Source organism: Pseudoliparis swirei, chromosome 5 (genome assembly GCF_029220125.1).
Source record: "Pseudoliparis swirei isolate HS2019 ecotype Mariana Trench chromosome 5, NWPU_hadal_v1, whole genome shotgun sequence".
NCBI lineage: Eukaryota > Metazoa > Chordata > Actinopteri > Perciformes > Liparidae > Pseudoliparis > Pseudoliparis swirei.
This window is the reverse complement of record NC_079392.1, coordinates 23,029,918-23,091,402: the sequence shown is the minus strand read 5'-3', so window position 1 is coordinate 23,091,402 and position 61,485 is coordinate 23,029,918. Positions and strand designations below refer to the sequence as shown.

Here is a 61,485-nt window from a genome sequence, read left to right as displayed (position 1 = left end):
GTACTGGTTTACAGGAATGTGGACGCGGTGATACTGGGCAAGCAGAAGACTCTCATTAACAGCTTTACTTTGTGTCCTTTCTCCTGCAATCTCTCTCTCTCTCTTTATACATTGTCATTCGATTTCTATTCAAAATATAATGATAACACAAATATGTGTATTGCAATATTGTTTAAATAAGCTTTGTAACCAGCTTAGATACAGTTTGATAAATGACTAGTGGTAGAATGTTTGTGTGTATAAGCAAATGCCCGTGACCTAATTAACAGTGTGCTTCCAGAAACACTCAAAAATGGTATTTCATACATGACTGATCAAAAGGCATATTTACAGTTTTTTAATACTGTATGTAAAAAATTTTTACAAATAAATAAAGACAGTAAGAATACACTTTGGCTTATTGTTCAATTCTATACTTTTAGATTAAAATGACAGCTGTGCATTCATATGTTCTCTTGTATTTAGAGTATATGCAGTTCGTCAGTGAGGAAAACACTCACGTGTACGAGTATTTTTCACGTGGCTCATTATATTTATTCTTTTGTCTTTAGATCAAAGTAAAGCCATGTGTGATGTAAATAAGGGGCTGCTGTTCAACGTTCAGCCTTCTTCGTGAATCTAATGCCACCTGGTGGAGGTGAGCACCTACTGCAATGCCCCCATCTGATGAAGGTCAAAAGGGTGAATCCGACAACAATGGCTCCTCTGAACCCGGAGGCAGCTCGCTGGATAGACGCATCTTCTCTCAATGTCAGTTAAATGGACCATTCGTGGTTTCATATCTTTGTCTCATTTCTCTTTCCTATGCAAGTGAGGTCGTCCCCACAAATGCCACATATCAACACCTGAAGGTGTGCGTATGTTATGTTTTCTGTGTGTGTGTATGTGTGCATATCTAGGGCGATCTTTCCTATCTATTGTTACAGCTGGGCTGTGCAGCAGAGCGGTTAGGGAGACTTGCCGATGGTGTGGCCCGCACGCTCTTAGGCCTCCACAAATAATGGCAGCCAACAGGCCGGCTTCCCCACCACAGGGGAACCGTTGCCCTGCACGGCTGCAAGACCTCACAACCATTAACACGTAGGAGAAGACTCTTTGGGCCTGTGGGTTCCTATCTCAGTTACACTCTGCCGATTTCAAGAAAGATAGGATAAGTGTAATATACAGGACTGTCTCAGAAAATTAGAATATTGTGATAAAGTTCTTTATTTTCTGTAATGCAATTAAAAAAACAAAAATGTCATGCATTCTGGATTCATTACAAATCAACTGAAATATTGCAAGCCTTTTATTCTGATTTATTGCTGATTATGGCTTACAGCTTAAGAAAACTCAAATATCCTATTTCTAAATATTAGAATATCATGAAAAAGTATACTAGTAGGGTATTAAACAAATCACTTGAATCGTCTAATTAACTCGAAACACATGGAAACACATTTTCAAATGTTTGATTTTGTTTTGCTGTTATAAATTTTTTTTTACTTGGTCTGAGGAAATATTCAAATTTTATGAGATAGGATTTTAGAGTTTTCTTAAGCTGTAAGCCATAATCAGCAATATTAAAAGAATAGGCTTGCAATATTTCAGTTTTGTAATGAATCCAGAATGCATGACATTTGTTTTTTTAATTGCATTACAGAAAATAAAGAACTTTATCACAATATTCTAATTTTCTGAGACAGTCCTGTATACATATACACACACACACATATATAAATACATACATACATGCACACACATATATAATTATATATATATACATACACATATATACATATATACACACGTATACTGTATATACAAGTACATACACACATCTTTATATATATAAATACATACATACACACATATATATATATATATAAATAAATATAATAAATAATCAAAGTCATTGTAAATCGCAAGCCAAAAATGTATATTCAATTAAAATAAAATATTCAATTACATCTGGAAATTGTAAGCAGAAATGAACAGCATGCGAAATTAAAAATGTTTTCTAGAAAACCAGAAGACCAAAAGAACAGGTTGACATCGTCTTAAAGCACATATCCAATGAAACAGTTTCTCTAATTACTCTAATTGTTTCTCCTCTCCATTCCGACCGAAAAGAGAGCGAGATGACGACAGCGTCAACATCCCATTGATGTACATACGGACACGTGAACATAAATGTTAGAGGTATAAAGTCAATAACAGAGAGCACGCCACATACTCTTACATGACTCGTGCAGGTTCTTGTGCACCATGAGCAGCACTTCTTATTCATTTCTATACCTTTTAAATTCTCGGAAACAAATGTCAGACAACGTCACTCATCATCTATTTATTTCCAGTTCACACCGAGCTAAGATTCACATTCTTACCGCAGCATCAGCAGCCAGTGAGAGAGAGAAAACAGAAGAGGAGATGACAAGTTTGAACTTCCTCATGTTTTGTTCATCAGACAACGGCTTTCAAAAAAAAAAGCAGCAAAGCCCGTCAGAAATGTACAATAACAGATTAATTTCTTAAAATTTGGAGGAACGCCTTTGGACATATTATTTAACACCTTTCTTTCGCTTCAGTGTTCTTTATCCGACAAAGCATCGATGAGCACAGATAAATCATAATTACACTTTATACAAAGCTTAGACACCACCATAAAAACCACAATATGCAAGACCCAGACACACACACACACGCAGGCCGAGTTTCCACTACACATGCTTGTTCTCGTCTCATTCGGTGTCTCGCAGGCGTGACCCTCAGACTACCTCTGAGTTCCCTACGCCGAGTGTGAGGAAGCTCTGCTCTCAACGCTGTTATTTAACAGGGGGCCGGCATTACGACCGTAAAGCGTCCTCAAGTGGCACTGTGCAAGAGCCAGGAGGCGATACCCTCAACTCAACTTCCTGTAAAAAGTGGTTAACTGCTCAGTCGTGAGTAATCAGGCCAGCAGACCCCAAAATATCACATATAAAACCCCTTGAAAGAGTTGTACGAATATATAGGGTTTGACGTGACATACAGGCAGACGTGAAATAAGTTAGGATGAAACAAAAAGACAAAGCGGCGGTATTTCTATTGAAGTGGAGTTTCAGTGAGCTGCAGTTGGTTGGAAGCAGAACATGGTGGAGTTTAAGTGGGAATGTGTGTGTGTGTGTGTGTGGGTGACATAACATCAAAGTTTACAAGGACAAACTAACGAGGCTAAACCCCCAAATGACGAGTAACCGAGCCATAAACCATCACAGTGTGACATCAACTTTTACTGACGGTCGTTATCCGCCAATATTCAGTCAAATAAGCGATCGGGACATCGGCATTTAGAATTTACTTTATTTACTGACTTCAGAGCGGTTTAAATTATTTTTTTGGAATGGCGGCAACAACAAAAAATGGAGCCTTGTAAGCAAAAAGGGATCTATATCGGCTAATATGGATCATCAATAATCTTGATTATCATCGGCGGCAAAAAGCATAAATCAGGGATCTTTAAAGGTTATATTTACTCCCTTTTTTCTTCTGTGCCGATCCGAACCGTGAGTTTATTGATCCGTTGCACCGCTCCAGGTCACTCATGATACAACTGTGGTTTAGAGAGTATTAGTGACAGTGTGAGGCCCTGTGGGCATATCTAATAGATCATGTTAAGACAGTTTCCAACTGGTACCGTATCAAATCATATCACGTCTACTACGCTAAACCTCAAAAAGGTGTCCTCTTTTATCGTGACATCGCTTCTTCCACATGGCAGGTCGTATATAATCGTTCATCTTGACATTTTAATAATAAAATGGTGTGCGCCAGGCCGCCAGCCTGAGAAGATGTCCGATTTTAAAAAAGGATAAGTCTGGCGGTATTTAATCTTTTAAGAAAATCACAAGAAAAAGATCGAAACCAACGATGACCTCATCATGGCAACAATATTTTGCCATGAATGTCCACGGTTGTCCAAAACACACCACTGAGGCACACTGTGCAAACTAAAGCGGAGCAATGAACGGCTTCAGCCACCTCAGAGAAAGTCAATATCGATGCAAGTGTGTATGCGATGTACCGCGGCATCAATCGGTTATTTGTTGTTATTGTGTGACTTTTGTGTTTTAAAGTTTTAGTTCTGATTCATCAAAGTCACTCAATAAAACTAACTGACTGATCATGGCAGCAGCAGACCACCAACTCCTGCTAAAGTTACTGCTTCTGTCAATGTGGCTTTGAGGAGACAGCCTCAGTTTTCTGTAGGAGGATATGCAAATTATATATATATTTATATATATTTAAAAAATACATTCATTAGCTTCCATGCTGCTAATTCTGCTGTGTCTCCAAACTGGGAGCGTCCCACCGTCTAGTGTAGATAATACACCGACCGTGGAGAAGCACCAGAACTCTTCTAATAACAAAATGTATTTAAAAAAAATAGACTTTCTTTCTATCTAACAGGAAATGGTCGACAATGTAGCTCAAATACTACGTGGTTGCGAGCTACTGCAACAAAAAAGAAGTTTAATTAAATCTTAAGTATAGATGTAAAAATTAAACTCCAAAGTTTGGTTTACATGTTGTACTACCGTGTCATTTCCGTGCCTTCATCATTTCAAGTGTTGATTGAAAATGTTTTTATGTTATTTACCTCTTTATTAAAAAAAAAGAAGATAGTTTATAAATATGATTAATTTAAATCATTCAATACACATTTCAATTTTTAAAGATTGATGTCTTTTGCATGACCAAATGAGCTAAACAAATTGTTTGGGTTTCTAGCATTGTTGACAAGATAATAAAAAGTCATAATTTAAAACAAGCCTTAACCTTCAACAAAGGCTCGCGAGGATCTTTATTTTGGGTAACAAGCAACGCTGCAAGCAGCGAGGTGGTAACCGGACTATCTCCCGTACGAGACGGGCCGTAATGATCTAACCAGCGGCGTGATTTCCTCTCGGACACAAGTGTCGACTGAACACTGGTCACGGTTAGAAAAGCCCCTCGAGAAGATAACTCGTCCACACGCAGAGAGATCATCTGCAACAGGATGTGGGTGTTGGACCACAATGAGAAAGTGTCAGTGGTAAAACTTATGCAGGCATACCTCGATGCACCACCATGCTGTCAGAGCGCTCTCTTGTGAGCATCGAGTCATCCTCAAAGGGAGCGGATATAGTCAGTGTGGAAGCGTGCAGTCAATCAAAGCTGAATAACCTCAGCCTGCATTCATTAATCAACCCATACCTGTGTCAAGGGCGAGGAGTTACTGAAATGTACAGTTGGGCATTCAGATTCATCAAAAATAATGTAATCAGGACCTCAATAAATAAAAATATCTAATTTATTTTGAGATCTTTTCAATTCAATATAAAAAATGCATGGTTTCCGATCAAATTTACGGTTTAATCACCAATAAAACACATTTGTTTGAGTTAAGGCAACTCTCTCGCTGCGTCAACGTGTTCTACCGCCGATGTGCAGACCATGTGAATCATTGTGCAGCAACAGGAACGAGGAGGAAGTAGGCCAAATGATCCAAAGTGACTCATTTCGTTGGTTTGATCGTGACCACGCGTGTAGTCTTGGACTTCCGCTCTCCAGCTCTCCAGAGCGAACTTGCCGATCAGTTTGCACACATATTAAAACAAAAAAACGGCACGTGGATACGACGTGATTGGCTGCACGTATTCAGTGTAATGCATGTGTGTGGGGGGCAGCAGCTCTGCTCTCTTCAGCACCGCTGTCTGTGATCGACAGGTAAGACTGTAATTATGTATTTGAATAAACCTGACCATTAGTTTCATTAAACGTTAGTTTATTGTGTATGGACACATAGATAATTGCAATTATCCAATGCAATCAGAGGCTTTGTTCTGTATTTTCTGTTCACCAAAAATAACGATTGTTCATATCATAATACGATGCTAAATGCTCCACTATGTTAAAATACTGCAGCAAAAGCTTAATGTCTAGAATGTACTTCAAACTTTAAACATATGAAATGTACTTTGGTTCTAAAAAAGCTCATATCCAGAATGTGTTTATATATATATATACAGGACTGTCTCAGAAAATTAGAATATTGTGATGAAGTTCTTTATTTTCTGTAATGCAATTAAAAAAACAACAATGTCATGCATTCTGGATTCATTACAAATCAACTGAAATATTGCAAGCCTTTTATTCTGATTTATTGCTGATTATGGCTTACAGCTTAAGAAAACTCAAATATCCTATCTCTAAATATTAGAATATCATGAAAAAGTATACTAGTAGGGTATTAAACAAATCACTTGAATTGTCTAATTAACTCGAAACACCTGCAAGGGTTTCCTGAGCCTTGACAAACACTCAGCTGTTATAAATCTTTTTTTTTACTTGGTCTGAGGAAATATTAAAATTTTATGAGATAGGATTTTAGAGTTTTCTTAAGCTGTAAGCCATAATCAGCAATATTAAAAGAATAAAAGGCTTGCAATATTTCAGTTGATTTGTAATGAATCCAGAATGCATGACATTTTTGTTTTTTAAATTGCATTACAGAAAATAAAGAACTTTATCACAATATTCTAATTTTCTGAGACAGTCCTGTATATATATATATTAGTGGGTTCATTGCATCATGAACTAGAACTCTGTAAACTTTGTTAACAACGGGGATAACAATGCTGCACATTTCAAATCTTTGATAAAAGGATACTTTGATTTAAAAAAGGAACAACTGAAGATGTAACTCCATGTCTCTCTTTGTGTGTGATGATTAGAGACATATTGCTTTTATTGTGGTGGGGTCAGATTATTTAGATTTCTTTATTTTTACCGTTTTGGTTTTACCGTTGAAGTCTGGATATCAACACAATGACTACATGCTTGCAACCACGTGGTTCCTGAGGCGGACTGTTTGGCCTCATATAACCTTTCATGACAATGTAATAGCTCTCTGCAAAATGTTTCTCGAGCAGAAGGTTGTTTGGAAATAAATAAAAGATCAGAAGGTCCGAAATGTCTTTCTTTGGGGCGGCGTGGATGTTCCAGAGGCCACCTGCCGAGGGCGCTGCAACACCGCATAGGTGGAGAGTGAACTCAAAAGATGAGGGCTAATGTTTCCTAAAAATGTCATTTTGTGGATTTCTGCGTTTTCTTCTTCTTGTGGGCAAGAGGCAAACTGTCAATAAAAGGGTGAAACAAGTGAAGAAGTTGCACATTCTGGATTTTGATTGGGCAAAGTTAACACACAGCTGGGAGTTGGATCCAATCATTTTCAGAACAATTTGTTTTTAATATCATCTGTTGCACTGATGAGACCGCTGCACCCTTCTTAACCCTTTAGGCTCTGTGCACACGCGTTTGAAAAAATAACAGATCTTGAACTGGTTTCCTCAAACTAAAATGTGTTAAATGTGTTTTTGTAACGTAGGAACTTTGCAACAGGACCAAAGAGAAAAAGAAAAATCATCTTATTTAGCAATTTTAGAATTTTAGTCTATTAAATCATAAATTCTGGGCCATACAGTTCTGCTTTTGACAAAATGACTTTCATCTATCCCACAGAGACAACTGACATTTACACTAAAAAGAAATCCAGACACACACACACCTTTGTAAATGTGCAGGTTAGACTGCACACTCTTTGCTGTATGAAAACAATAAAAGGTCCACATGGACCTCTATTTTTATTCTAACATCAATGGGGTAAAGCGCATCACAACAGGAAGCAAACGCACTGGTCTACAGGCGACGGAGTCTAGACATAGAAACACGGCGTGAGGTAAAAGTATCCTATAAGCCGATTACAGTCAGTTTGGTTTAATATATAACAAGTGGTTCTATGGTGCAGATCAGTGAGAAGATATTAACTGGGACATATATAGGCTTATAAGAGGCACTTATTCTTTTTGCTGTGAATCTGAGGTGCCAAACATTCATTTAACACGTCCTGAAAGACTTATCAGTCACTTCACTCGTCTCAGTTACGCTTTAGATCACGTAACTCTCTAAACCCTAAACCTTTCCCTCGGGTGTTGGGACTTAGCAATTTCTTTTTAGTGTAAATGTCAGTTGTCTCTGTGGGATAGATGAAAGTCATTTTGTGAAAAGCAGAATGTGAACTGTATGGCTCAGAATTTACGATTTAATAGACTAAAATTGCTCAATAAGATGATTTTTCTTTTGCTCTGTTGCAAAGTTCCTACGTTACAAAAACATGTCTGTCTGAAACTAACGGCATCGAACAGGTGAGAACCCTGTGTGGGCAAGCCTGCGACACCACAACACTATCAAGATGAAGGGGGCCAGCCAGACACTTTGCATGTGACAACAGAGGCAGCAGAGAAGGAGATTGGACCCCGAGCAACGAGACATTAAGAGCCCCCCCCCCCCCCCCCCCCTCTGCTTGTGTGTGCATCAATCTCACGCCGCCGTCTCAAAGGACAGTTGACTGCTCCGAGTTGTGCGCCATCACCCGGGGGGGGGGGAGAGAGCGAGAGAGACAGCGCTGAATTAGGTCGTGGACTTTCTGCACACTGCAGTTGAAGGTAAGGCCTCCAGTTCATCTCAAGCGGTGTGGACCGAGTGCGTTAACGGACAATAGAGGACATGTTTTGCCGTAAGTGACCAAAGAGGAGGCGCTTTTTACACATATACTAACTCTATACGTGTAAAACTATTCTCTTGCGCTGGTTGCAGCCACTCAAAGTCGTGCGCCGTGCAATCGGTGGTCAACTCGTAAAGCACTCAAACATGTTTCATGTTGCCAAAATACAGGAATGAGTGACGCTTTTTGATTTATTTTAATATATATTTTTATCACGTTATCAAAACAAAATTATTGAAATTGCAAAAAAAGATTACCAGAAGGTGTTACTCTATATTATTTGTCAAGATGTGTTTGAGGAAGAGGAAGTGTTACTACATTGTAAATATTTAGATAATTTAGAAGGACAGCTTTGGAGTTTCTATTGAAAAGCTTACAGTAAGATGTCGATGAAGTTTTTTTATAAATTAGCCAAAACTAAACTTGTGAAACAGTGTGATTCTAATTGTCCCTATAGGTTGTTTGGGATTAAATCCCTGGATAGCTTGATGATACCAGAAGACTCCGGAGACAAAAGTCTGTGACATGCAAAATGTAATATTCATATATCATTTTTGGGGGCATTTTTACACTACAAAAGTAATAAATCCTTTAGAAAGATGATAGTGTACATTCTTTTAGTGCACATGAGGTACCATAAACAAGGATGCTTGCACATGCAAACAATATTTCACACAAACAGCATATACAGGACTGTCTCAGAAAATTAGAATATTGTGATGAAGTTCTTTATTTTCTGTAATGCAATTAAAAAAACATCATGCATTCTGGATTCATTACAAATCAACTGAAATATTGCAAGCCTTTTATTCTTTTAATATTGCTGATTATGGCTTACAGCTTAAGAAAACTCAAATATCCTATCTCTAAATATTAGAATATCATGAAAAAGTATACTAGTAGGGTATTAAACAAATCACTTGAATTGTCTAATTAACTCGAAACACCTGCAAGGGTTTCCTGAGCCTTGACAAACACTCAGCTGTTATAAATCTTTTTTTTAACTTGGTCTGAGGAAATATTAAAATTTTATGAGATAGGATTTTAGAGTTTTCTTAAGCTGTAAGCCATAATCAGCAATATTAAAAGAATAAAAGGTTTGCAATATTTCAGTTGATTTGTAATGAATCCAGAATGCATGACATTTGTTTTTTAATTGCATTACAGAAAATAAAGAACTTTATCACAATATTCTAATTTTCTGAGACAGTCCTGTACAAATAAAAATTTAAAAATCATAAAAACCACCAAATAACTAACAAATCACCATTTAAAGCTAATTTAATTTAATAAAAAAATTATAATCGTAAAAAATCCATGCTATTTAAACTGTGTGCAGGACATTATGATATTTTTTTCAATGAGGGCAATGTGTGTGTGTATATATGAGGTAGAAGAAATATGTATAATCATAGTTTAAATCACTTCCACATATTCATAATGCTGTATAACAATAACCATAACACAGCAATTTATTTAATTTCATTGCCTTGTGAAGAAGGTCAAGTTAAGGTTATCAGAGATCAGCTGATAACCAAAGATTCTTTGAAATAAGTGATATAGAAAAGAAAAGGGTTAAAAAATGACAAATGAACTAAAATTATCTTAGTTGACTCAGACCAAACTAACCAATTAGTCACCTCATAGAAGGAAGGTCTACTAGATATTATTTATTTTTAATAACCGAGAGCAACTTATAACAGTTATTATAATGTAATAAATTAGATTTAATTTCCATAGTCAACTTTTTAGTTTTGTATTAAAGCTTGTGGTTTTATGGGGCTTTCCATTTAAAGCATACATATAAAACGTTGCTGTGAGTTATACGCGCCGCTCATCGAGGAATTTATCCGTTCACGGACAATTCAAGCCGAGAACCGTGGCAACTTATTTTATTCCCCACAAGAGAGCTTTCATTCACTCGCGATTCCACAGTGGCAGTTAACAAAAAAAAAGTGAGGTGGAAAACCACAAAATACGGACTGACCAGTTTCCCCTGTATCGTAGAGCGTGTGTCGTTATTTTAACAAAAGCTGCCCGGCAACACAACAGCAGATGGTAGAGTATGAGAAAAAGAAAATTGAAAAAAGAAGAAGTTCTAGAGTTCCTGACTAAAAAACACACACACACACACACACACACACCCCCACACACACACACTAATGTTTGAAGTAAGAGGCTGAAGTTCTGGTGTCTGCTTCGGTTCCTCTCGTGTGAAATCCCGTGTGAACTAGTATAAAACATTTTTAAAAAGGTGTCGCACGCAGCTGCGAGCAGGTGTGATATCCGATAAGAAATGGACTTGTCTGCCATGGTGTTTTCTTTGCAAGAATAAAGTGCGAGGGAAACATCAATGAGTTGAAAGGCGCGTGCCAGAACAGGGGGGGGGGGAGGGGGGGGGGTTGTGGTTTCAACACAATGTTCATCTTTCTCGCAACAGCTTCCCATTAATCTGCCCACAAGCTCACGCGACTGAAAGAAGAGACTTTCCTCTCAAGGCTGCTTATTTAAAAAGTAATCCTCCTGCTTGATTTTTGCCATCGGTCTTATACCGACATTGGCTTCTTCTCCCCCCCCCCCCGCAATGAAGAAGAGGCATGTGATGCAAGTGGACAACCGAAATGACGAAGAGACGGAGCTGCTGACTGGGTGGTGTACATCATTGTCAGGCTCAAACTGGACTCTGGGCTTGATGGACGAATAGCTACAGTACATCATTTCCACTCTAAATCTTTCATATACTTTGCAAAAACTGGGATAGAGAAGTATCTGTGTCGTTGAAAGTTTGGGTTCTGGATGAGACTACAGCAACCGGTGGTGCAGACCAGTCCAGTAGTTATAGGTATTATTATTGCTGCATGAATTCACTGCTACACTGGACATCGATTATCAAACACATTCTTCTATGTCACATTTTCCCTTGTGGTCTAGACAGGTAGGTGAGCTGAGGTCGGGGGGCCGGGGGGGGGGGGGGGGTGTTTGAACTTTGCAGGTGCCAGACAGAGTTAGGTGCAACAGAGTAGTGGTTTCTGGTTTTTCGCTCGACTTCCACCAGCGTGCTTTGGTGATTTTAATGGCAAACACGAGTGGATATAAAGTCAAATATCAGGGTATATATGATAAATTAACCATAATCTAAGATTCTCTATTCAGCATAGCATTTTTTTCAACGCCTTTCAAAATCAACGATAAGTATTTGGATTGTTGCGGGCACACGGAATAAACTTCAACATGACGTAAAGCATCATATCATATGTTAAATCTCTCCTCTATCCCTCTTGATTTCAGGTCTCGGTTGCTCATTATTCCTCTCTCTCTATCATGGAGGCCTCGTCGCCACCTTTTCGCGGAGTCCAAGCCGGCCACGCTCCACAGGCGGAAGAGAAACCGGTGCTTGCGGGACCCCGTCGCAAACGGGAGTTCATCCCCGAGGAGAAGAAGGACGCCCTCTACTGGGACAAACGCCACAAGAACAACGACGCCGCCAAGCGCTCGCGGAAGAGGAGGAGGATGAACGACTACGCGCAGGAGACTCATCTCACGGCCATGAAGGAGGAAAACACCAGACTCGGCGCTGAATTAATGGCCATGAAGCTGCACTTTAGCCTGGCCCACCCGGCGGCCTACAATGGTTACCATGGTAACCAGCTGCAGCACCATGTGCACCCAGCCACTGGCGCATACCACCAGTCCCTGCAGAGGGACTACTTCTGGGGTGGCAGAGACTCTCCCGTCATGGCGAGACACCAACCTCCTCACCCGGTGTTCATCAATGCATATGGCCTCCACGCCATGAGAGGCTATTCATATCTGAACACGAGCGGCGCTGGTCTCCTCACTCCTCTTCTCCTCCCTCGAAATCTGCCCATCTATTCATCCCTTCCTGGAGCTGCCCCGCTGAGGCCCATTCCTACCAGAGCTGCCTTTGATGAGGATGAAGAGGAGGAGGAGCAGCAGGTCCTGGGAGTGTTGTCTCCGTCCTGCCCTGCCCGACACAGAAACTACACACCAAGAGAATACATGTCCAACTGCATGATGGATGCATCTATTGTACAGATTGATTGACTAAGAAACAAAGGCTTCATTTATTTTTACGCACTGCCAAACTGTCTATTTTTTATGAATTAATATTGCATGTGCCTTTTCAAAGAAGCATCATTTTAAAAGGGTTAATTGGTGTTTAAAATGTCCGCTCCGCTCATTAAAACAGCCGCCGCATATCAAATCAAGCGCTTCCAAACTTCAGCCGGTCACCAGGGGGGCCTTTATTCCAGAGTAAAAAAAAGAAATGTCCTTTTGCAGATGCATTAAATAAATTTGAATAAAGTTAATGTAATTGTAGCACCCTGGATTTTACTGATCTGTTTTAACTGGGATATTGTTGAATAAAATTTGCAAAACAGAAGAACGCTATGTTTCTGAACAGTTCATTTTAAGGGTGCAACATAATAACATGCTTTGTCCTCGTTCTTTTCTTTCAAGTTTGATCTTTGATAAGAGTAATGTGGGTTTCTTAACCCAAAATGTAAAATGTAAAGAGGTGGAAAGAGCAGGCTTACCACAACACTGTACTCAAGTACAAGTATTACTTTGGTTACTTTAAAGAAATGGTACTCATGTAAAAGTAGGCCAGTTAAAATGATAACTACATTTTAATAAGTGTGTGTGTGTGTGTGTGTGTGTGTGTGTGTGTGTGTGTAGTATATGCTAATGCAGATTGCATTAATTGTCAAGTTATACACAACAAGGTTCATACAGATGTTGACCAATGGATTTCAATGAGTTTTCCATGACTTTAAACCAAATTTCCATGACCAAACATTATGTGAAATCTCAGTGTATGTCACCTTAAATGACATGACAATAGTTTGGGTAAAAGAATAAATATGTATATACATGTTTATTCTTTTAAGTAATCTGTGGAAATTAACATGTGGATATAACAAATTACCACGTATTGTATTTATATTTTTTTCAAGGACTTTTTCAAGGCCTGTAAATAAACATTTTCAAATTCCATGACTTTTCCAGGTTTTCCATGACCGTACAAACCCTGACACAAGTGGGACAACGTCAGCAACAAGACCCCTTATGCCCAAATCAACAGACAGGCACTATGCTGTTTGTGCACACAACATATGATCAATTATAAATAACTGTATACACACAACAGCCTTCCTTCACGTAGCCTCAAAAGAATTTAACAGAAAAAGTGTGGAAAAAAAAAACTAGCTTAAACTTCCTTAACCCTTGTGTTGCCTTCGGGTCAATTTGACCCGATTAAATATTACACCCTCCTGTCGCCTTCGGGTCAATATTACCCGATTCAATGTTTAACCCTCCTGTTACCTTTATATTTACTAACATATTTTACCCTTGAGGTCAATATGACCCCAGCTATTAAAATCTCCAGAAAATTATTAGAATTAATATTGTTTTCCAAGTTTAAGTGTGAGGTACTTTATGTTTGTTTGTTGACTCCCGAAAGAACACCGACATTAAACATTGAATCGGGTCAAATTGACCCGAAGGCGACACGAGGGTTAAATATTGAATCGGGTCAAAATGATCCGAAGGCAACACAAGGGTTAAAGCGGACAACGTGGGACACACATACATACAGAAACAATATAAACTCCACAGCCGTTGCAGCTAAAATGACATACTATTGTTGTTGTTGTTGTTGTTGTTGTACTCACCTGTCTCACTAACACGACGCAGTCCTCCCAAGCTTTGAGCTGCACGGTGACATGTTCAACCTGCAGCCCTCCTGACCGCGTTGGAGCTAAATGTCCCTCGGTGGACACCATACAGAAGTCCTGTTCGGATTTTGCGCGTTATCTAGCGTCACAGGTGTTGTGGTCACGTGTCAGGTAGCGCGCCAGCTAGCTTGGCTCATTCGAGCATTCATTAAAGAAAGAAAGATGGGATATTTTTTTCTTTGAAGATTTTAATTATGTGAATTAAGTTATTCATAACTGTATATACAGTAAAATTGGGATGTAGTACACGTACGTGAAAAATAACCCCCCTTGTTAATTATTTTGTCACAAAATATTGATGGCGAAAGCAGTCAAAGGGCCAAATTCATTTACTTAATTTATTAGGGTTTGTCAAACCTAATTTACTTGGGCCGGATTATATTCATTAATTTGGGTCAGTCCAACTTAATTGCCCATTGTAATTTTTTGTACTAGGAGAATTAGTTTAGCCAACCATATTAAGTTAAGTTGGACACAACCCTCGTACATGTGTTTTAACCAGCCCCTAGTAAATTAAGTTAATCCTACTCAAGTAATTTAAATTGGATCAACATAATGGATTAATGCTCAAAGAAAGCATTTTAATCTTGTGGAAATCCTTTGATTTTATTAAGTTCGTTGAAAGCCTCTTTTTTTGTGTATCTGTAAAAACTGAAAGTGAGTGATAGTGAGTCTGATGCTTTGTGTGTGGGCTGACCTGCTGATACGGTCATGTTAAATACATGATCTTATTTGTTTAACCAGACTCTTCAATGATGGTGTCTTCTTTCATTCTAAAATGCTGCCGTGGACATTAAAGGGTAATTGCCACAGAATAAGTTTCACTGCCTCTATTTTTGTTGAGCCGTGACCTTTGACTTCCAGATGGAGAGAACAGCTTAAAGTTCTTCTAATAGTTCCTTAAAATGTAAGGACTTAAGCTTGAGCGACTCCAAAACGTCTTTAATGTGCTGCAAATTAACATCCAGATTTTTGTTATGTTGTCGTGAAAATACACAATGTGGATAATAGCGCAGTAATTAGAGGTAACGAGTAAAGCAAGGCCATCAAATTAAGAATTCAACCAGCCGAGAACACAAATGTCTAACACAGATTCTGGGAACCGCTCTTAGTCTGGACTCTCCCCCGAGACCTGTTGCTCTCAGGATCACTGATCCACCACGGTACGGTGGCGGGCCCTTCAGTAATTGAGACCCCTGAGCTAACAGCTTGATTCAAGATGGCCCTCCTCCCTCCTGGCAGTGAAGAGGAGGCCCAGTCCTCTTCCCCTCGTCGGAGGCAGCTGTGGAGCTTTCTGTTTCACTCTCTCTGTTGTCGGGTTGAAGTTCATGAAGCTTTCTGGCTGCTGGAGAGCTGCCTCGCTGTTCCCAGACGCAGGATCAGCACCCTGGAGAGCGTTGCAACAGACAGGCAGACAGACGGACAGACATAGAGAACGACAGACAGAGAGATAGACAGACAGACGGACATAGAGACAGACAGACAGACAGACAGTCAGATGAATAGAAAGACAGACAGTCTGGCAGACAGACATAGAGACAAACAAACAGACAGAAAGACAGAGAGACAGACAGTTTGACACACAGAGAGAGAAACATTTAAAATGTGTGTGTTGAATAAAATAAGTATTTATGATTCCTCTTTCATAAGGTAAGACTAAGTGTTCCTGTAGCTTTAAGAGTAACGCGCTCACGGACTGGAGGCTGAACCATTCAGTGATTTTTAGATTTTTAGTCAACAACAGTTTGTCACGTCCCGATCACATTCCATGGCCACAGAGTTTCTGCTGAAGGTTTTAACTGGACGGTGGAACCATGGGGTTCATTTCAGTCTCTGCATGGAGCTGACATACAACAGCACAATGCACATGCTGCAAGATATTCATCTTAACTAGAGCAAGAAGGGTTTCTTCTAGGCGGTGGGCACCAGCTCACTCTCAGGTTTGTTATCAAAGCAGCTTTCAGAGACACACATTTCTCAGATATTGATTTCCAGATATGTCAGATATTTTGTAAGTGAGGAGCAACAATCTTTTGCCGTCGGCGTACAGAACTATACCGGAGAGACTTGAATAGATGAGTGGGTAATCATAACCAGGTGTAGTGCAAGACACTAACGTCCAATCATGGAAGGACTTTCAGGACTTTGATTTTGGATCAAGTCGACTATAGAAGTTCAATCAATCAATCAATCAATCACATTTATTGTGTATATATACAGCACCTTTCAAACAAATCAAACGCAGTTCAAAGTGCTTGTTTATGATCGACAAGACGAAAACAAGATGAAGACGGAGAGAGACGTTGAAAAGACTAATGCACAACAAATTAATTTAAGGAAAAAATAAATAAATACATCATCACTGAATATATTGATCTTGGTAAAAGAGTCAAATGATCGCAAAATAAGAAATAAAATCTGCATAAATAGTCAAAACACATAAGACACTGTATAACATCTGAATTAATATCAAAAAATAATGTGTGTAAAAGCCAGACTGAACAGATTGAAAATAGTAGACGGCAACATCATCCCCCCCCCCCTCTCCCCCCCTCCTTCCTCATGAGGCCTTCATGTTAAATAACTCCAGTCATACTGGAGATTTCATATTTTCATATCGATGTTTTGGGCTGTTTTTCTTCCTCTTTTTAAATAAAGGGAAATCATCCAAAAAGATTTCCGTCCCTCCAGCAGAGTTCCTGATGTGTGCCGAGGATCATTGAAGCTTTTGTATTTTACAAAAGCTTTTGTAAAGGCCTGTTTAACTCCATTCTGTATGAGAGAAAATACTCTATTCGTGTTTTACAACTCATCAAAAATACCGTGCTAATAATCGTTTGTGTCAACAACAACAACAAAAAGGTTATATTTATATGCAAATGGGTGTTACATTTACACTGGAGGTTTAAGGTTTGCACATGGCGAAACGATGTAGTAACAATGAGCAGAACACATTAATTATTATTATTATTATTTAATTGTATTTAGATCTAGATCAATTAAAGTGCACTGGGCGTCTTCTCCTGTCGCGCTCCACTTCCTCCTGAAGTGCATACCGGTTTATATTTGTCTTTCCACCTGACCTGCAACCAGTCAGATTCGCACTGCATGAATTCACTGCACCCGCTGAATGACATCGGGGTTTAGTTCAGTGACACAAGTTATGTAAGTCATTAAGGCGCAACCATTCCAGAGCCAGGGTCAAGAAACACATCAAAGCGTGAAGGCTATATTTAATCTGCTCACGAATCTCATTTATTAACACTCGTGATGTGATGGACGCAGAGAAAATGAACAATAATCCCTCTCCTCAGACAGTTAAGGACATACCGACGTGCATCATCAACTTGAGTGAATCGTGACATCTTAACGGGTCGATGCACTAAAAATGTTCATACGACAAAACGTTGAAACATATAAATAAAAACAGATCAAAATAAAAAAAAGATTTGCAACACAAAGTTTCACAGTGACGGGGTCACAGGTGTGATGTCGCCGCTCAACCAACTTGTCAGAGTGACCAGATGACTGCTTGAAATAATTTAAAGAAAATAAGACGGGGCAAAGACATCATCATCTCAGATAACATAGCATGCTTTATAAACACTGTGCTTCAATCTTTTTTAATATATATAAAATAATACATTACAAAAACGTCTAGCACAACTACCAGACACAATGGTTTCCATATTTACAGGATGAATTCAGTTAAGTCCATTTCCAAAATATGCAGACTGATGTCAAATCAGTCGCGGAACATGTTCACTGTTCATTATCAATAACTCCAGATTGTGGGTTTAATCTGTAAAATGTGTCGTGCAGTGCAGATGTGGAGGAACACAAACACTAAATTAAGTAACCCCCCCCCCACCATATGAAGTCATTTGAGTCATAATTCAACATTATTTCCCCCCCCTCCCGGATCCAGGTCAGCCCTTCAACACACCTTCACAGTTGCCTTTGGGGAACCTGAACAACTCGCTTGCTATTAAGTCTAAAAGGTTGTGGAGGTCAACATCACATGGTGCTCTAATTACTAGTGAATCATTCAGTACCATCTCCAGCCGGCAGAGGGCAGCAGAGTAACGCGGTCACAACTGCAGCCGTTCAGGGGACAGGAAGAGGGGCTTGGATCCCGAGTCTCAACCCACAGATCAACAGGTAAGGTTGTTTTTTTGTAATTAAAAAAAATAAAAAGATGTTTAATTAAATCTTAAATATAAATGTTATACCTGTATTCTCACTTCCTCCAAATTACGTTTGAAGTTAAAGTACTGAAACTATCACAGATTGCTTTACACGGCCCAACAATGACACATTTGCTGTATACGTGCCGTGACTACAAATAAATGTTAAAGAAGCAAATAATTGAATTGCATTATATTCTATTAATTCTCTGGCTCAGATTCGTCTCGACCTTTGTTCCAGTCTGAAAGTTGTTTTAGAATTACATTTGTATCCCCCCCCCCCCCCCCCTGCGTTTCTCAAACACACCACGGTTAACCCCCCCCCCGCTGGCCAGGTTGGCCAAGGTTGGCCGCGTATAGCGATGATTTGAACAAAAAAGGACACATTCACAGGAGAACAACAGTAGAACAGAACACACTGGATACAAACAACCACAAGGCTTCGATTACAAAATATATAATACATCTTATACAGCATAAATCCTACCTATACAGTATGAGCTATTCAACAGTGGGGATGAACGCACCGCGACACATTCACAAATGATGCACGTTATTCAAAGTCAAAAAGCCAACTCTGTACATGCTTTTACAAACACACGTACACACACACACACACACACACACACACAGTCCTTTTTAAGATCAAGAGTCCATATGGAGCCGTGTGCAGCTTGTGAGAACACCTAAGAGCAGGTGTGCATCTCCACGTTCTGATTTGTCATCACACGAATGTGCATTTGGGTCCTTCTTAATTAATGTTTCATTGTATTGTCCTGTTTCTGTCCAATGAGAAGAGACTTCTCTCCCCACCACGTCACATGGTGCTTTACGGTCAGATTGGCAGTGTTCCAAAGTCTCATGGTGTCTTATTGCACTCTGTACAAAACCCACCACGAGCAAAAAAAAAAAAAAAAGTAGAGCCTCTATGTTTATGTTGAAAAAGTGCCCTAAAGTCCTGACTGTAAATAAGTTTAAATATGCAGTATATAGCTGGAACTATTCAAACACATATTGGCAAGTCCTTGGCATTCGTTGAGCACCACCGGGTTATAATATATTCCTGGGTTTGAGGGGTAGGAGAGCGAAAATAACCTCAGATGGGAGCCGAGAGGTGGAGTCCTTTAAAGAGTTCCTTGTGGAGGGGAAAGGATGGAATTGGCGAGTTATTTGTGGAGGTTAAAGATGGCTCGGTATTTTAATTAACAGCATATTCGAGAGACATCTTTATACTTTAGAAGAAAAATCCAGGTTTGCTCTGCGTGACGACGTGAACACACAACAAAAGCGATACAAACATATCAAATCCATGCAGATGTTCCCTTTTTTTTCTCACATACGGAACTTTTTATAGCAAAACCTCGTCTCGATTAAAATGCCCCGTGAATGACTGCATTTCATGTTTTGCAAGAACAAAGGTTATTGTCCCTCGAGCTTGGAAACAGTATCAGGGTAAGAATACTAATGAGAGAAACAGATCCCCCCCCCCCGCAAGAAAATCAAATCATTTTCATGTTGAACTTGCGCACCCCGGCCTGTCCTCCACTGGCAACGGGTCCATCCACCTTCCTGAAGGAATACTCCACCGATAAATTGTTCTTGTGCTGCCCTCTCCCTCGACTCCACACGAAGAGCAGGATGAAACAGAAGAGCACCACCCCCAGGAACATGATGCAGCCCATGGCGGTGGATATGAGGATGGTCTTGAGGTCCAGAGTGAACTTCAAGAACACTCTGGTGTCGTTCAGATTGGTGTCGTTCAGGTCCCCGGCGTAGTACGTGCGGTTCGCCAGCAGGGCGGCGTCGAGCGGCAGCCCGCTGACCGTGAGCGTGGCGAAGTAGGTGTCGTTTCCGCCGGCGTTGCTGGCGATGCAGATGTAGGTGCCGCTGTCGGTCACCTGGGCGTAGCGGATCTCCAGCGTGCCCTGCGGCAACACCGTCAGCCGGCCGCTGCTCTTCGTGGTGATGCGCCGGCGCTGGGGCGAGATCCAGAAGATCATCGGCGCCGGCTCGCCTTCCGCTTTGCAGACGAACGACACGACTTGCCCCTCGCGGGCGGAGACCTGCTGCAGCTTCCTGTTGCGGATTTTGGGCTTCTGGCACGTGAAGTGATCGAAGAGGGCCGAGTCGGAGAAAGCGTCGAGGGCCCGCCCCTGGACCTCCACGGGCGTCGTGCACACCGGGGAGGCGCCGTCGAAATTGAGCGTCTTCCGGCGCTGGAGGATCCAAAGCAAGCGGCAGTCGCAGGCCAGAGGGTTCCCGTCCAACCGCAGCGTCTCCAGGGTGTTGACGGACTGGAAGGCCCCCTCTTCCAGGGACACCAGGCCGTTGGCGGAGAGGTTCAGAAGGCTGATCTGTCGGAGACCGCCCAGCGCATACGGCTGCACCACCACCAGGTTGGTGTTGACCAGGTGAAGCTCCTTCAGCCTCACGAGGTCCCGCAGGGCCCAGGACTCCAACACGGAGATGGGGTTGTAGGAGAGGTCGAGGCTGGTGAGGTGAGCCAGACTGCGGAGGGCAGAGGTCGGCACGGAGGTGATGTTCGTGTGAGTGATGGACAGCCAGGATAGGTTGAGCCCCTGCAGGCTGTGAGGGGAGATGTGCTCCAAGAAGGGCCAGTGGTCGATCTCCAGGCCCCTCAGGGTTCCCAGCTTACGGAAGTTCTGGTCCTCTAAGGTGGAGATACTGAGGTAGCGGAGCCGCAGCGCCACCAGGTTGCGCAGGTAAGACAAAGACTGGCCGGACACAGACGTCAGGTTGCAGCGCTCGATGGTCAGCTCGCTCAGCCCCACCAGGCCCAGAAAGGCCTTGTTGGAAATGTAAACTAAATCATTGTCTCCAACCTCCAGCTTCTTCAGACTCTTCAGGTCTTGGAAAGTGAAGTCCAAAAGAATGACAATCTTATTCCCGCTGAGGTCCAGCGAGGTGAGATTGGAGAGACGGGAGAACGCCGCCACGGGGACCAGTTTCAATTGGTTGCCCCTCAGCGAAAGCCAGCGGAGGTTCTGGAGACTGGAGAAAGCGTTGGGTTCCAGGACGCCGATGGCGTTCTCGCTCAGGTCCAGCTTTTCGAGACGCGAGTACGGAAGCAGGTCGCCGTGCTCCACCCGGCGGAGTTTATTCACGCTCAGGTCCAGGATCTCGGTGTCGAGCGGGACGCCGTCGGGCAGCGCCGACAGCCGTTTGGCGCGACAGGACACGGTCTTGAGTTTCGCGATGCACTCGCAACGCTGGGGACATCCTTGACCGTGGGTGGGCGTCGCCGTGGTCATCAGCAGCAAGAACAGGAACGGCAGGAGCCGGCCGACATCCTGGCCCAGGCTCGGCCCCATGGCCCTCCTCTCCTGAATCACTGGGCCAGACACCTGAGGGAAGAGAAAGAATGGGGAGAGGAAAAAAGGGGAATGGGGGGGGAGAGAGAAAAAGAGATGGACAGTGAAACTAATTAATTGAACTCAATTCCCCTCCAACAGAAGCTATCAAACCCTTTAAATGAGTGGAATTGCTATCATAAACTCTAATTGACCCGACGCAGCAGCACAATTAAAGCTCGAGCTCCGAGATAATCCTCCAAGGAGTCGGCGTTCACTTGAAAGTATTTCATTTGAACCGTGCCTCAGTTTTAAAATCATATGTCAGTGAGAAATCCCCAAATAGCTACGAGTCAATTGTATATCTGATGGTTGTTTTGGCTCTTGAGTTTCGTCATGCACTGGAAGGGAAACCGTTGTATTCATAAGACCCTCCTGTGTGACATCTTAAAATGCATGAAAAAGGAAAAACAAGTGCCACCTCTCAAAAGCATAATAAAAGAATGCATGAAAACGGTGCACTCCAACTGCGCGAGGAGGCAGAAGAATAACAAATAAACTCTCCGTCGGGGGAAAATACCGGGATGTAAAGAGGCTGAATAAAATATGAAAGTGGCACGGACCGATTGGATCATATAGCACGGTATATATACGCAGCCGGCGCGTCTTTGAGCGGACGAGGTCAGTCGCCGGAGCAGAAGGCCACGACTCAGTGCATCACAATGGCTCGGTCCATCACTTCATCTGCATAAGTCTCTGAAGCATGAGGCTGATCATGAGCGGAGCCTGAACCTGCCTATGGGTCTCATGTGACACACACACACACACACACACACAATAATGTTTGAAGTAATAGGCTAAAGTTCTGGTCCACCCCTCTGTCTACTGGTGGCTGTTGGCAGCAGTGGTTATCCCTTTGTAAACCCATTGTGAAATACCAACGGGCGGGGTGGAAAGTGACTCCAGGAAACATATTCCATAACGTCGTCATCGTGGAATCACATTAAAACATATTGAAAGGCCGCTGTGAACTGTGATTATAACACATCAGGGGGTCGCCGACCTTCAGTGTGTGCAGGTTATGGCTCTAAAATGACATTACACACACGTCCATAGACATCCCTCCTTTTTAAAAAATTTTTTTAATAACTTGTCTTGTTTTTTGTTTGTAACTGTGTGTTTCATGTGTTGCTGCCTGTCTTGTCCAGGTCACCCTCAAAAAAGAGATTTTTAATCTCAATGGGTTTCACCTGGTTAAATAAAAGTTTTTTAAAAAAAGAAAAAAAAGGAGAAAGTATTTTTACATTTTTCTAATTCCCACCTGCTACTGTAAGAGATGACTTCATAACTTATTTAATGTCCCGAAACCTTTACACATTTCTATTTTACAACTCCCTCCCCCCCAGCTTTTGGTCAAAGACACAAGAAATGAACATTTCACAGTTCTACTATTAGTCATATGAAGAAAGAAAAAAAGAAGGAGATGCACGCTGTCAGACATCGCAGCCGGACACGGAACCCTTCACACACATTTTGTGTCACTCACTGTGGTCTAATAAGGCCCACTAGAAGGAGAAGAAACTCTTCCTGCATCCAAAGGCAGTCCTCAGGGCCCCTTTATGAATGAAACACCATGGCAGCTCAGGCATCTGAAGTTTTTTTTACTTTGACAACATATAATTGCACTTCTATAACTCTCAAAGTGGCAGCTCCACACATACACAGACTCTTCTTTTTTTTAAGAACCAAATTGCTTCAGCCAGAACAAGAAAATTTTCTTTTTCATTTCACACATTCTTCTTCCTTGCAAAAATGTATTAAAAAAACCCAGCTGCCCACATCACCCGGTGTCTGTCGATAGCTCAGCAAAACAACTTGGAGTTGCAGCTTCAACCAGAGGGGCCGGCTACACAGACCCGGAGAGCTCACTTGTGTGACATCACTTGAGGGAATTCATCAGACTTCGCCCAGTTCCCTCTGGAGCCAACCAACAATTAAATATGGAGGGAAAAAAAGAATGTTTACAAGACCTGGACACTGACTTTGACTCCCATCTTATATCTAACATCGAGGAAATTGGCTTTTCAAACTGTCGTGACGCCTCTCTTACCGGCAAGGAGCTCTCAGGAAGTGACGTGGTAATTACAGTTGCTTGTTCAAAAAGAAACAGACTACTTGTAAGAGCCAAAATGTGCGAATGAAAATGTAACTATATATATATATATATATGTACACGCTGTTCTGTGGTCCTGTGCTTGTGTTTTACCCCGGAAAGAGCAAATGGATTTTCTGCTCTGGGGTTACGAGTGTGAGCTGTTTCCACCGAAATCTTGGGATACTAAATAATAAACCCAATATATTTATACAACGTCTAATGTGTCCGCGGGTGATGTCAGCAAAGAGAAAAGGACGTGCAGGTGGCGGCTGAACAAGAGCGCGGGAAAAACACGTCAGTAGCCGAAGTTCTAGACTGGGCTCCTTTAACACGACGACTCATTGTGTTCAACCACAGTACACATATTGAGTACATTGTATGCATTCTAACGTGTGTGTGTGTGTGTGTGTGTGTCTTCTCTCATTAGGAAATAACTAATAAGTACAATTAGTACTGTAAATATGTCACAAAACTGCACATGAAAAATGACGTCTAAAAGTGAAGATACCTCTTCATATAAAAAGTGTAAAAACCTTTCTTTCCCCTTAAACAGCAGACGGGCAGCGAGCGACAGAGAGAGTAACAACACCCCCCCCCCTCCCTCCGACCAGCCCGCGTTTAGAAAATGTCCGTCACGTGGGCCTCTATTTGGAACCCATATCTGGTGGCAGTCGCTCACTAATGAACCCAGAGGCCCCCAGCTGAGGCCCCACAGGTCAACAGCAGGTGACACACTTTTTTTTTTTAACCTGGTAGCGAGCTGAAGTCCTCCAGTTATGTGTTGCAGGCAGAATCAATACGTAGCTCGGATTGGCTAACCCCTCCCCCCAACACACAACCCTTTTTCCCGCTTCACACTCTCTCTCTATAGTCTCTTGTGATTTGCGTCTGGCTTAATAAAGTGCACTGTGTAAAATCAGTTTTTTTGGTTTAAAACATAGAAATGAATACATTTTAAAAACCTGTTATCATGGACAGAATGTGAAGAGGTTACAGTGTCGTGGTCGTCGGAGGGCTCTCTGAGTTTCAGCAATTTGGTTGAATGTTGTGTCCTCTCGTCCTGCTGTAAGTTTTTTTATTTTTAATATAATAATTAGATTTTATGGACCTAGCAGTAGAGGTGAAATGTTGACCCCTAACACGACCGAGCGCTTCGGTAACATCGAGTATTAAAATGCAATTAAAGAACGGCTTAAGATCTCTTTTATTATTATTTTTGTTATCACTCACGCACACATCAATAAACGACATAAATCAGATTACAACCTTCAGCGCACGTCTAATGGCGGCGGTGTGCAGTGACGGTCGCGGTGTCAACAGTGAGCCGTCTTTCGTCATGATGGAGACAACTGTGAATATGAGGTTATTAAAATGTCTTTAAAGAGAGTAGCTGCCGTTGATTGCCCCTGTATTACGATGTCACACAGTTTACGGCTGCTGATGAAAAAAAACGAGGGATCATTAGTTGTTAAATGGCAAATATTAGCTAAAGTAAAATGGCGAACGTGGTTCCGTTAGCATGCTATTGACAATCAAAGCGATATTTATACTCTGCAGATGGCGTGCAAACCTGTCCAGAACCCACAGAACCCGTAGATTATGGTGCAACCGGCAAAAAGCCATAAACCAATCTCATACGGCAGAGGAGAGAGTGCAATTATCTCTAAACTCGTATTTCGTATTCATGGACCACTTCATTGCCGTTGTATACAAGTCAAGCATTATGAAGAAAACAAGGTCGAACTATTAGATTTGATTAAAAATACATCCTCAAATGAAGATTGTGAAGACCTCCCTTTTTCTAAAGCATCGAGAAATTAACCGCCATTCCTCGTAAAAACAACAACAACAACAACAACAACCGCGAGCATGGCTGTCAACTTAGAGCTGTGTAAATGACTTTCTTTTACTCATATCGCCATGTTTAGCTGATGTATTGCAAGACATTTACACCACCCGCCTCACCCGGAAAGCTACCTCGATTGTGAATGACACCAGCCCCCCTGCACACAGTCTGTTCAGCCTCCTACCCTCTGGAAGAAGGTATAGGAGCCTCCGTTGCCGCACCACCAGACTCAGCAATGGCTTCATACACCAAGCTGTCAGGAAGCTAAATTCTCTCCCCTCACTCCTCCCAGCCATATCCTCCAGTCTGACAGGAAGCTGAAAATCCCCCCGCCCTCCTAAAAAAATCACTCAAAACTCTGCACTTTAATCACTTGTATTCACTTGTTTAAAATTGTATTACGTATTTATAGTATTTATATATATAGTATTTATATATATATAGTATTTATAACAACTGTACGTGAATCTTTATCTTTATGTTCACTTAGTATTCGGAAATGTCTTGTCTTATCTGTTGTGCCTGTGCACTTTTATATGTTTCACCGTGGGAGAGTGGGAAACGTCCCATCGATTCCTTTGTATGTCTAACATGTGAAGAAATTGACAATAAAAGCTACGACTACTACTACTATGTGTGAGTGAGAGGGCGAGCCAGAGAAGTGTAGCTCTTGAGCTTCAAAACAATAAAAATAAAAAATAAAGCCAAGTTTTTTGATCGAGACAGTGAGGTGGGCCGTGAAGCTGGAGGGGCACGGGGCCGTTCCCCTCCCCCCCTCTCCATCATCAGTTCTCTGAGAGACTCCCCTCACTCCACGCCGACACCCTCCTCCCTCTGCACTCTGTTTGTTTTAGAATTAGGGGGCTGGAAAAGACAGCGAAGGGCACTCATGGGCCTAAATGCAAACGCTGTCCCGCTCGGCTATTCAGAGTAATAGATGGTGAAGCCCCCCCCCCCCCCCCGCACACACACACACACACACACACACACGTCTCAACATGGGCACACACGGGATCAGGCAGAGGGCACTGCTGATGCTCGGCCGTTATTGTACGCATAAAACACGCACGCGTCCTATTAACATATGCGAAAGGCTTCGAGCTGAAACGTGTGTGTGTGTGTGTGTATGTGTGTGTGTGGAGAGAGAAGAAATTTAAATGCGGCACAGCACACTGTGGACATGTGTGTGCTAATGGCCGACTCACATATTCAAAAGGTTTTAGACGGTGATATTCTATAATTTTTAAGTATAATAAAAAAATGTAAAAAGCTTTATGAAAATAAAAACAGAAAACTGGGCACTGTGGTTTTGAAATAACAGCTCAAACAGGAGGAACGAGTGCATTTTTGGGGGGGGGGTGGATATTTTCAGCCGTGGATTCACACCTTCCTGTCGATGTTTGTGGCAACTGGACTGTGAATGTTTGAAGGACTCAAAAATAAAACTACAGCGCACTGTCAAATCAATATCTCCAAATAAAACTCTTGTTGGATGGATTTTATTCATTCATGGTGTTTATTGTAAGGAAAAGTATAAAAAATGACATTGAAAGAGGCATCTTCTAAAGATTCTCTGATGTACCGCATCGATCACAAGCACCTTGAATGCATCACGGTGATATTCAGAGCCTCTGAATACAATCTAATATATACATAGCTCTCTGCGGGTGACAGAGCAAGAAAGGATCCGAGGAGAATCGACAGCGGCGGCACAGAGGGCGAGATGCCCGAGCCGCCGTCCTCCTGCAGCTGTACGGGAAGCGGCTGACAAATGAGCAGCAGGCGCCATGGAGAGTGTGTAGGTGGAGCCGAGCGCTCTCAGGCTGAGGCACAACATCCAGCGAGCTCCTCAAATGGCTGCCCATTCGGATTTCAACCCACTCGTTGCACTTTACGTAAGCACAGACTCTCTCTCTCTCTCTCTCTGTGTGTGTGTGTGTGTGTGTTTCCACCAGAAAAAAACATTGCTAATGTCCACAGAGGGAAAGCCATTGCCAGTGTCCATCAATCCGTGCAGGGAGACTCTGAAGCCCCTGGCAGTGCCCGGTCCAGGGAAAAACACACACACACACACACATCCTCACACGGGACATTACACACACTCACGCACACCTGATGAGGGAGAGAGAGAGAGAGAGAGAGAGAAAAAAACACTGAGTTGCTTGTTCCCTTCTATGTCCCTGTAACTTCCACCTTGCATTCTGGTGATGGATGACTGGGCCATGCAGCTCACCACGGGCAAGGGCACCCAGTCGCTGCGTGGGTGGGGGTGGGGTGGGGTGGGGTGGGGACTCATGGCAGGGAGGATGAGCATATCTGTGCATTTACACAAATGTCAGATTGTTCCTCCCCCAGTGAGGTGACTTTAGCAGTCGGAAGAAGATGGAGGAGGAGGAGGAGGAGGGGCTTGTTGTGCAAACAGTCCACTTATTTAACTTTGGGTTTGTCCTCCGGCCCTGCTCGGTTTTTAAACCGATCAGATATGTCGTAATTACCACGACACCATAGTGCCGCGGATTCGTAAACACTGTTTTAAAACAGGTTGCCAAATGGGATTTTTAGTCATAATAATGGGTTGCAGAGAGATTGTTAAAATGCACTTCTGTCCTGAGCGTGAGCGGTGAAGCCAAAGGACACGACGAGGTGATTAAGAACGTGTCCTCCCTGGTGCCATGAATCTTTAATGAGAGAGATAGAACCAGTTTCAGGGCTTATGAACATAAAGGTTTCTATGAAAAAGGAGCTAAATAATTAAAGATGCCGGGCTGCATGGTCGCGTCCCGCCGACGTGGAGACTCGAAACCAAAAACATGGAGCGTAGAACACATGCTACTCTAATGGCTGATAAAACACCTCAGTGTTATGACACATTTACTCACTCTCAGCGTGAATTTGCATTCAAAAAAACTGTTGTGCTACATTTTTGTTTCACCCGAAGATTTATGCAACACGGGCTGCCTGTCAGTCCAATTATGTGTGTTACACATCCTCGATATTTGTAGACATTCAGCAAACTACTGTCAGCTTGTCATACGTCACATTAAAAACAAACAAAGTACGTCAACAAAGAGCGGAGAAGCTCGATAACAACACAAAAAGAGGCAGAGCGACTTCATTCTCTGCTCAGGGACACGTGACGCCACTTTATATTTACACAGGAAATAGTTTGCTGCAATATTAATGATCACAATGTTAAATACGGCTCCTTCAAGAGTCATAACAAGTTTGGTTTTTATCTCATCATCTTTGTTCCTTTTTAAATCAGGTGTCAAATATTGTAACCTTCACCAACATGTAGTCTTTATATACACACCACGTCTATGTGCTCTGATGTGTTCGCCACCACAAGAGAAACACGTGTTCAGATTTGATGTTAAATAAAACTCATGTCCACAGATCAATAATACACCCAATTCCTTTTAAATAGTTCTTAATTGAATTACACTGGCAGATTTCAGGTTAATAAGAGAACAAGGTGTTTGACCCACATTCCAGTATTGATCATACCGAGGCAACGTTTCTTACAGAGACTACCAGTGTTGTCAATAACTGTAACTACAGGAGACCAGGATGCCGGGTAGCACAAGAGATCAATAAAAGTAAAGCTCCTTTCCCAGTGGACACATAAAAACTACCGACATCTTTCTTTGGTCTTGCGAGAGAAGCAATCAGCCTTCCTCCTGGAGAGAAATGACTCAGTGGCAGTCACAGGTATATATATATACAGGACTGTCTCAGAAAATTAGAATATTGTGATAAAGTTCTTTATTTTCTGCAATGCAATTCAAAAAACAAAAATGTCATGCATTCTGGATTCATTACAAATCAACTGAAATATTGCAAGCCTTTTATTCTTTTAATATTGCTGATTATGGCTTACAGCTTAAGAAAACTCTAAAATCCTATCTCATAACATTTTAATATTTCCTCAGACCAAGTTAAAAAAAAGATTTATAACAGCTGAGTGTTTGTCAAGGCTCAGGAAACCCTTGCAGGTGTTTCGAGTTAATTAGACAATTCAAGTGATTTGTTTAATACCCTACTAGTATACTTTTTCATGATATTCTAATATTTAGAGATAGGATATTTGAGTTTTCTTAAGCTGTAAGCCATAATCAGCAATATTAAAAGAATAAAAGGCTTGCAATATTTCAGTTGATTTGTAATGAATCCAGAATGCATGACATTTTTGTTTTTTGAATTGCATTGCAGAAAATAAAGAACTTCATCACAATATTCTAATTTTCTGAGACAGTCCTGTATATATATATATATATATATATATATAAATATATAAATATATATATATATATTTATGTTATATTTATATATATTTATACACATATATTATATTTATATAAATAAATATATATGTTCCAGTTCCAATTAGCAGGGATAGAAACATGACACCCGGGTTGACATGCTTCAATATGAGCCCCTCATATTGAAGCAGTGCTTGAATATCGTTCCACTTTAGTCCGTACCGAGTTTAACGTATATAAAAAAAGAGGTAACCACGGTAACCTTTACACTGGTCTCCGTGATGCTGTTCACTCGACAGCACGTGACACACCCACCCCAAGAAAACCTGAAAGGCATACTGGTCTACTGGCAATGGGGAACGAGAGGCTGTTGCCTATTTTCAGCAGGTTTTTTTGGGCATAAGAACAATTTTTTGGTGTAAGAAAAGGTATATTATTATTATTATTATTCAGACAGCACCTGGTTGAGGGAAAAATGGGAACAATCAAAAGCAAATTATAATACTTCAACACAAAAAGTGACATTTTTTACCCCCATCTCGTCCCAAAAATAAATCACGTCTCTTTCCGATTGAAGTTCGACAAAAATGCCGTTTGATTACATCTGTTCATGTATTCAGAATAAAAAATGTCAAAATAAAATGCTCACCGTAATGACCGTGAGTTTCTGACCTTGTTCCTGTTTTTCTTTTTATTCTTTTTGCACTGAGGCTCAGACACGTAACGCAGGGTGACACATCTTCCTCCGGTCGCACACACACACACACACACACACACACACACACACACACACACACACACACATACACACACACACACACACAGACTCAAACACACACAGACACACACACACACACCCACACATACAGACACACAAACCCAGACACTCACACACACACACTAAGTGCTGCCATTGGAGGCGTCATGTGATCGTATCGACACACACCCAAACACACTTTCATTAGCGACGTTCCATAACATTAATTCATCGCTGTGCGCTCCGTCGACTCCGGCCTGTTTCATGGGTGTCAGGCGTATTTATCCCACGCCTGTTAATCTCGAGGCCTCGTGAGAGTTGAGAGAGCTCATAGTGAAGAGACAAATGATGATTAAAAAGAAAGAAATCCAATTAGAGTAATTAATGACTCAGATTAAATATGTTATATTTTGGCGCTGAATGCTTCCCATTGAGTCGACGGTCATGTTTCCATCAATACGTGTCCCAAAGTAACGCTGAGTAATCAATCTTTCTGAATGGATCCAGTGCAGACAGAAAGAGAGAGCTTGTTTGGGGCGAAAATAAATAAATACATTTTAAAAAACAGTCCTGCAGCCACATTCACACGAATGACCCTGCAGGGTGAAGATGTTCTTTCATTCTGCCTCAACACACCTGACATGATAATCTAGAATCTAAAACTCCACTAACAACAACAACGGTTGCTTCGCCGTTGATGGATGTTTGCAGTCTTTATGCTAAGCGAAGCGTCTCCTGGTTCTATAGCTTCATATTTTACCAGACACATAAGAGTGTCTTCAATCTTCTCATCCAACACGCAGCAATAAGCAAATACCACACACCGGTCATCGCTCAATGGCTCCTCTATATATTTATTTACTTTTATTGCTTTCGTACAAAACTCTTGCTCAGCAAAGATATAAATTACTATTGAATTGTGTATTTAAACCAGAATAAATATGATTTGTATAAAAAGAGAAAGAGTTAGCAAAACTCTCTTGACGGCACCCCGACACCTCTCTTCATCCTCTATCAGCACGCTTTTATTTTGAAGTTAGCAAGGAAACGAAAACCATCCCACCCAATCGTTTTGATTCTTTTGATTGGAGGACGGACTAAAGGAATATAAATACAGGAATACCACTTCAAAAAGAGTAAGGACTCTCCCCATGCCGGTAGATCTGAATGCACTAGACTTTGATGCTTCCGGTTCCCGTAAATATAAACTGAGCGTTTTGACTGCGGAGAATACTGTGACCAATCAAACGATGCGTAGCATGTGCATATGACGAAAAGCGTCTTTATTTGTCTAAACGTGTCTCTCAGGCGACGAACTCCACTCCGATGAGAAGTGACACATCACCAGGACAGAGGGCAGAATTGGGGGAAGCTGACAGATTGTTTGCACTCGGCCAACAGATACAAAATGTTTATTTGTCCTTGTCCGAAATCTTTGGAGCATTTTTTATTTCTTGTTAAAGATGGGAAATGAACCAGATTGCGTCAGTAAGTGATCCATTGATGGAATAACACAATCCTGGGGCAATTTAACGCGGTGATGTGTGTCCTTGATCAAAACGCTGAATGTAATGACTCGGAAAGTACAGCCATTACTTCTTTTTGACTTCAGAGTAAATGTCTGGTTGTCAGCTCCTCCGCCTTGACTGCTTCAGAATGCACGACACCTCTTCTAACCATTTCCATTCTGCCGCCTGGTGAAATAGAGAAGCAATTTCACATGCAAGAATAATTCTGTTGTTTTCCAATGAGTTCAGACACACGCCCAAATAATGACAATTCATCGTCTGGCATCAATATTTATGGTCACATTAACTGTGTCATTCCAGCACAGTTATCCCATATAAAAGCAAGTCAGAAGTAATAAATCATAAAGCAATTTCCAGCAACTAGAGAAGTGATTTTCCATCCCAGCGTGAACAACAAGCCCAATGTCAAACGTTAATGAGAGTAATTTACTCACGATCACATGACCAGCGACGGCTTCAGCGGCCAACTTCAAGCGCTGTATCAAAGAATCCCTCGCGCGACTCGATTTTGTCTCGTGAAATACACGACGACAGCTGTTTATCGGTATCGCGGAGGCACTTTGCACTCCTCACTTCGATGCACGGCACGGAAACGAGAAGCGGAAGGACAAAGTCACCGAGAGGTGGAGGTGAGTGTGATCAGCGTCTCCGCTGGCATCCAGTTCCCGGCTGCCAGAGCCGCCGTGTCACCGGCCGTCACTCCCCCCCCCCCCCCCGGTGCTCTTTCTCTGCCAACTGGCTCGACTTCGCCGTCGCTCTCTCGCTCTCCACGCCACATCCAGAGCGGCGTAGGCGGGACACATTAGGCCCGACTCACACATCCCGCACGCTTCTAATCCTGCACGCGTCGCGTCCTCCGACACACTCTCGCAGACGCACGTGCTCCAATTGGCACGGATGGATGCACAGAGATACAGAAACAGACAGGCGTGCAAACTCAAACACACAAACACGCACACACATATTCTGGAGAGGAGTGTGTGTGTGTGTGTGTGTGTGTGTGTGTGAGCTGTATATTGAAAGGTTAGTGTCTTGGGGACATTGACCTTTCGAAAAAGTCATTTTGTTGTCTAACATCTCTCTCAGCTGAAGATCACGGTATTCCAGAGGGGGGGATAAGAGTATTGCACAACACGTACACTGTAAAAAGATGTAAACTCACATTTAATATTTTCGACTTCAGCCCCTCAAGGTTGAGCGACTTGTGGCAGCATCATAAGCCTAAATCTGCTCTAATCCCTCTCCAAGCCCCGCAGGCTCTCCGGGTCCTTCTCATCGGCTTCATTTAAAGGGTCCCGGTCCTTTCGGGCCCGCTGCCCGCGCCTCAACCGGGCCATTGACAACCCGGAGTCAACGAGTATCCGATGCGCCGCTCCTTCCACTTCCTCCCCAGAGTGGAAGTGAGACGTGTTATCTGCGCTTTAAGAAGCGCTGCCACTCACGCGGGAGTCAAACGCAGGGTTAGGGGGCAGCAACCGGAGCGCCCTCTGTGTAACTGTATACGGCGCATTGAGCATCCATAGAGATTCATTTCTCAAATTTTTTTTTTTTTACATGATTGCCGGGGTTTGGGTTTCAGGTCGGCAATCTAATACTGCCGTCGAGGTGGGGGGGGGGGGTGGGGGGGCCCTGCTGCTGGATTCGCGTCTCTTCGTAATTCATCACTCGACGACAGCGAGGTGGGGAAAAAAGTTCTGTCCATGTAATTAACCGGAGGGGTGGGGGGGGGACGTCTTTGAGAAGGTCCCGATGGAGTCGGCCTGTGCTGAAGGTCCCAGGTGAGAACAGTGAGACAAGAGAGCCGATAGCTGCAGGTCTGCGTGTTTCACATCATATTAAATCCTCCAGCGGTCCGTCCACACTGCGCACACACTTGCTGACACAGCTATGTCAGTCCAACTGGAACTGTCAACATCCTAATTAGACAACAACCAGGCCTCGCTATAGCCAAGACTTTTACAACTGAGGCATTTCAGCTTTTACCCGCATGACCACAAAGGATGTCGAATACTCAGATTCCTCCAGCGAGTGCATTCACCACGCCACACGGTAGAAACTGGGACGACCACTGAAGCTTGAACCTGAAAAATATACAAATCAATTCACTCGTCGTATTTCAGGGAACATCTGAAGTCTGAGCACAACTGCAGCTGCACAGGTAACTCGCTCACGGGACACACAAAGTCCTTCCTGACAGTTTCGGAGGACAGCGACAAGAGCACTGAGCTCAACTGAAACAACGTTATGGAAGCTAAAACAAGTTAATGAAAGACGACAAAGCTGCACGCACAAAAGAAAAGTGTGTGAAGAGCCTCTCGGACTCTTTTCACCTTCAGGCGCACATGTCCAAGAGCAGACGCTGAAACACGGACAGCTGAAACACATCCCCTCCACCCTGGAGGTGTCGGGGGGTGTTGGCCTCAGTTGTGACCTGAAGCTGAGCGGGGAAACAGTGACGGTGAAGAAGATTTATAAGGAATATTGTTGAGATTTTTTGGCTGAGAAGATGGAGACCCCTCTGATGTCTATGCGGTAAATAAGACTACAAACAATTAACTTGGGTCTGTCTTTAAAGGATAACTCTAAAGCCCCCTAATTAACATGTTATATCTTGTATTTAAAAATTATAATATTTTTTAAGTAAATGTATGTGCCGGGCTATATCTTGGCTGAAGACCTGGCAAAAAAAAAGACAGAATAACCTTATTTCTCCAAAATGTTTTATTATTCTATCTGTATTGAAGAACCAAGATAGCCGCTTTAAAGAAAGAATTTGTTTTGCAAAAAAAAAGTTGCCGGTGTGAGAGTGAGGCTGGCTCATGTGGAACAAAGCAAAGCATCAAATCCTATCGGGGGCAGAAATTTGAAGCCGTCTCTTTTTTTCTGTGCCTTTCCCACCGTAACATGATGCCAGTCGGCATTCCTGATCTCTCTCCCCCCCCCCCCCTCATTTTCATCAATCTCCACTGACTCCGAGCAGCTCATCACATTCACTGAAAAGCGAGGAACCGTGATGCGAGTGTGTGTGTGTGTCGCCTCGTGTCGCTCGTCTCATTAAATCCCCTCTGCGTCTTTCCTGCATCGGTTTTTTTGTTTTGAGAATGAACACAAACTAAATAAATGAAAGTTACAGAAATAAATGTCGACGTCAAACTGACATAGAGCATATCGTATTTATGGATATTACTTCGAGAGTCCCGTCTTAAAACCTGTGTTTCCTAAAATGCCTTCCAACATGGGATAACATTGCATCCTTCATTTCTTTATCGAGGCCAGCTGGCTCCACATCTATATTCGACCATGTGTGAGAAACAAATGGAAAAACAGAAGGGAAATCTCTTTTCTTTTGTACAGAGCGGTAAATAACCAAATCATGCACGTACACACACTGGTGTGAATGTGATGTCTGCTTCTAGCTGCCAGCTGAAGTGGAAGGAGGCTCGTCCTGTATCTGTGCCGTGTCTTCTGAGAGACTCGCTCAGACAACAAGCGAGCTCGTTGTCAAAGGAAGTCAAGCGTCTGAAGAGAGGAAGAGGGGGCAGAGGAGAGCGGCCCGCGTGGAGGCGAAACAAACGAGACGAAAGAGAAAGAGAGAGAGAGAGGGGCGGCGAAGTAACGAGTCGCGAGAAAAGCAGGCGCAATGAAATTGAAAATGGGAGCGAAGGATTCTTTTTTTAACGGATGAAAACAGAAAGTGTGAGATGGTTTAGGGAACATCCTCACAGAGCCATGGAGGAACATTGGGAATGGGTTCGTCAAAGTAAAACTCAACTCGCGAGAGGTTCAGGGACAGGAAGAGCTGACGGTGAGAATCTCGAAATATGCCACATATAAATTCCGCTAAATGCTAAATTTGACTTACAGCTGAGGCTCCGCAGGGAGCTAAACGTGAACCGTGGCAAAGGATTCAGGTTGGTTGACTTGGCTTAGAGAGAGAGAGAAATAGATGGAAGGTGGAGGAAGGAGGAGCAAGAGCAGATTGGGGATCGAGAGATGGAGGCGGGAGCGACTCAGCCGCTCTCCCCCCAAAGGACTCCCAGGGGGGCGAAGAGAGGGATGAGGAGGCACCGAAGAGGAGGAGTGTTGATGCCGCCGCCTCCGCTCTTGACACAAAACCTCTAATTCAGGGACCCTAAATAACTCTTCAGGGGGGGAGGGGGGAATCTACCCCCCAAAGCAAACTGCAATTGGCCCCCCCCGCCTGCACATTAAACATAGGTCTGTTCTGACAGCACGCAGGAACTGGGCATTGGATGTACTGGGATGAAGCAGCATGCTGGATGGAGTCAGACACACACACACACACACAAAGAAAAGAAAAAAAGAAAAAGCCTCGTCCATGCAAACACACACAACCGCAGCTACATCCTGACATACAAATTATTCACGGCCCCTTTTGGAACTGTTTACTCTGATGCGCACGCAGCCTGGCGGATCTCGAGACAGTCGAGATCCATCGAAAGTGGATTTGATGAGAAGTTTCAGTGGAGAGAAGAGCGAGAGGCGAGAGGCGAGAGGCGGTATAATTCTTTCAAATAAAAACACCGGGGGTACACTCCGGGACGAAGAGAAAGGAAAGCAGGCAGAGCCCGACTGTCATGCAGGCGGGGTGATGATCAATGTTATGTTGTGTCATCAATTATTCATCCCCGACCGATGACGATAGGCACGTTAGGCCAGTGGCGACGCCGTCCCACTGCGTCGCCACTGGCTCCCATGAGAGATTCCTAAGCCCCGATGTCCGGGAGAGACGCTCGTTTTCTTCACATCAAGGACGTTGAACGGCGGGGACTCGGGAAGTAGAGCAGTCCAACGGAGGGAATGTGACAGGAGAGATAAAGACACGCACATGGGAAGAAGAAGAAAAGCAGTAGCCTATTCATAGACACATACTGAAGATCCACAGATGGTGATCTATGCAGACAAGGAGAACGCTATACATCTCAGAAACAGTATGCAACCCGCCTACGCAGACAAAAAAAATGGGCCAAGCAGGCAGAGTGAGCACACAGGCATTTCACGAGCAGAGCGTATGCAGCCTCGAACAACAGAATAGAAACACTGGCCACAGCTGCAGAGAGTCAGTTCAGAGAAAAGATCCGACTCTGATGAAACACCTCCGACAGGCAAAAAATCCATATGTTTCCCACGGAGAGAGAGGGTGGGGGGGGGAAGAGGTCTGTTAAGCACTATCTCCTCACACCCATCTGTCACAGTTGTTCATGGACATGCATACAGCTGCAGATGTATAAGTTCAAATGAGTGAGCAACAAAGCAAAAAGAGGGGATATTTTCTTCCAGGCTTTGACACATCCTTTTTTTTTTTTTAAGAGAAGCTGGAACAAGGCTTTTGTCTTCAGATGTGTTTCCCCCTCTCTGGGCCTGCAGGAAGAGACTGACTCACTTCTCTGAGATGTGCTCACAGGTCCGTTTTTGTTGTTGTTGCAAGTCCAGGACAAGTCTCATGTGTGGTTGTGTTGAGTGTTTTATTATCTGCTGCAGCACAGCTGTGTGTAAGGAATGCAAAGCATGTGAAGTATCTATGAGAATACAGCATCAGCATTGATTTGATGTTTGGTGTACTGTCACTTTAAAGAGGCTATTGAAATGCAATATGAAAAACCAACACAATAGAAACTGGGTTGTGGCACTAAAATGTATAAAATATGGAATATAAGTGTTACACGTGGAAGCAGGAACATATTGCCAACATTATTCAGCATGCAATAATGACCGTAATCTATTTTTAAATACTAGTTAAGAGTACAACTTGTATACTTGTGTCTCCAACTAATGACAGCTCAAAATCTATTGTAATTTAATAAACCCAGAGATGCTCAAATGCCATTTTTTGGTCACGTCTCAGGTCCCTGAGTGTGCAACTTTAGGCTCGAGGCCAAGTCCCAAATCTAAAGTCTCAACCTCTGGTGCATGAACGACAAAGTACATCATGATTTTAGTCCCGCAATATCAAACCAAACATATGCCATCCTTCATTAGCGTGTCATTTTATCATCCGAATGCTCTTTTCAAAGGGCGCTGCTATTGAGGCACACGCTCTCTAATTGAAATCATTACAGGCATCACCTTTCATTGTAATCAGTATCCACAACCGCCATGTTCAACATGTTCACAACATATCCAGAGTGAACACACTTTTGTTTCACGTCAAACTAAAAGGTCACTTTAGAATAGCAACGGCGCTCAAATTAACGTTCCAATGATGAGGAAACGTGGCAGATGGTCTGAACGCAGGAAGTAAACAGCACATGTCTAACCTCAGTGGGACGGCCACATCATTAGGGGGGGGGATAAACATTTAACAGTATGATACAAATGATCTCTTGCATACATTTAGCGAGTAGCCATTAGCTCGCAGTGGTTAGCTCGCAGTAGTTAGCTCGCAGTGGTTAGGTCGCAGTAGTTAGCTATCAGTAGTTAGCTCTCAGTAGTTAGCTAGCAGTGGTTAGCTCGCAGTAGTTAGCTAGCAGTAGTTAGCTCACAGTTAGCTAGCTACATGTCAGCTAATGTTGAAGAGTTTCCCCAAATAACATTTATGTGCAACAGTAGCCTGAACATGTGTGATAAAATAAATATTACATAACCTGTGAAACAACATTTCATTGTCACACTTTGTTTCTTTGCAAGTCTGAAACAAACAAGTGCAACTCATATGTTTGGGACTCGTCATGTTCCCACTTTTTATGCTGTGTTGAGGAATTTTATATAGGCTACAAATTTAAATGTTGATTAAATGACGAAGAAAGTGTAACTCTAAAAGCCAACACAGTAATACGAGGTATCATTCTTGTTTCTGGAAAAATTAAAACAAGTGTTTGTATGTTTTTTAACCACGAGTGATTTTTTAACTGTGATGATTATACCTGTGTCCTCGTGTTGTATTTTATATATCGTTGTTGTATTTGTGATTGTTGCTATTTGGACTCATGAGTATGAAATAAAAGATATATATATATATAGATATACACTACCGTTCAAAAGTTTGGGATCACCCAGACAATTTCGTGTCTTCTATGAAAAATCACACTTTTATTTATCAAATGAATATAAAATATAGTCAAGACATTGACAAGGTTAGAAATAATGATTAATATTTGAAGTATTAATTTTGTTCAACAAACTTCATGCTCAAAGGAAGGCCAGTTGTATAGCTTATATCTCCAGCATAACTGTTTTCAGCTGTGCTAACATAATTACACGGGTTTTCTAATCAGACATTAGTCTTCTAAGGCGATTAGCAAACACAATGTACCATTAGAACACTGGAGTGATAGTTGATGGAAATGGGCCTCTATACACCTCTGGAGATATTTCATTAGAAACCAGACACTTCCACCTAGAATAGTCATTTACCACATTAACAATGTAGAGTGTGTATTTCTGATGAATTTAATGTTATCTTTATTGAAAAAACAGTGCTTTTCTTTGAAAAATAAAGTCATTTCTAAGTGATCCCAAACTTTTGAACGGTAGTGTATATATATCAATATATATATAGATATATATATATATAAACAGTATACAATGTTTTTATTTGTGCCCCATGGAGGTGCTGGTGGCCAGATTATTTTCCATTTTGAGTCTTTGTGCTAAGCTAAGCTAACCAGCTGCCAGCTGTGGCCACATATATGGTAAATATGAGAGTGGTGCTGAGCTTCTCATCCAACTCTCCTCCAGATCACAAATCATGGTATTTCACAAAGTGGTGAACCACTCACAGATCGTGGATAGGCCACTGACTTCGACTGACATACAGAGAGGGTTTACTTCGGAGCTCTGAACTCTCCACTTCCACGCCTCTCTTCTTCTGGAAGCAAGTGACCGAACACCCAATGCGAAGAACCAAAGAGCAGCACATCAAACTTCAAACAGAAGGAGCAGATCAAGTGAAGTCAAATGGAAAGACACCCCCCCTCCTCCATCCCCCATCCCCCAACCCCTTAGTTCCAGGACTCTCCACTTCAGGAGAATGATTTGATCAACTGAATATCTGTTTCATGTTCAGCAGCTGAAAAGTAGATAAAAGTCGGCTTTTGTTCCGGCAGTGTGATCCAGCGAGCGGAGAGATAGAGGAGCGTACGGGGGGGGGTTATGGCTTGATATCACTCTTTAATCTTCATTTCACACCAACGGCTCACTGGGATGTTCAAAAAAATAGCTCCGCTGTGTTTAAAGACCAATTTATTGATGAAAAAGAGAGAGAGAGCGACGGAGGCAATACTTAAGAGAGCTCCATAAACAACAAACACAGACGTTATTTTTTGTTTGCACGAGCAATCACAATAATCTGGATCTAAATGCATCATCATCATCTTCGCTTCAGCTGCGTTGAACACACTGTTAACTTGTTCAGGACGCCAGGAGACATTAGAGGAGTGATTCATTAATCATGTGCTTAATAACCTTGACCAGCGTTAAGTGCATCTGACCACAACACGCAAAGTTCACCTTTAAGTCAGACTCATTAGGTATAGACTCACAAGCAAAGCAAACTTAGATTGGGAGAGGCTGATGACGTGAGGAGTGTGTGTGTGTGTGTGCAGCTGGATTTAAATCATATTTCCAGTCAAAGAATTTTAATTTCGTATCCAAATGCCACCAAAGACACGAGACATTTCAAGTGTTGAGGAAGAGACAGACAAACCCCTCAGACATTGGAGTCAGCCTCACAACACAAACACACTGCATGGCATGTGTTAATCCAATCTTGTAATTACATAATTGAAGAGAGCTGATTAAAGGGCCATCTTCTGTGCAGGGAGATAGGAGAAAAGATGTGTGTGACTTGAGTTCACCACAGGGAGCCATGTGACTCAGCTGATGCAAACGTGGCTCATAAGAGCTGGAAGGGAGCGAGTAGAATATCTGGAATCCGTCACTGTTATTTTTGAGGACCGTTTCTGCATTAGAGAAGGCATTTGTTGTGAAGCAATTATTTTTAATTATTTACATATGCACTATAATGACAGAGTCACATATTATGTATTTGGAAGGATGAATCTGTCTCGCTGTGAAATCTCAGTATTCTTTGTCACTGTGGCCTATATTTATACATATTACATATTTAGTTTAGTTTATATTAATAATTTATGTTGTATGCTTTAAGTGCATAGTCCTTATTGTAACATATGGACTGTGTGCAGAATTAAATCATCATTTCCTTTCCAGCACATCAAGTATTATTGTTATTCAAGTGTAACATTTAAGAAACGTCACGTCTCCGCTCTCAGTTATTTAGTTCCAACCATCTGTTTTATTGGGGACAGTTATGAGTGTAACAATAATCATACCCCTCTTCCCATTTCTCAGTTTGTGAATCCTCGATTCCTTTCCTCGCCTCCTCTCCTCGGATCTTAGTCCCTCCCACCCGAGATGTGAACGGAGCAGGCAAGGAAGCGATACAATGAGAGAGGAGTCCAAGACAACAGACATTTGACATTTGAGTCATTTTAGAGCAACGTCGATTAAATATGACTTATGGCACGGCTGCATCATCTCTCCACTGTCACACCTCGTTTAGAGGTCACAGGCCTCTCCGCGAGATGCATTTTAGGAATTGAGACACCCTCAAAGATGGCGCGTTGAGATGGGTTTCGGAGAGGGGAGACGAGGAAGCACAACAACAACAACAACAACAGTGGAGTTGTGCGTCTGACGTCAGGAGGAGGAGTTGCTTCTTTTCTTTCTTATGCCGTGTGGGCGTTGATTGAAGGAGATTATTCAGGAGAGATCTTGTGTCGCCGCTAACCGACCGTGTAATCTCTGGACTGGAAAGAATGGCACCTTCCTGAAGAGGACCCCGGCGAGAGCCGGGAGCTCCATTTTCTCTCTATGTGCGCCCGATCCATACGGGGAAACAACGTTGCAGCTCTTCAAGCTGCCAGCGGCAAATAGAAATACATAAAATGAAACGAGCCGAGGAGAGCGACAAGTATATAAGCTGCCCAAATACCCAATTCATCCCGGTAGCTCAGCGCTGAAGACGCTCTGCGTTCCGTGACTTCAAATGTCAGCTCACTCACACAAAAGCCTGTAATTAGAGATCTTTCAGTGTTAAAGTCCTGAGGACTATTGTGCAAACAAAATGATGTCATGCCAGAAGCAAAAGATGTAGTGTAACCACCGCCTATACCTACTCACGCGACTCTTCGGCTTCCCTTTTATGCATCGCTACGGTGAATCCCATCGCATATTCTTTCATCCAGAGACCTCAAGTCACACGGGACCTATCATCGGCTTAATTGAGCCAATTTAGTTTAGATAAGACACTTCTACGAAGCATCGAGGAAGAGGAAACGGAGGGAAAAAAGCATCCAGAGGTAGATTAGAAGAGCCAGGCATCCGAGTTCTGGTAAAAAAAAAAGAAGAAAAAAAAGAGCTTGGATGAGTGCCTGTGCTGAATGATGCTGTCGCACTATGGCAGCGAGTGTAATCTGCCATAGAATCTATAAATAGATTCTAGAAATGTACTGTATGTAAAAATGAAATCTTTTTGAATTATAGAGATACATTGTCTGAGGGGGCACTGGCATAAATTGCATAATTTTTTTCAAAACCCATTCAAAGGAAGACAAACGACCTCCTCAACCCCAGAGCGCTTGTATTAGTCTGCTGTATTGTATGTTCGGGGTTGACGTGTTGCTTTGGCTTTGATCCTCTTGGCTTGAAAAAAAGCAGCTGTAGATACTCGAGGTTCCATTAGTGTCATTTAAATAAACGCCACTAACGGAGCCGACATGTCTCATGTCAAGAGCGTGATTTTGAATACATTCTTACTTTAGGCCCGGCTTTAAATGTTCTGACAGTGATTATCTATCTCGTGTGCGTCACACACGACCCTGCTTCTGGAAACGGGAGACAAGCGCAACACCATTCCAGCCAATCAGCAGCAGTTCATGCTCAATTCTTCTTCCAGGACTGCAGAATTTAAAGCCCCGGAAAAACAGACGTCAGACTAATTTCACTAAGTAATCCTAAATGTCTTTTACGGGCGATTTTAATGTCACGCTGCTAATCGCTCTCTGAGGCAGTGACTGCCAATGAGGGATTCTCACACCGCAGGGTCTACTTCTCCATTTGCCAGGGGTTACCTGGCAGAGTGATTAACTAGTTTGATTTCATAGAAACGTTGATGAGATTTAAAAAGCATGTATCCATAAATTGAGGCAGCTATAAACATCTGGACACCGCATGCTACAGTTCAGAGTACGAAAAAAAACGTGTTAGCAAACCAGCAGAGCAACAGTGAGCAGAAAGTAATGGATAAATGGTGGAAATAGATGAAAGCGTGGTAAAAATACAAACTTTAATCAACCTAAACATTCACAGTTCGATTGGATAAAAAAAAGATAATGCAAAATTGGACATTTTAGGATACACTGAGCACCTCTCTCCTCTTCTCTCTCTCCTTATGGATGAATTTACATCTCTCCATCACACATTACTAACTCTCCTTCCTCCCCGGAGTCTTTGTGGCTGCAGGTATTCGACCGCCACTCACGGGGACAGCGATGCCCCCGTCCTGCCGACAGCGTCCCATAAAACATCCCAGAGTTGAAAACAATGAGGCTCGGCATCGGCGGCGTTGAGGTGATGTCACTATTGAACGCGGCCGGACATCTTTATGTGCGGCGGAAAGCATCGTAGCGAGAAGGTAGCTGTAGAGTATTAATGGAGGCGACCAACGGGCCTGATTGAACCACGCACTCTGAGGACCACGTCGGCAGACATTTCATTACCGACGCGTGCGGCGGGATTGGGAGGCTAAGTGGCACCTCGGGAGCCATTAAGCGCTCTCGTATAATTGCATTGACTTCAATGCCGGTTCTCTCTTGTTAATTGTTCGGCAGATGCAGGTGCGGGAATCCACGAGACGGCCGTGACACAATCCTGTGCTTAATCCAAATGTCACGGTACGCAAATACAAAGAGGGAATGAACTTGAAAGCACTTTACGTGATTTGCATTATTCTATTATGTCATGCAACAATGGCGGCCGCGTAGACGAGCACAAACAAGTTGCTCAAGAACACTTAAAACGGGCAAACAGGAAAAGCCCTCCTGAGAAAAATGTGCCCCAAATCTAAATCCAGTCCCAGTGAGGTGCAGTCACCTAAACGTCTCTCCAGATTAAAGTCCAAAATGTTTAATTGCTAAACAAAAGCGGCTCACGCCTCAGTCACCTCACCGCACACCGGAAGGGAGCAACGCAGTGAGGATGCTGAAGTGAAGATGCACGATTCAGCGGGTAAATGTTTCCTGCATGGCTGTGATTGGTTCTAGCACTAACCAATCAGTTGGAGTAAGAGCAACTGATTGGAGAGGGCTGCACAATTAATCAAATATTAAACACAAACACTGCTTTGGCTTCCCACAGTTAAATGAACATGATGAACTGCGATATTGATTTTTAAACTGTGTGCGCCAGCTCAAAGAAAACTCTGCTGCATCACGCGCTGCCTAGACGGCCACCAGGGGGCGATCAAGAGGTGGGAAAGTCCCTGAACGTGGTAGCTGCAGTCCAACGGAAAAAGTAATACCAACTATATAATGCAGTGTTTGTGTTATTTAAACGTCAACGTGCAATAAAAATAGTGTGTCCCTAAAATAAATGAATAATCGAGATCTCAATAATTTTTTTAAATCGTGATTAGCGTGTTGGCAATAATCGCGCCATGCCCATGTAATGATACACTAAAAGTACTGTCTGCACCTCATGACATGAAAATCTGAGGTTTCTTGGTCGTTGAAGGGTTTAAGGTGATGACCAAGAATTGTGATGATGACCTCAGGGTCAAATCCTGCCAGGGACCTTTGTTGCATGCTCTCCTCTTTTAATCTCTTCCCTAATCTCCTGGCCCTTCCCACTGCACCCAAAGTCACCTCAGGGAGAGAAAAAATGTGGCGATCATAACATGCAAAGCATTTGGATTCCCATTTGTAATTGTTCTGGAAACAGAAAAACAGTTACGCAATCACAATTCCGACACGTATACAAGTCTTTGTACTGCGTGCATATGCAAGAACTGCCGGGACGCCGTTGAGCCGCAGCACTTGGCAAATAAGCAAAAGCTCATCCAACACCTCAAACCACCGAGCAGAGAACTGAACGCGGCCGCGACAGAGGCGGGACAGAGCCTCTCACTCCGGGGGTGACTGCGGGGATCGATCAAAGGCTGCCCCCCCCCCCCCCCCCCGTTATTAGATCATTAAAACCTCATTTGGAGCATGGTAACCCACAGGACGGCTGTGTCTGTGCAAGAAAATGATGACGGTATAGAGAAGAAGAAAAAAAGCAGCACATGGCGCCGTGAGATAATGAGAGCGGATGTCCGTTGTAGTTGGAGAGCACATCGATCAGCCGGGACTGCACCATGACAGAGTGAGGAGGAGGGGCGGGGGGTGAAACGGAGTGTGTCGATGATCACGGGGGTGAATCTCGCCGCTTATCGGGTCATCGGCTTGAGTGAGCCTCGACCACTGAGGTGTGGATGAAAGGGACGAAGGGAAGACACGTGAGTGGCAGGATGGAGGAGAGGACCACAACAGATTAACCCTGTGTTGGTGATCCTGGGTTGTGTCAGACGGCACATCAAGTGGACCACCAGATGATTGTGCGTGTGTGTGTGTGTGTGTGTGTGTGTGTGTGTGTGTGTGTGTGTGTGAAGTTTGCTCACCCAGGACTAGAATTTGCACTGTGCTCCTTCCACATCTGCCAGCCTGGAGGTGCTCTGATCACTGCCGCCGGCCGTCCGCTCTGTCTGGGTCTAATGTTTCTCCTCCAGGCACTGTGCTCCCTCCTCCTCCTCTTCCTCCTCCAGCAGCAGCAGCAGCAGCAGTTGCAGCTACAGCAACTGGACTGGAATGCATCCACTCACCTCCCCTCCTCTCAACACTGCTGCTGAATGAGAGGAAGTCTCCGGCTCTCCTCCTCCTCCTCCTCCTCCTCTTTGCGCTAGAAGGCGGCAGGAGCTCCTCTCGCAGCGGGCTGCCGGCTGCGTGTCGCGGGGAAGCGGTGAGGGCTGCCACCGGCAGCGGCAGGCAGCTCGGACTGACGGAGCTCTGGTTATTGGGTTGCGTGTGTATGAGTGTCCTGGCATTTGTGTGTGTGGGACGTGGAGCGCAGTGTGTGTCAGAGAGAGAGAGAGAGTGTGTGTGTGTTTGAAAGACGACCCTCTCTCTCTCTCTCTCTCTCTCTGTTGTGGTGCATTCAGGTCCTGTGGGGGAAAAATGGGAGATGAGTTCCCTATACTTTAAAATGCAGCTCGCTCATTCTTTCAGGTGGTAAACAATACTCTGCAGAGACATGCCGGCGGTATGGGGGTCCATATAGGACTAAATGGATTTCATGAGATATTCTAAAATAATAACATAGAAATGTAGAAATGTATAACGTGGTAATAGAGCTATACATATTATAGAATTTTTAATTTTAATTTGTTGCTCATTTTTTATTTATTGACATTATTTCCCGCTTCCTCGCTCTCAACTGATCAGATAATAACTTTTGTGGATAAACCAAGAAAACAGGAATCCACATTTCTTTGTACTAACCTAATCATTGTTTTAATCCCAAGATCAAGTTCACTTTAACCTGATTACTGATTCATTTCTTTTTGACCATCATATTTACACTGGCAAATAAAGATGAAGGCACAAAGATCTATAAAACGTGAACCCCATTGACTGTCACACACATAACTCTCAAACACTCAATAAAGTCTGATTCCCTTTAAATTGGTTGACAAAATGATGAATTTATGGTTATATAACTCAACGTTGGGGATAACCAATACAACATAACACTAGACTGCGGTGACTTCATTCTTTACTTGGGGAACACGTTAACACAACATGAGGCTCGTCTCCAAAGGAAACCTGTTCACGTAAAATTGGATTGACAATTAGCCAGTAAAGTTGTATCCATCATCTTCATGCAACAGGATATTATGATGTTGGATAGTGCAAAGATAAAAGCAATCAACATCAATTGTAAAAAAAAAAGTAAACTCAAGGAGCGTGCATATTGTACCCTACTACGTACTGCTAAGACATCGCCACATACTTTTACTTTGAATTAACGTTTTACTTATTTCTAAATTCACACCACAATGTATTGATTTATTTAAACCTGCAGTCAATGATGTTGACCACCTGTGAGCAGCAAAGACATATTACCATCTCATGAATTCAAATGTGAGAATGTGAGCAAACTGTTGCATCATACAACAGACGCAGAGATAGCATGTGTTGTGTTTCAGGGGAACACCTCAATACAGATCTTCATCTTCCTGAAAGGCCCTGTGTGTCAAGTAACTAACAGTTGTTTTTGAGATTACTTTTTTACTTTTCCACTGAAGACAAAATAGTGAAGGTGTGGGTCCGTGAAAGCAAAAAAAACTATGAGCTCGAAAGAGCTGAAGGTTGAACTAACTTTCTCCTTAACCGGCCCAGTTCACTTTCTCATATTCCCCAAAAATGCCTTTACTCAACCATCAGAGAGAGACGCTTTTGACATATGGACTTGGTATTACATTCATTTAGGAGAGATCCATATATCTACACGTGCATTTCAAACCACCATCTCACTACCAGCAGCTGCTCTCTCTACAGTGAAACTGGAGAGAGGCTGGTGAGCTGCGCCAGGTGGTTGAAACCGTTATAGGCCGTTGACGGGTGGGGTTGTATTTCATTTCACGGCGAGTGACGGAAGAAGCGGGCCCTATATGGGATTGAAGCCACAACTATATGTATTGCCATTAAACATCGAGTTTTATATCAAAAAAAAGATAAACACATTCATATTCACGAGTGTTCAAGAGGCTTTCTGACAACAACCAAAAAAGGTTGAAAAAAACCACCACTCCAGGGTAAACCAGGTCCGTCAGCTTCTATCGTCCCAAAATACCAAAAAGGATGCAATCAGGTTTGGAAATGAAATACTTGCAAGGCCTCAAATATTCACTAAGCTCTGCACTGAGGTGACGGCCTCATCTGAACGTTCATACCGGCATCACCGTCGTCCGCTGGCTCCAGCTGGACGTCCCAACATAAGTATATTGATTTTTTGAATTTATCGAAGAACAGAAACACTGTGTAAAGAAATGTACAGTTTTAAGATGACTCTTCACCCCCCCCCCCCCCCCTCCCCCATCATTCTTAACTTAAGCGATAGGAATCTCTTCAATGAAAAAAGACTCAGAAGGCGACCTGGATGGAAGATTTACACTTGCTTCGGGCACCCTCACACATCTTGAACATTCCACTGATGCTTTTCTAAGAGAGCATACATTTGCAGCCCGAGGCGGTGCAGGAGTGTCGTATCCAGGTGAACATGGACGCTGTGCCGTGTTTTCATCTCGTCTGCCGTCTGCGTCGCATGTCCTCAAAAGACACAATGGAGAGCACGTGAAACATAAAAAAGAGGAAATACACGATATATATATTTTTTTAATACAGGATATGAATGTTTTGACTGGTTATCGCATTTCTAAGTGCAAACCGCTGTGCTGCAATAGGCCGTTGTACAATAACCTTCATGAATGTCACCCCCCTCCCTCCCGAACCGTTTCCAGGTTGGTGGAGGATACTCTGTTACTTGGCTGAGTGGCTCTGGAGCAGCTTTACAATAACACCACAGCACAGTAATCATCACCATGCCTCCATCAATGCGTCACGCTGGAGGGAGGCAGTGAAACCAAGTCCACTCTGGGTTCCAGTTGCTCCTCTTTCTTAATATTTGTTCATGGATTTCTGTATTGAAGGGGTGGATTTCTGATAAATACGTCAAACATAAAACATGAAGGCAACGTAGCTGCCTACTGTGCAGGTTGAAAAGGCCGTCTATCAACTGGAGGGCTCCAGAGTCATCTGTCAAATGGAAAGTATACTCCAGTGTGTGGGTGTGAGGGGCAACTTACTGTGGTACTCAGGCATGCAAGTAGACTTATGTAAGCACTGTGAGTAGGTACAGTTGTGTAGTAACGCCATGTACTATGTGAGATTCACTATGTTTAGATCTCAGCATTTCAGATGAAAAATTATGAATTTTTTAAAAATGTCTTTAGTCAAAACTACTTGATAAGGTTTATTCACATATACATATATATTTTAGCTGGATCTTGTGATTTGGTCTCGATGTATAAAAGGCGAACAAGACAAATAAGATGACGAGCATATGAAACGTCAGCTTTGCAGAAATACTGTGTCAATAAAATGGTTGGGGCCGCTGGTTGGCCGCAAGTTGGTTTTCCCCAAGGTGGGGGGGACAAAATAATGGGGGGGGAAAAAAAATTTTTTTTAGGGTTTGAGGGAATGTGGTTTTAAAAAGGCTCTTTGTATGGGGAATTTTTCCTTTATTTGGGTTTAGTTTTGGGTTTAACGGGGGGTTCTTTATAAAAAGGATTACCCCTTATTAGGTTTAAAATGATTCAACCGAGAAACCCTATTAATTTTCCGTTGGACCACAATAATTTTTTAACCGGGTTTAAAATTTGTTAATTCCAAATGGGAATGTGACCCAAAAAAAGCGGGCAAAGAGGGACCTTTCCCCGACAGGGGGCCAAACCTTTTTGGGGCTAAGGAAACCCTGAACACCAAAACACCACGTTTAATTAACCCGGGGTTGGGGGGAAAAAAGGCCTTCCAAAACAAAAAAGGGGATAAACCGAGGAAGGAGGAGGGGAAAAAGGAAAAGGGGGGAATGGGAAAAGAAATAGGAGGTGGGAGGAGGAAGGGTAGGCCGCCAAAACCCCCAAAATTTGGAATAAAAGGTAGTGGGGAGGAAAAAAAGGCTTAAAAAACGGGAATTTAAAAAAAGGGGAATTAAGCCTAATTAGTTTTTGGTAGAAAAGAAGGAGGTTGGGAAACAAAATTTTGGGGTTTAAACCCCTCATTGTATTTTCTTTCGAATTCCGTCGTATTTGCGTGAAAATTTAAAGAGGGAAGGAGAAGGTTGGAAAAACCTTGTTGTCTTTTCGATTGGTTTTATATAAAAAAAAAAAGGTGAGAAAACAAAATTAACAGAATTTTCTTCCAGCTGGGGCCCTTTCAATTCTGACTTTCAAAAATTATCCAGGAAAAGAAATTTTGGGGTTTATTGGGGTTGGGGTTTGAAACCCCGAGTTATTCTCTTTTCAATTTTATTATTGATTTAAATGTAGTGGAAAATGGTTGGTTTTCTTGTTTTTTTTTCCGGGGAAAATTTAAACTTTGGTTTAAAAGTTTATTTGGGGGGTGTGGGTGGTGGGGGGGTGGGGGTTTTTTTTTGTTTAAAGGGACTAAATTTCCAAAAGGCCCGAGAGATGGGGCCGAGGGGAATGTTTTAAAGGGTTTTTCCCCCCCCCAATGTTCCGATCCTGGGTAACAATCTTGGAGATATAAAAATTTTAGTTCCCAGGGTCCCGGGCTTAAGATGATTTTCCCATGTTCAAGGGCCCCTTTTTTTCGGAGGGGGTTATCCTTTCCCCTTTTTAAACCCAAAATGGTTCGCCGGGGAAACATGGTGAGGCTGGGTTTTCCCCCTCGGGGAATGGGCCCGGTCGATCTTAATCCCGGGCAGGGGTAAGGGGGGCCCCCAAAGGGGACCCCCTTTTTAAAACCGAAGTGCCCCAAACAAGGAAGTGACGGCCCGGTGACCCCCTGATGAGTAAGTGGGCCCAGAAGTCACCATTGCCCTTCCCCTGCTCTAATGGCACACCCCCATGCCTCTCCAGCCCCCACTGTGTCGCCGTGTTCATCTCATCTTGTCACAACCAAAGGCCCTTTCACGTCAGAAGACGAGTCCTCCCTGGTTCCCTCAGTTGGCCAGGTGTGAAGGGCCGAAGGCCTGCAACCTCCAGGCCTTTCTCTGGTGGCAAAGCCTTTGGATCTTGAAGCACTGCCCCCCGGGGAAGGCCCTGGGCATGATGCTTAAACGAGGCGGCTACGTCCGGAAGGATTTCAAAAATTTTGAAAGTCCTCTTTTGGGAAGGTAGCCTGGACCTTGAGCCACCTTGAGTGCGTTAAGTCTTCGGAGGGGGTTTCATTCCGTTGGCCCAATCACCATTACAAAAAGGGCCTGGGAGGTGAGGAAACAATAAGACTCTACATCGTCCAGAGTGTCGCACAATATTCTTCAAACAACTCAAATTATATCTGCCTTTGTCTGACCTGATGTTCAAATTCAAGTTTTAAATCTGAAGAGCTTTTCCTACCCGTCAGCTCATAGATAGGAAAAAAGTTTTAAATTAAGCCGTGTAACAACTGAACTGTTTCACCATTTCCTTCCCCACCCTCGTTCCCAAATTGTTTAAATTCATTTTCAACTTTTCAAAAATTTTAAAAATTTTTCTTTTCCTTCAAAATTAAAAATAACTAACAAAATGTTTTTATTTAACCTAAACATAAAATTAAATTTACACTTTTTTCTTATTTCACGGGAAACAAAAATTAACTCCTGTAAATACCTCACTTTTTAACTCTCTAATAAATGTTTTAATTTGCTTAGAATTCCAGATTTGTCATGACGTACCCAACATAAGATATTGAATTTTGAATTTATCAAGAACAGAAACACTGTGTAAAGAAATGTAAGTTTTAAGATGACTCTTCACCCTCCCCATCATTCTTAACTTAGCGATAGGATCTCTTACATGACAAAACTCAGAGGCGACACGGATGGCAAATTTACATTGCTTGGCACCTACACATCTTGAACTTCCACTGATGCTTTTCTAAGAGAGCATAATTTGCAGCCTGCGGTCAGGATGTTATGCCAGGGTTGTCATGTGACGTGTGCCGTGTTTTCATTCGTCTGCCTCGCGTCCATGTCCTCAAAAGACACACATGGAGAGCCTGTGAAACATAATGAAAGAGGAAGAGTCACGTATATATTTTGTAATACAGGATATGAATGTTTCTGACGGTTACGCATTTCTAAGTGCAAACCCTGCTCAAAGGCGTCAGACAATAACCTTCATGAAGTCACCACCCTCTCGAACCGTTGTCCAGGTGGTGGAGGATACTCCTTCACTGCTAGTGGCTCTGGCACAGCTTTACAATAACACCACGCACAGTATCTCCACCATGCCTCCATCAATGCCACCTGGGAGGCAGTGAAACCAAGTCCATCTGGTCCAGTGCTCCCTTTCTTAACATTTGTTCATGGATTTCTGTATAGGGTGGATTCTGATAAACGTCAACTAAAACATGAAGGAACGTAGCTGCCTACTGAGCAGGTGAAAAGCGGGGGAGAACTCATCAGACGGAGGGTACCAGAGTCATGGGCGTCAAACCGAAGTAATCAGGTGTGGGGTGAGGGGCAACTTAAGGTGGAAAGGCATGCAAGTAGGGCTATTGTAAGAGTGAGTAGAAGTTGGTATGGACGAAAGACCAATGTAGGAGTTCACATGTTTAGAGTACTCAGTTTAGATGGAAATTATGGAATTTTAAAATGTCTTTAGTAAAACATATTATAAGGTTTATTCAATATACATATATATTTTAGCTGGATCTGTGATTTGGTCTCAGTAAAAGAGACGACAAGACACAATAAGTGACACATATGAACGTCAGCTTTGCAGAAATACTGTGTCATATAAATGGATTTGCAATGGTGCGGCGGCGGAACTCGGGAAGCGGAACCGAACATCGTGGGCTGGAACCGGTGACGGAACACCGGGGACTGGAGCCGGAACATCGTGGACTGGAACCGGTGATGGAACTCCAGGGACTGGAACCTCAGGGTCTGGAGCCGGAACATCGTGGACTGGAACCGGTGATGGAACTCCGGGGACTGGAACATCGGGGACAGGAACCGCCAACACTGACTGCAGGGCCCGGAGGGACTCCCACATCTCCTCACGAAAAACATCAGCATAAGGTGGCCAGGCAGGAACCGTGCAGCGGAAACTGCAGAAACTGGATCTTGCAGAGTCCATAATCTGGGGTTTGAAGGCTGGGTCCATTATTGGTGGCTTCGTTCTGTCATGTGTGGTCACGGTTGTCGCAGCAAGAGAGGACCCAAACGCCGACATTACTCCACAAACTATTTAATTACGAAAAGCACAGACCAGACCAGAACAGGACGACAAACACGCGGACCAAACAGTACGAAGCCACACTGGGAATGAGACGAACAGGGTTTACATACACAGGCAAGGTGAGAGGATTGGACAACGGGGAACGAGACAGGTGGACACAATGAGGGCGGGGCCAGCAATCACACAGAAGGAAACAATCAGGAACAGGGCAGACAATCACAGGGAGACAGACGACACAAGGACTTCAAAACAAGACACAAACTCCAGATCATGACAGTGTGTGTGTGTGTACAATTACACACTTTATTTTCTTACAGTGTTTACACAAACAGGAACCAAAGATTGCGGTGGGCCTCGAGCAGCTTCTGACCTCTTACATCATGTCAGGCTGCTTTGCAAAATCAGCACAGCCCGAACTAGAAAGGTACGCCTGTTAACGGCTGGGAATATGCACGACGCCGATGAAACGGACTTCTTACTTTCTGCACCTCTGTGGCGTTCGGACCTCTCGCGGTGCATTACACGAAAAGTAGTAAACAAGCAGTCGGCGATTGTGATTTTACACGAATGAGAAGGAAGAGAAATAGACGTCCAGGTAAAACATGAAAACACCTAAATGACAGTGTTTTAAGTCGTGAAACATGGTTGTAACAGGTTCGTGGCTGTTACCTGTCGGTGTTTCCGCCCCCATCAAGCACCAAAGGACGAGCACACATGGATGATATTTCGAAAAATATCTTTTATTGCGACTCTGCAGACTGTGCCTCCATCCCGACGCCACCTCATACAGGGCAGAGACACTAATCAGCTGATTCCCTGCAGCTGATGCCAATTAGGCCACTTCCCTGCACCTGTTGCCTGAGCCACTCCCCCACACCCCTACACAGCTGAGCCTAACGACGCCCCAGCCTCCACAATGGCGTAAACACTTGTGTTGTTGTGTTTTCGGATGGCGTGTTTGGCTAATAGCTAACGGAACTACCGCTACACACACTGCTGTCCTTCGCTGCCGCAAAGCTGCTCGACGACAGCTTGTCTCATGTCACATCGCGGCTTGTTTTTGAGTCTGAATGAATACAAGCTGTGCTGTGGAGCGGCGTCAAACTGACTTCCTTCAGTCACGCGCACAATGCAGATGCCGGAGAACGGCTTTCTATGGAGTGCAGCTCTCTAGCGGGTCACTGGAGGCCTTCGTCATGTCCGCGGCGGCTCTGGAGGTCGCAGGACGGAGTAAAGGACAAAACAACTCAACCCACCCGCGGGAAGCCTAATATTAGCTTTAGCTGCATTTTAATGAATATAAAACCAATAATTACAATGAAAATAGGATTACATTTAATTAACTTCAGTTAATTTAATTTAGCCCAATATCACAAATTACGAATTTGCCTGACAGGGCTTTACAATCTGCACACATACGACATCCCTGACCTTTGACCTCACATGGGATCAGGAAAAACTCCGAAAAAATAGAAAAAACCCTTTCAGGGGGGAAAAAGTGAAGAAACCTTCAGGAGAGCAACAGAGGAGGACCCCTCTCCAGGATGGACAGAAGAATAGACGTCATGTGACCAGAATGAAGCGTCACAGAGTTACATAAACACATTCAATGAGTATGACAGATTGTATGAATGAGATGTGTTATCGCTTTTCTGTTGCTGAAGTTGTTCAACTCAATTAGTAATACATCTATTTTACTGAAGGATTAACACCCTGAGAGAGCAGAGATACCCGTCTTACACACGTTAAGATGTTCTGTCCATCCCATCGCACTGCCACAGTCAGGCCTGCAGGGAAGACAAATAAAAACGTTTAATTCCTCCAGACGGAAATCTGAACTGCACACTTTTTTTTTCTTCACACACACACACACACACTCACACACTCAATCACACACACAAACTGACTGCATGTTTCTGGGTCAATGTCAATGTCGCGTTGCAGCGAGAGGTCGGCGCTGCACTTGAGAGGTCGGCCCCCCGAGCCTTTAGAGTTGAGGGTCATCGGCTCCCAAAGGGGACGTGGAATATCTCTCCAGCTCTGCACACATCACTGCGCCACACGAACAACCCCAGCAGCTTCCTGCCACGGTCAGGGCCCTCGCACGCGGCGTTTGAACGCCCACGGTGCGGCAGCGGAGCCGAGGAACCGAGAGAGACACGAGGACACAGACCTCTGATTAGACGCAGACGTACAAAATGGTATTTCATTGCTTTTTCTCCGCATAGGCGCATAAGTCTGTGCAGCTGACGGCTGGCGGAGCCAGAGCCGTGCAGGGAGCCTCCATGAAATGTTAAATAATTGATTTGTTCCCTGGGAATAGGAAAGTAGCAGGTGTGAATGCTGTTCAACATATACTGTATATGACCGGCTCAGGCAGCGTATGAATTCATTAAAGTAAATTCCCCTGCTCGGCTAGATAATTAAATGCCAGTAATTATTTATAACACAGACATATTTAAGTTAAATAAATATTTAATTGTAAACCATATATAATAGATATATATGTATATATATATATATATATATAGATAGATATATCATATATATATCTATTTGTATATAATACATATAGATATATAATATATATAGATATATGTTTGTATATAATATATATATATAGGCCTAGTTTTTCCACTGAAGCGGCCATTTTGTCCAGGTGGCTGTAAATCGAGAGTGGGAAAATCCCGTCCCTCCCTCCACCTTTTGTGTTCATGTATCCCTCTCCCCCGGCCTGGCCCCTCGGGCAGGGGAAGAGACCAATGGCGCCTGCCCTGGGAACAGAACAACAGAAGAGCAAAGGCTTAGCCTAAGAACCACCTGCTGCTTCTTTTTGTTTTGTTTTTCTTTTGCCATCATTGCAACGGTGTCATGAATCCGTCACCCTGATGAATCTTTTCCCAGAGTAGTACTTGAGGGTTTCTTTTCGCAGTGGCATAGTTCTTCTCAGCACCTCTGCACCTCGGTGACTTTCCCCAGTCTGGGCTCTGAATCATACTGCCAGGCCTCCCGGGTGGCAAAGGGGCCGCTTCTTTTGATTCTCCGATAAGGGAACCTGCATGGCTTCTGGGTGCGGGTGGCGCCGGGGCCTCAGCATCCTCTTCGATTCCGAGCCACTAGATGCCTCGGCCAAGGCTTGTACTGAAACTGGTGGGACAGAACAGGTGTCATATGTTTCACAATAGTTTGCCTTACGCTTCCGGGCTCACGACCGAGTATCTTCAGGGCTTCCCTCCACAGCAGCGCAATCAGGACCGGACAGGAAGATTCCTGATTACGCCCACCTTGACTTGAAATGTGCCCTTAGTTGTAGTTAGTTTCACCATGGTGGTGAATTTTCGTGGGTGTCTCCGTGGACACACACCACCTGGACGGTCGCCTTGAGCAGGGGAAGATGCTTCCAGGATGGCCTCCTGTATCAGGGTCCTGAACTTCCTGAATCGCATGGGCTCATCGTGGCTGCCCAGGTTGCCTATCCTCTCTATAGGGTGGGCGGACTGGGTGTTGGTCGGCATCGAACCTCTTAGGCTCTTTACAGGGTATACGGAGCATTTGGCCTGGTACTGCTCCACAGCTTCTATTAACTCAAGGCAGAGCCTGTAAATACGGGTCCATAACCAGGGTCTCTATGATGTCGGCCGGGCTGCTTCGGTCTGGTTCCAGCCACCTTTTTGTCACTCTTATCAATTCATGCATTTGGGACCGGGGCGTATTACTCCTTTGAAAAGACCAGTTATGGAAATGTTGGGCCATGCTACATTTAGTAAGGCCCTGCCGACTCAGAATCTCTACTTTTAATTGGTCATAGTCTTGGGCAATCTGGGCCTCCACATCCTGAAAGGCTTTAAGTGCCTCACCTGAGAGGAAAGGAGCCAGGAGTCCAGCCCACTGCCTCCTCGGCCACTCCTCTCGAACAGCAGTAATTTCAAAGGCATGACCACATCATCAGAAACTCCTAGTTTAGGGATAAAGTCCGCTACTTTGGGTTGAGCTCCTGCTCTTTGAGTTCATTAGCCCTTACTTGTTGTTGCAACAGGGCTGCATTGATTTCTTGCTGGGCCCTCTGGCCATCTGCACCAGTGACTCCATTTGGGATGGGTGGCCTGGTATTTGAAGTTCTGAAAAAAACAGGGCCAAGTCATCAATATCTTCACTCCCACTCATCCGCACTTAGGCCCCAGTGCCATTCTCCACCATCTGTCACGTCACGGGCTGTCCCTAGTGCCCAAGGAGCAATAAAACTGGCAAAGGCAAGGATTAAAGTTTATTCATTCCAACAAAATAAGACAAAGTCCATAGTCCAACAAAAAGTGTCCCGGGGGAGAAAAAGGTTCTTTAAATAAAACTTATCCTCAAACAAAGTCCACTTCACAAAGTCCTCCTCTGGGTTGTTCTCTTGGGCTGGGGTTCGTCCTGGAGGCCCTTCTCCTGGCTTGTCCAGCTCCTTCTCTCCTTTGTCCTCTGCCCTCTGTCTCCTCTTAAGCTTCCCAGCCCTGCCTCAATTAGATGTCCTAAACACCTGCAGCTGGGTGAGTGGTGAGGCAGGCTGGGGTTTTCCACTGAGCGGCCATTTTGTCAGGTGGCCGCTGTAATCGAGTGGGAAAATAGCGTCCCTCCACTACCTGACCCCTTGTGATGCCACAATATATAATATACACATATATATATATATATGGGTATAATATATATATATATAAAAATTATATATATATATATGTAGATGACGGAAGCAACAGAATAAACAGCCCGAGTAAAGAGCAAAGCAATTCATATTTAATTGCACAATGTCACGTCAAGAACTATTCATCCAGCTTTGACTGGCAGCTCCAGGTCATCATCCCCCTCTCTCTCTCTCTCTCTCTGTCTCTCTCTCTCTCTCTCTGAGCAGACTGCTGTGGCATTTATGAGTTTAAAAAAAGGGCTCAGCTCTGAAAGACTCAACAAGAAAGATCTTTTATTTGTTTTAATCGCTGACATTATACACACCCCACTGACAATCCACAGCTGGATTGTTTATTCCCCATTCTTTGTTTTTAATCTCTCGGCAAGATGCCGTGTTGTTTATTCACGTGTGCGGGGGGGAAGACAACAAATTGCTTACTTGGTCACGGGGAGTTGCCTTTAATTGCTCTACTCTGTATTTGACGTGCACGTTTGCATTGTCAGTGAGATACAGCGGTTGTGTTGCCCGTGGCAACGCGAGCCTGTTTCACTGTCGAAGCTGACGTGCTGCTTCTCGGGACTTCAGCACCGTCAGTTTCTCGCCGAGGGTGATTGAACCTTTACCATTAATGGCAAATCAAGCGTTAGTTACATCACATATCTCTTTGGCCTCCTATACACAGTGAGCGAGGCTCGATGATGACCTCACTTTCTCTTTCTATGCTCCGCCTCTGCCGACACATCTTCGTCACAGCTCCATTGGCACCATCTGCTCTCAGCGGTATGACATGCAGGCCGTCGCTGAGCTGTACACACAGAACACTTCACACTCGAGAGCCTCTTTCCCACGGGACACACACACCAACACACACACACTCAGATCTGTCTTTGGGGGGAAAGGTTCGGGGACAGACGTCTGCACGGGGTCACAGGTGTTTATTGTCTCCGGCTCAACAGGGATTTGGACAGATATTTGTATTTTTTGATCTGAACCCAATCCACAGAGGAATAAAAACAATTCAAGAAAAAGTGGCAGACTCTGGGTCAGTGGTTAGCAGGTCTGTCTCTCAATCAGGTGGTTGGAGGTTCAATCCCCGCCCTAGTAGATCTGTCTTTAAGCAAGACACTAAACCATGCAATGCTCCCTGTAGCTGTGTTTATGGTGTATGATTGTAAGTTGCTTTGGATAACATTTCTAAATGAAATGTAAAAATAAAACATTAGAAATAGAGAAGGCTTTGATCCTCACTTTTCAGACCTGCCGAGAACACAAAGCGGCTTTGTTCTTTTCCCCAGCGCGGTCCATATTCCTCGCTTTAGTCCTGAGATAAAGACTCAGTTTTCCCATGAGGTTTACGATGTCCACTGGCCTGGTGGAAGGTCACATTCCAGCTGCTTGAGATTCCAACTGAGCTCCCTCCATCTTTTACTGGACGTTTGTTGCATGGAAAGCCGATCCCTCTTCCGACGGTTCAAAGATCAATTCTGGTTCCCATTTCAACCCTGAATTTCTTCTGTTTCTTTTCTGTAAACTGCTCTACAGTCTGGAAACGATGGATGACTGAATTCGCCAACACTTCAATCACTTCATTATCTTATTATTTTTTAATGTCCGTATTGCAGAAATGTCTTAGCCGTAGTACTTTATGTATCTCACCTGTGAGATTGGGAAAGCCAAATTAAGAAGTTTTACTCCTTCCAATTTTCATTTCTGGACCATTTCAATCCATATTTTCAGTGATTCGTCTACAAAAGTAATCCCCCCATTTTTGCTCAGTCCAGCCTGGCATGAGGTTGACCCAGTTTCAGCTCAAAGTTTCCATGCAGCGTGATACTCCCGCAGAGCTCCGATAGACAATTTGTATCTCATTTGGGCAGCAAATTGTATTCTCTGAGATTTGGCAGTGCTCTGAATCCATTTTCTTTGTCAATTAGGACTCGTAAATCTTACTCTGGGCCTCTCTCCTGCCCAAATAAACCGGGATGTCCATTTATCTGTAAACTGAGCCTCTGGGTTTCTAACGGTAGTCATAAAGCAACCATGGCTGTATCACTTTGAATCCCCCAATAAAGTCCAATACTATATTGTTGACCGTTTTTAATGTCTTTCTGTTACTTATTGTATATTTTATTGTAGTTTGTTTTATTTATTCTGTTAAATTCCTGAGAGATTAGCACACACTTAAATATTTTATTGACTTTGCTTTCTCCCAATTTGTATTTCTCCCTGATTTCCTCACTTGCTATGTAGTCCAGGGCGACTATGTGTGTTTTTGGCGTTGTTGTATAACCCGTCATCAGATCAAAGTCATCTAGAATGTTTTGGAACTGTTGAGATTGGATTTTTTTTGGAGTTCGGTACTAATCTTCGTGAATTTTGTTTATTAATCATTCCAGATGTTCTTCTTTTTTTTTTTTCAGTTCCTTTATCCGGCTTATGAAACCTTTGTCCTCATCTCTCTGTTGCCGTTTCTCTAGTTCTCTCAGATCCATCAGCACGGGCCCCTTTCATCTCGTTTATCTCATTAATCTCCTTCTCACCAGTGTTTTACGTTCCATACGATGGCGGGGTCGACTTGGCCCATTTTGATATATATAATATATTTAATTCTCAATCTCATCGTTTGAAATACCGACATTTAGTCTCCAGAAAGAATTCCTCTATCTGATATTTAAGTGTATAGTTAAATAAATAAACATGAGCACTCCTTTGCCGTGTGTCAGTCTATATTGTTTTAAATAGGTTAATGCCAGAGGGGCATACATATTTACAAATGTGACCAAAACGCTGTGTAACCTTCCTTTAGTAATTATATATTTGCCCTCTAAGTCTCCCTTTTCCTTAATTAGTTCAAAGTTGATAAGAGTTGGAAATAAGAGGAGACACAGAAAAAAAGAGTTGAAGTAATTACAACACCGGGCAAAAATAATTGCCATTAGATATCTTGCAAAGCAACCAGAATTGAACCGCAATAAAAAATCTATTGATTATTGTGGGCAATAACTCAACGCCTGCATGCAGACGGAGGAGTCCGGCAGTGGATTCAGGACATCCCGTGTCCCTCTTTGTTTGTGGCACAGCTAATGAGCAATGTGAAGTCCAGCCAAGCGCTCGATCTGCTGCCCACAGCATCCTGGTGGAGCCCGTCTGGGCTCACGGCCGAGCCTCAAAGTGCCTGGCTGTCACGGCAACGCTGCGTCTGCACGCTGTGGCTGCGGGCCACATAGGTGGGCTCTGTGCCCTCCATAAAAAATAGAAATGGAGGATGTGAAAAGACACGAGTGACATGTGTGTGTGTGAGTTTAAAGCGCAAATGTGTGTGTTTAAGCGTGTTTTGGAGTGTATAGGAAGAGGGAGGGAGATATTGATGACTCTTTAGCTCATTTGGGGGATTTAGATGTTGGTGCCAT

General features: G+C 43.2%; 1 protein-coding gene across 1 annotated transcript; it reads right to left on the bottom strand.

Moving 5' to 3' along the window:
* Window positions 1-18,867: 18,867 nt before the first annotated feature.
* On the bottom strand, window positions 18,868-46,146 carry lingo3a (leucine rich repeat and Ig domain containing 3a). The gene is made up of 2 exons (XM_056414765.1): window positions 46,069-46,146; window positions 18,868-21,877 (listed from the first exon to the last, which is right to left on the bottom strand). The coding sequence occupies exon 2, from the start codon at window positions 21,842-21,844 to the stop codon at window positions 20,012-20,014; it is 1,833 nt and encodes a 610-aa protein (XP_056270740.1). The 5' UTR covers window positions 21,845-21,877; window positions 46,069-46,146; the 3' UTR covers window positions 18,868-20,011.
* Between the last annotated feature and the right edge of the window lie 15,339 nt (window positions 46,147-61,485).

Bases quoted from the DNA above. Each gene is read 5' to 3' on its own strand.
- lingo3a (XM_056414765.1), bottom strand. From the start codon at position 21,844: ATGGGGCCGAGCCTGGGCCAGGATGTCGGCCGGCTCCTGCCGTTCCTG.